The 70,204-nt window shown below is 51.4% G+C and overlaps 3 protein-coding genes and 1 long non-coding RNA gene across 4 annotated transcripts in view; all 4 read right to left on the bottom strand.

Moving 5' to 3' along the window:
• Nucleotides 1–9,513, bottom strand: part of TAMALIN (trafficking regulator and scaffold protein tamalin) — a 20,117-nt gene extending 10,604 nt beyond the window's left edge. The window contains exons 1-2 of the mRNA XM_077838410.1: nucleotides 9,337–9,513; nucleotides 26–75 (exon numbers count right to left, since the gene is read on the bottom strand). Coding sequence (XP_077694536.1) covers nucleotides 26–75; nucleotides 9,337–9,513 — 227 coding nt within the window. The remainder of the gene's footprint in view (nucleotides 1–25; nucleotides 76–9,336) is intronic.
• An 11,074-nt stretch (nucleotides 9,514–20,587) lies between these two features.
• ACVR1B (activin A receptor type 1B) lies at nucleotides 20,588–48,954 on the bottom strand. The gene is made up of 9 exons (XM_077838428.1): nucleotides 48,764–48,954; nucleotides 32,509–32,748; nucleotides 30,552–30,800; nucleotides 28,377–28,607; nucleotides 27,413–27,580; nucleotides 26,550–26,706; nucleotides 25,410–25,534; nucleotides 24,603–24,733; nucleotides 20,588–23,782 (listed from the first exon to the last, which is right to left on the bottom strand). Exons 1-9 carry the CDS (start codon nucleotides 48,870–48,872, stop codon nucleotides 23,657–23,659), a joined length of 1,536 nt encoding a protein of 511 aa, XP_077694554.1. The 5' UTR covers nucleotides 48,873–48,954; the 3' UTR covers nucleotides 20,588–23,656.
• Nucleotides 40,630–43,792, bottom strand: LOC144277554 (uncharacterized). The gene is made up of 2 exons (XR_013348461.1): nucleotides 43,414–43,792; nucleotides 40,630–40,896 (listed from the first exon to the last, which is right to left on the bottom strand). It is a non-coding gene; the product is annotated as an uncharacterized LOC144277554 (long non-coding RNA).
• Nucleotides 48,955–56,505: 7,551 nt separating the features above from the next.
• Nucleotides 56,506–70,204, bottom strand: part of ACVRL1 (activin A receptor like type 1) — a 15,201-nt gene continuing 1,502 nt past the window's right edge. Inside the window, exons 2-9 of the mRNA XM_077838384.1 lie at nucleotides 69,850–70,074; nucleotides 68,965–69,179; nucleotides 66,886–66,985; nucleotides 65,957–66,103; nucleotides 65,591–65,866; nucleotides 64,772–64,969; nucleotides 59,980–60,110; nucleotides 56,506–56,640 (exon numbers count right to left, since the gene is read on the bottom strand). Coding sequence (XP_077694510.1) covers nucleotides 56,506–56,640; nucleotides 59,980–60,110; nucleotides 64,772–64,969; nucleotides 65,591–65,866; nucleotides 65,957–66,103; nucleotides 66,886–66,985; nucleotides 68,965–69,179; nucleotides 69,850–70,074 — 1,427 coding nt within the window. The remainder of the gene's footprint in view (nucleotides 56,641–59,979; nucleotides 60,111–64,771; nucleotides 64,970–65,590; nucleotides 65,867–65,956; nucleotides 66,104–66,885; nucleotides 66,986–68,964; nucleotides 69,180–69,849; nucleotides 70,075–70,204) is intronic.

Below are 70,204 nucleotides of genomic sequence, written 5' to 3'. Positions count from 1 at the left end.
GGGCTAAGGAAGCAGTGTGGCTTACCGGTGCTGCTCCGGGGACTGGCTCAGCGGTTTCCATCGGAATCCAGAGCCCTAGGAGAGAGGGAGAAAACAGAGCAACGTTAGACAGGCCGATCCCCTCCCCCCTGCGCTCGGCGTGCAATCGCAGACACTTCTGCCACGGGACCCCAGAGCGTTGCTGCAGAACTGCCAGGCGACAGAGCACGTGGCCCTTCCCTAGCACCTGGCAGGTGAGCCCCTGAGCCCCCTAACCCTGCTTCCCTGCCCCCGGGGAAGGCAGCTAGGCAGAGAGGGAGTGACCTGGCCCTGCGATCACGGCTAACAGTGTGGCAGGGATATAAAGCCCAGCAAGCTGGGGGATGAGCTCAGACTTGTTGGCCCCTGCTGGAGCCAGGACACAGGACTGGAGGGACCCTCAGGTCTGACCCAGCCCGGCCAGTCACAAAGCAAGTCAATGGCTGGGCCAGGCCCCAGGGATCCCAACTGCCAGATGGAGAGCCAATGCCACCCCGGGCCCTAGCTGCAGGGCACGTGTGAACGTGGAGGGAGGGAGGGGCGGCAGGTTCTGCCTTCCCACAGGGCTGCCACCCAGCATACAGTCAGGTTCCACACTGTGACACGTCTCCGTGTACCCAGGGGACCTGGGCAGAGCTCACCTCTACCCAGGGCCACCAAAACGGCTCTCCTGCACCCCGCCTTTTCCCAAGCCACAGATTCGCCAGGCCACAATCGGTGCACCAGCGACCGGCGCAACCAAGTGTAAAATCTGCCTCCCCCCGCAGCTCCGGCGGGCCCTTAGAAAGGGCTCGAGGGGCATTGGGAAGAGGGGCCGGGCTCTGCCCCTTTGGAGCCATTCAGGGTCAGGCAGCCACCCCCTGCCAAGCTGCTACGTCCCAGACGGGCACCAGCAGGCACTGCCCAGCTCAAGCAGGTGATTTAAGACCCCTCCCAATGTGGAGCCCCCGGCCCTCCAGCATCCACCTCCCGCTCTGTGGCCAGGGGAGCCCTTGGCGGCTGCCCCGATGGGGAGCACCAGGCTGCAACAGCAGGACAAGACACAGCTATTTACTCCTGAAATCAGCCACCCAGCGCCACAAGAGAACCCTGCAGCACCGAGTCTCTGAGCCCGGGTCAGCTGACGCCGGCCCACGGGGCTCTGGCTGCGGCACCGGAGGGGGCAGTGCAGACCCAGGGGCTGGAGCCCAGGCTCTCTGCCCCAGGCCCTCTGCCCCAGGCCCTCTCAGGGTTTCAAAGCCAGGGCCTGACCCTGATCAGTTCCACTGCAATGTTCAGTCCTGCAGCTTGAGTCAGCTGACCCAGCCGGGGGCCTCTTCCGGCAGGGTACAGGGACCCCGAACACTGCAGGCACTGCCCAAGCCTGCGACCTGCCAGCGTCTCACAGCATCCAGCCCAGGCACTGCGAGACCTGCCAACAGCCCCAGGAGGCGTCAAGCCAGTCGCGTCCTGGCTCCATTCCCGCCCCAGCCCGATGCTAGGGAGCAGATCTCACGGCAGGGGGCGCTGCCCTTTGCGTGAGAGGAGACACCAAAGTCCCGCGGCGCTTTCAGATCCCATTGTCCCTCTTCGTGAGAGGGACAGCAACCTCGGGAAATTTTAGCTGGGCAATTACCCGCCCCCCACACCAGCTTTCCTAGTCCTGCCTGCAGGGAAATGGTGCACTGGGCTCCTGAATGTGCAGGGCGGATGGGTCATTTCAACAGTGGCTGCACGTCACCCCAGATGCAGCTGCATTTTGGCAGCGGAGCAAGTGACGCCTTGACAGAGTTTGTGAAGCACTTGGGAACGAAATGTGCTACAGAGGACAAACAGCAGGCCCTGCTCTGGCCGCAAGCAGATCCCACCAGGCCAGGGGACAGATTAAATCATGCTTTGATTTAAGCTGGAGCTTGCATCTGTTTGACACTTGTCCCCCGTTCTGACGTCAAACGGAATCGCTGGATCCTGTCACGTTCTGTACATGGCGTGCCATGGCAAGCGCTTTTTGGGGCTGGAAGACGAAAGCCCCGCGGACAGAAAGCCCTCTTTGTTTTACTCCAAAGTCAGATTTTTAATGCAAAATTCAACAATCCCCCTCATTGTTGGTCATTTAAAAAACGGGGAACCAACGCCTGACGGGAGGCACTGGCAAGGCAGAAGAATTAGTATAAATGGACCCCCCCAGAGGTGGGCGGCCCCAGAACCCACTTCATAGTCAACTGTGAGAATTTCAGACATCTCGGCCGAGGCACAAACAGCGGCCGACTATAAAGACGGGGCTTTGTCACCAAGTGTCTTTTTTTGCTGCTCTTTGGTTCAACCCGATCCCCACTCGCAGAGGCCACGAAGCAGACAGCAGGTTTTTATTAAACTGCCTTTGAAAAGCCCAGCCGCCCAGCACAAGTGGAATTTAGTTTGAAAATAAACACTGGGCTAGAACGTTGCCCCAAGCTCCCCGGATCGCCAGCCAAAGCCTCCGTTTTCCCCCGCAGTTCGACTGCACCATCAGCCCAGCGTACCTCTCCCACTTAGCACCCTGCCCTCGCAAGTCGGGCTCATCTTCCTTCCTAAGGCCGGGTCAGAGAGAAGGGCTGCCCACGGGCGGGCCGGGCTGCCACCTGCCGAATGCCACCCTGGCCAATTCCGTAGTGCTAGCGGGCAGAACGCGTACACACAGCCAGCCCGGTCGGGGACGCCGCTAAGATGCGAGCCGGCCAGCCAGCTGAAGCCCAAGGAGCCCCTGCAGCCGCCAGATTAGCCAAGCTCCTGCACCATGGGAGGAAAGAGCACAGAGAATAAATAAATACTCCAGAGGCCTGGCCACAGCCCTTCCTGAGTGGAGCAGAGCGAGGCAGCTTCAGACGGCAGCCAGCTGGGAGCTGCTGCTCTATCTCCAAGGATAAAATTTAGCCCCCCCCCGCCCCGGTCCCCCATTTGGTCCCTGATAGAATCAAACAATTAAGCAGCGACCATGGACCTGGTGTTGCCCCATGTAATTAAACAGGCTCTTGTGCCAACACTTGCTTCCAACACAAAGCCCGAGGCAGCTCGGACAGACACCACGGCCTGGGGGTGGGGCACTGTTACTTCTGCTGGGCAGGCATGCAGGTAACGATCATAGAATCACAGACTACCCAGGTTGGAAGGGACCTCAGGAGGTCATCTCATCCAAGCCCCTGCACGAAAGCAGGACCAATCCCCAACTAAATCATCCCAGCCAGGGCTTTGTCAAGCCTGACCTGAAAAAGCTCGAAGGAAGGAGATTCCACCACCTCCCTAGGTAATGATGGGCCACTGCCAGGTCTACCCTCCCCAGCTGGGACATGCTGGAGTCAGAGTGGAAATTTAATCCCTTCCCCCTTCCCCCCCCAAAACAAGGGAGGGAGCTCTGTGCTCGGAGGAGCCGGGTGCTGATAAAGTTACATCAAAACTGACCATGCAAATGGCTCTGCGCCTCCTATGGAAATCCAGGTTTTGAAAGTGAAATGCGCCGGTCCTGCTTCCCGACAGCTCCACAAACAAACCACGCGGTTCATCCACTCGCCAGCAGAGCTGGTTTCCTGCCTGGGGCTGGAGGCACCAGCGCCTGGGTGAGGCCTGGCTTGCCACTATCCGGCTTTCTTCACGTTTCTGCACAGCTGAGTCTCAGCCTGGAAGACCCCAGACCGTGCACACAAGAGCGCTCGCAAGCCACTGGAGTGCAGCTGGCTCAGGGGTGTCAGGAGGTACAGCAGTGGGGGGCGGGTGGGGGGAGGGGAGATTTGGGTAAAGGATCAGGGGAAGGCAGGCTGTTATCATTAGCATCCAAGCAGAGAAGTGCAGGGTCTTCCCACTGTGACCTGCCCAGAACACACATCTCTGTCCTCCAGAGGTGCTGAGGAGCTAAGTGGATGCAAAGGCATAGACCCAATGCACTGTGCAGCCAACCCCCTGGACGCATACCCTGTGCTCTGGGGATTAAGCCCCAGATGCACTGAAGCCCTGTTCTGGCTAATGCTTGCTAGGTCGTAGTTCCCTCTGGCACCAACACAAGGCCTGCTGTCCCCTTTGCGCTTTGGCAGCCTTTTGACCGTTCCTTCTGCCAGCTCCAGGACTCTGCATTGAGTCAGCCCTCCTGGGCTTGGAATCCACTGCTCCAGGAAGTCCAACCATTTCAAACATGATGATCCGACCATGAAGCCATCCCCTCCAGCAGTGACCCCCCTCAGGAAGTTTGATGTGGAAACTATTCCACCCCACCCCTCCCCACCAGGAAGCTAAGAGTGCAACTCCACAGAAGCTACATCCATGACTTCCTAGTTTAACTTCTAGTTTCTTGGCAGAGCATCAGCCTCTAGATTCACTTCTCTTCTGAAGATCTTTGCATCACCAGCCTCTCGGCTCCCCCTCCCTCCGCCCCATCTAGCCCCAAGCCACTTTCAGGAAGTTTCCTCGGAGACTGAAAGTCTCACTTGCTTTGAGGGATGGCTAGGAAAGTTTGTGCAATGCCTCTGAGTGACGTCTGTCTGTGCCCCGAGCGCCAGCCTATGGTTCAGCATGGAAGGGGCGTCCCCCACAGCTTGAGCTGCCAGGAGCCTGAGTTACACCCAAGAACAAGTGCGTAAAGCACGCAGAGTCCTAGAGAGAGAGTCAGAGTGTAGGGCCAAGAGCTCCCACGCTCTGGGGGGACCAGAGCATGGCCAGCTGAAGGCAAAAGGGCCAGTCTGCCCTGCCAAGTCAACACCTGCTGCCTTCAGAGCCCTCCCGGGTGCCTTCCCTCCTGGCCACAGGAGTCAAAACTCCAGTGACTCTCTCCTGCCGGCCTCCCAGCACATCCTGTCTGATCTGCCTCGCTCAGATTGCAAGTTCAGTGGCCCTGGCCTAGCACTCAGAGGCGGTACTAGCAGCCTGCGCCCAGTAACACCCCGCTCCTCTTGCGCTCTTCACCCAGGGGAAGCCAGAGGAACGTGCAGAGCGGTATTATCCCACTTTCCGGCTGGGGAAGCTGATGTGAAGGGGACATGCCCTACTCAGGGTCACAGCCAGTCAGTGGCAGTGTTGGGCGCAGACCCGAGAGCCCTGACGCCCAGCTCTGCATCAATGGGCAGCCTGCGCCCCGGGAGGCTAGAATCCGAGAAGATGCTGTTTGAGCGACAGGTTGGTGCGTCTGTATCGTTCACTTCCAACTGGTTCAGTTTGTGAGACAGGAGTTCTCAGCTAGGGGTGCAAACTCAGCTTTCTACGTGGGCACCGAGGGGGGGGGGGGGCGGGACGGGACAGCATAACTTCACAGATACATAAATCCCCCAACCGCACAAGATTGCGGCATCCGTATTTAGGCGACAGTTTTTCTGTCTTGGCAGGAGACAAGAGAATCTGCTTTGCTCTTCGGCAGCTCTTGACGTCTGACTAGACAGAGAGCGCCTAAGAACCACCCCCCCACCTCAGCAAGTTACGCTGATGTGGCTTAGTCACAGAGATCAAAAAGGCAACTAGACATGGCTTCCACAGCTCTATTCCTGACCGCACACGTTAGCCACCCTGAGAAAAGCTTATTGAAAAAGGGAACCTGAGAAGTCATTTGTTTCTTTGTCTCCCCCACCAATTGTTTCGTGATGTTCCTCACTTCCTGGACAATTGCGTCACCGTGTCCTGAAGCGGTCGTGACACCCGGACACGCAGAGCCAAGCCTGCCGTGCCATCACAGGCTCCCCTGAAAGATCTAATCACATGCTCCCAAAAGCTGATCGCTTAAGAACTTGTAGCCTCTGAGAGAGGCCTGGCCTCACCAAGAGCACTGCATTCAGAGCTCCTGGTGAACAGCCGCTGAGTGTTTCCAGGCTGCCACGGGGGTGGGAAAGCTGGACAGGAAGCGAGTCCTTATTTCTCCAGTAACACCCTCACACCCGCCCCCCCCCCCACCGCTCCAATGCCTGCATCTCACTCCGTAAAAAGCACATAACTGACCGGTGAACTCCCCGCTAGAGGGTATTACTAAGCGAAGCAAGTGGTTTCAACAGCTGTCAGAAGAGGACTGAACACTGGACTGTAGCCAACGAGGGGTGTTCACACTGAAAGCACAGCCTGTGTTCTGATCCTAACCCCCATCCCATCCCTTGCTGTGCTGGGTCTAACTTGGTCGGCATGTTCTTTGGACCTGTCTTTGCCTGCAAAGCACTGTGCTGTAGGAAGGGTATGAAAAACAGCATCCATTGTCCCAATACTTAAGTGAGCACTATAAGTGTTCTCGATCCTCATGCTTCTAGCCATGGCTGCCAGCAGGGGTCAGGAAGGAATTTCTCCTCCCTTGCTTGTCACTTGGAAATCTGCACAGCTAGGGGACGTTGTGGGGTTTTATGGCTTCCCCTGAAGCACTGGCCACAGGAAATTGCTCCAAAACAGGTACTAGCTTCCAGTTCCTTTCCAGGTGGAATTTAAGGGGTTTCATGTGACCTGACTAAAACCCTACAGGTTGAGGGATATCAAAGGCAACTGTTGATGGCAAGTTGATTATAAGGACAATTTATATTGTGAGAGACAGCGTCTGTTTTGGGGCGGATGGGAGAGTGTTACGGACGCTTGTCCCTATGCTCCTATGACTTCTAGCATGCGCACAAGCTCCCAGAGCCCTGAATAAGTGTTTTTGACACAAATACATGCTGACGAGACAGGAATGCTCACACGAGAGCAAACTGTGGGCTACGCTCCCGTAGTTCTGCCGACTCGGCCCTTTCTTTCCCACCGACAGCCAGTTCTCTCTGGGCAAAGTTTTGATAACTTGGTTCAAGACATAGAAAACTTTTTAAACCAAGACATTTCAAACACTTCACTTTCCAGCACCCTAATATTTACTCTCCCATCATGCCCAGCAGATTAAGCCAGTTACCAGCTTAAGCCCCAGTTTTGGAAGCAACTCTTTTACATGGAATGCCAGGATTTTTTTCCAGGGACCAGCCTAAGTCAGTTGACAGCCTTAGACAGAACGTCTCTCAGACCACGAGGGGCGAAATTTCTTGAAGTTATTTTCCTCCATGTTGTGTAAAAATTTTCAGTGACCCTGGCCACATAATGAGCCTAAGGTGTTCTCTTTCCACTAGAACATGTCATGTCAGATTTAAGCCCCACACTTAAGCGTCATGTATAATCAGCTTTTACAGAGGTCAGTGGAAAATTCATGAGGTTTTTTTTTTGTTTTTGTTTTTTTAAAAAGAGTTCCAGTGAGGAGTTAGGGGCCCAAACAATTCCCTGCATTGTTTACAACCCAAGCATTGTGGCACTGGGCTAGGGCATGAAAAGTTGGTAGTGAAATGACCTAGAGAGGACTATAACAAAAGCAAAACCAACTAGCTTCTTCATTGCCTTTGTTACTGGTCCTTTGTTACTGTGAGAGGCAGGCAGGAAGGAAACCAGCAGAGAGCCAGAACTGTATCAGATCTTTGTAAAGCTTTACATCTTGAGTTTAACCCATCAGCGTCTCTATGAGCATTAAGTGGAACATGCCACTGATTTATATGCAAAAAAAGTTACCCTCCCATATCCCCTCCTCTCCAAGTTACACAGAACTCCAGCCATGTAGAGTCTGATGATCAACAAGGGGGACAAGTTGTCTGCATTGACCATCTGCTCCCAGGAACTGCCCGCTCAGAGCAGTGGCCCTTCTAGCCCAATGTCCCATCTCCAGCAGGGCCTGGCAGCGGCTGTTTTCAGAAGATGCGAGAAAGCCTGTAGGGAGCAGGTACAGGAAAGCCTGCCCGGCGGAGGCTGCTCCTCCCTAATGCCCACCCCGCTGGGGTCAGTTCAGACCCTAAAGCAGGAGGATTTAAACGCACCCATCTCCGCGGCCCCAGCAGCACCACAGGCCCCGGGTTCCGGATGCTCTTGGAGGGCTGAGTCTCAGTTAGGGGAAGCTGGCCCTGAGGGTGCCATAGGGCCAGGGTGGCATCACACACAGGAGGGATATGCCCTAGAGCTGGCGGGTCCCTGGGGGCTGAGGGGAACCTGTGGCCTTTCCCTGCATCCCACGCACCGTGGGTGGGGAGGTAACGCATTGGGACAACACAAGGTGCCGGCTGCACCCCAGGGAGGAGACAAGTCAGAGAGGGTCAGGCAGGGCTTGGTCCAAAGCTCGTGGGCCCAGTGGGGTAGGAGGTTCAGGGGCAGCATCCATTTGTACCTAATGGGTCTGGTGGGGTGGGAGCTGGGAGGGTCTGGGCTCGATCCCAGTCCTGGAGGGAGCACTCAGGAGTGGGGGTGGGGTTTGGTCCCAGAGCAAGTGGGCTCCAGGGCAGGGAGGTACTGGGGGGCGTCAGCATGTCAGTCCCTACCTAGCGGGGTCAGTGAGGTGGGAGGCTTGGGGGCAGAGAGGGTTCGGTCCAGGGGGGTTTCGGCTTGGCCCTGCTCCCAGTTTGGTCTGTACCTAGCGGGTCTGGTGGGATGGGAAGCTCAGAGGCAGGAGGGTCCAGACCCTGGGGGGCTCAGGCCCGGTCGGGGGGTGGGGAGTCTAAGGGGCAGGGAGGATCCAAACCCTGGGGAGCTCGGTCACGGTCCGATCCATATCTAGTGGTCCCGGTCGGGGAGGAATCTCAGGGGCAGGGAGGGTCCAGACCCTGGAGGCTCGGTCCCTGTCCCACGGGGCAGGGGGGGTGGGCGCTCGGTCCCGGTCCGGTCCGTACCCAGCGGCCCCGGTCGGGGAGGGATCTAGGGGGCAGGGAGGGTCCGGACCCGGGGGGCTCGGTCCCTGTCCCGCGGGGGGGCGCTCAGTCCCGGTCCGGTCCGTACCCAGCGGCCCCGGTCGGGGAGGGATCTAGGGGGCAGGGAGGGCCCGGACCCAGCGGCCCCGGTCGGGGAGGGATCTAGGGGGCAGGGAGGGCCCGGACCCGGGGGGCTCGGTCCCTGTCCCGCGGGGGGGGCGCTCGGTCCCGGTCCGGTCCGTACCCAGCGGCCCCGGTCGGGGAGGGATCTAGGGGGCAGGGAGGGTCCGGACCCGGGGGGCTCGGTCCCTGTCCCGCGGGGGGGCGCTCAGTCCCGGTCCGGTCCGTACCCAGCGGCCCCGGTCGGGGAGGGATCTAGGGGGCAGGGAGGGCCCGGACCCGGGGGGCTCGGTCGGGGAGGGATCTAGGGGGCAGGGACGGTCCGGACCCGGGGGGCTCGGTCCCTGTCCCGCGGGGGGGGCGCTCGGTCCCGGTCCGGTCCGTACCCAGCGGCCCCGGTCGGGGAGGGATCTAGGGGGCAGGGACGGTCCGTACCCAGCGGCCCCGGTCGGGGAGGGATCTAGGGGGCAGGGAGGGCCCGGACCCGGGGGGCTCGGTCCCTGTCCCGCGGGGGGGGGGGCGCGCTCGGTCCCGGTCCGGTCCCTACCTTACGGGCCCGGGGCAAGGTGCCCCCGGAGGCCGCCAGCGCCCGGTACATCTCGGCCGCCCGGCAGCCGCCCAGCGCCGGGAAGGGGCCGCCCCCCGCGGGGCCCGGGTCCAGGGCAGCTGCCCCCGCCGCGTCCTCCTCCTTGGGCTGCAGCCGCTGCAGGCGCCGCAGGGTCATGGCCGGGCGTGGGGCGCGGGCGGCCGGCGCACGAGGCTATATCGGCCCGGGGGGGGCGGGGCGGGCGGAGGACACGCCCACGGGGAGGGGGACACGCCCCCTTCCACACAGGCCCCGCCCCGGCAGGGAGAGGCCGCCCCCCTTTCCACAGGGAACCCCGCTGCGCCACGCCCCCTGGGCGGGGAGACCACGCCCCTTCGATCACACCCGCGATCCTGATACAGGGGGAGGCCACGCCTCCTTCTACGGACGCCCCGCCTCTAAAGATGGGAGGCCACGCCCCCATCCAGCAAAACTCCACCCTGTGGCTCACAAACCACGCCCCTTCCGCGAGTAAAGCTGGCCCCTGGTTCAGAAACCACCCCAGGAGCCCACCTCCATCCAGGGACTCTCCTCCCCATGGCACATAAACCCCGCCCCATTGGATATAAACTCCACCCCCTTCAGGAAACTCCTCCCCTGGACACATAAACCCCACCCTCATAACGGTTGCAATTGCAAAGGATAGACGCTGGGGAGCAGTCATGTTTATTCCCTGAGCCTGGGGCATCCAGGTTTCCTCCTGTTTAGGGGAGGAATCCAACTCCGGTGGCCAGGGTGTGATTCCACGGCTGCTCTCTCGACACCCCGTACGTGGCAGCTCATGCACTCTTGGACAAGAGCGCTTCCGGTCTTCAGCCCTGCAGGGACGAATCTCAGCGCTGCCAGGGAGCCAAAAATCATGTCCTTACAGAGTGGAAGCCTCAGTGGTCAAGAGCCTGACGCGCTAACCTCAGGAGCCCATCGCTGCACCTGCTTCCTTGTCCACTTGATCGTAGATCCTGGACCAGGCTCAGCAGCCCACTTGACCGGGCTTTGCCTGGGTTCCTCCCCACCCCGTGACAGCATCACAGACAATAACCCAGCCTGAGGACTGCAGCGCCAGCCTCCAGGGGCCAGCCTGTGGTTACAGGGGCCAGCCTGTGGTTACAGAACCTGGGTGTCACACGCTGACGCCTGCATATGAGAGAGAGAGAAGAGAGGTTTCTATTAAATTTATTATTATTAATTATTATTATTAAAAGGGGGCCCATGAGCAGCGCCTTCGGGTGTCCAACTTGATACGTCTCGAAGGGAGCTGATTTTCAGAGGAGTCCATTTCAGGTGACTCGAGTCAGACACCCAAAACTAGACACTGGGGAAAGTCTTGGCTGGTGTATTTCTCGGCATCCCCCGTGACATGGAGTTATAGCGAAAGAGGCACTGTCTTCTTAAAACAGTCGGATTAGCAATGCTAAACTCATTTGAAACTCCTATATTTACTGTATTGTTCACCAATGATGTGGCCCCTCCCTTCTCTTTGTGCATTTCTTTCATCTTGGAAAATGGATTACGGGCTTGTCCATGTCCTGATTTGGTCGCCATGCATTCACCAAGGGCCAGATCCTGGAGTGGGGTCCACAGGTACAGAGCTTATTGCAAGATCAGGGTTTCACACCCTTCCTGCGGCACCATTTGGTAGCGAACACAAGGGAATGTTTAAATCCAAATAGAACTGCTTTCACTTGAACGTCTATCAAACAAATAGGTTAACTCATTTCTATTCATACCAGCCTCTGTAAAGAGGGGTTTTGTTTTGGGGCCACTTGAATGTGCCCCTTAGTCAATTAACGCTTTTCCTTTTATTATTTACAGGACATAAAGGTCCCAGCCAAGCTCAGGGCCCTGTTGTGCCGGGTGCTGCACAAATACAAAATGAGTGACAGCACCTGCCCCGGAGAGCTTCACATCCAAACAGCCAACCATGCTGAGGGAAGGGTTATCATTCGTTTTACAGATGGGGAAATGAGGCCCAGAAAGATGAAGTGAATGGTCTAAGGGCGCGCAGGAGGCCGGGGGCAGAGCTGGGAGTGGAACCAGGTGCCCTGTGTCACAGTGCACTGCCTTGCCCACAAGATCCATTTTCCTTTAACACTAAAACCGAGCTCAGCCAGTGACTGTTTTACGCAGGTCAGGCGTAGGCCTAACCACAGTGACCCTTGCACTAACAGGTCTTTATAGGAAGCCTCAAAAAGGAGAAGTGAAATACAGAAGTGCAGAGCCACGTTCTCCCCCGGGACACGCACACATGGGTGTGAGCTGCGTGCGCCCATTGAACTGGACACTTGCTGGCACACTCGTAGAACCTCATTAAGGGTTATAGTGTGTGAAGGGGACACGCACATGTGCCCCCTTTTGGACAGGTGGGGAAACTGAGGCATAGAGCACTTGGCAGCCTGGTGTTCAGAGATGCCGAGCATCCGCAGCACCTCTGAAAGTCCGGGGTCTGAATGACTTGCACGGGGCACACAGCAAAGCAATGCCAGCCAAGAAGAGAAGCTGGGTCTCCCATCACCTAGGCTGGTGAGCTAACCACAGGAGCTGCCACCTCTGTAGCTTTAGTCGCGGTCCTGGACTCCTGTGAGGGAACCCAACCCAGATTTTTCTAAGGGACACCAGGGCTATGATAGCTGAGCACCCCGCTGCTCTTCCTGCTTCCCCAGCACTAGTCTCAGTGGTCACTGTTTCCTCTCCCACCTGTGCACGGGCTGTGCAGTGCGGAGAGTGGGTAGAACCAGCCGTGTTATCAAAGCCAATCTGGGATCAGACGTGGGAACACCCTTTGCATTTCTGTGGTGCCTTTCATTCCCAGGGCTCAGCAGACATTCACTACGTAGGCCTTACCACATAGAGTCATAGAATCAGAGAATATCAGGGTTGGAAGGGACCTCAGGAGGTCATCTAGTCCAACCCCCTGCTCAAAAGCAGGACCAATCCCCAATTAAATCATCCCAGCCAGGGCTTTGTCAAGCCTGACCTTAAAAACTTCTAAGGAAGGAGATTCCACCACCTCCCTAGGCAACACATTCCAGTGTTTCACCACCCTCCTAGTGAAAAAGTTTTTCCTAATATCCAACCTAAACCTCCCCCACTGCAACTTGACACCATTGCTCCTTGTCCTGTCCTCTTCCACCACTGAGAATAGTCTAGAACCATCCTCTCTGGAACCACCTCTCAGGTAGTTGAAAGCAGCTATCAAATCCCCCCTCACTCTTCTCTTCTGCAGACTAAACAATCCCAGTTCCCTCAGCCTCTCCTCATAAGTCATGTGTTCCAGGCCCCTAATCATTTTTGTTGCCCTTCGCTGGACTCTTTCCAGTTTATCCACATCCTTCTTGTAGTGTGGGGCCCAAAACTGGACACAGTACTCCAGATGAGGCCTCACCAATGTCGAATAGAGGGGGACGATCACGTCCCTTGATCTGCTGGCAATGCCCCTACTTATACATCCCAAAATGCCATTGGCCTTCTTGGCAACAAGGGCACACTGCTGACTCATATCCAGCTTCTCGTCCACTGTCACCCCTAGGCCCTTTTCCGCAGAACTGCTGCCTAGCCATTCAGTCCCTAGTCTGTAGCTGTGCATTGGGTTCTTCCGTCTTAAGTGCAGGACCCTGCACTTATCCTTATTGAACCTCATCAGATTTCTTTTGGCCCAATCCTCCGATTTGTCTAGGTCCCTCTGTATCCTATCCCTGCCCTCCAGCGTATCTACCACTCCTCCCAGTTTAGTATCATCCGTAAATTTGCTGAGAGTGCAATCCACACCATCCTCCAGATCGTTTATGAAGATATTGAACAAAACCGGCCCCAGGACCGACCCCTGGGGCACTCCACTTGACACCGGCTGCCAACTAGACATGGAGCCATTGATCACTACCCATTGAGCCCGACAATCTAGCCAACTTTCTACCCACCTTATAGTGCATTCATCCAACCCATACTTCTTTAACTTGCTGACAAGAATACTATGGGAGACCGTGTCAAAAGCTTTGCCCGTTCACCACGAGTTTTCAAAGATAATGGCCAATGGCTCTGCAATCACAGCCGCCAGTTCCTTTAGCACTCTCGGATGCAACTCGTCCAGCCCCATGGACTTGTGCACGTCCAGCTTTTCTAAATAGTCCCTAACCACCTCTTTCTCCACAGAGGGCTGGCCATCTATTCCCCATGTTGTGATGCCCAGCGCAGCAGTCTGGGAGCTGACCTTGTTAGTGAAGACAGAGGCAAAAAAAGCATTGAGTACATTAGCTTTTTCCACATCTTCTGTCACTAGGTTGCCTCCCTCATTCATTAAGGGGCCCACACTTTCCTTGGCTTTCTTCTTGTTGCCAACATACCTGAAGAAACCCTTCTTGATACTCTTAACATCTCTCGCTAGCTGTAGCTCCAGGTGTGATTTGGCCCTCCTAATTTCATTCCTACATGCCCGAGCAATATTTTTATACTCTTTCCTGGTCATATGTCCACCTTCCACTTCTTGTAAGCTTTTTTTTTATGTTTAAGATCCACTAGGATTTCACCGTTAAGCCAAGCTGGTCGCCTGCCATATTTACTATTCTTTCGACACATCGGGATGGTTTGTCCCTGTAACCTCAACAGGGATTCCTTGAAATACAGCCAGCTCTCCTGGACTCCTTTCCCCTTCATGTTAGTCCCCCAGGGGATCCTACCCATCCGTTCCCTGGGGGAGTCGAAGTCTGCTTTCCTGAAGTCCAGGGTCCGTATCCTGCTGCTTACCTTTCTTCCCTTTGTCAGGATCCTGAACTCAACCAACTCATGGTCACTGCCTCCCAGATTCCCATCCACTTTAGCTTCCCCTACTAATTCTTCCCGGTTTGTGAGCAGCAGGTCAAGAAGAGCTCTGCCCCTAGTTGGTTCCTCCAGCACTTGCACCAGCAAATTGTCCCCTACCCTTTCCAAAAACTTCCTGGATTGTGTGTGCACTGCTGTATTGCTCTCCCAGCAGATATCAGGGTGACTGAAGTCTCCCATGAGAAGCAGGGCTTGCGATCTAGTAACTTCCGTGAGTTGCCGGAAGAAAGCCTCGTCCACCTCATCCCCCTGGTCCGGTGGTCTATAGCAGACTCCCACCACGACATCACTCTTGTTGCTCACACTTCTAAACTTAATCCAGAGACTCTCAGGTTTTTCTGCAGTTTTGTACCGGAGCTCTGAGCAGTCATACTGCTCCCTTACATACAGTGCAACTCTCCCACCTTTTCTGCCCTGCCTGTCCTTCCTGAACCGTTTATACCCATCCATGACAGTGCTCCAGTCATATGAGTTATCCCACCAAGTCTCTGTTATTCCAATCACGTCATAATTCCTTGACATCACCAGGACCTCCAGTTCTCCCTGCTTGTTTCCAAGGCTTTGTGCATTCGTATATAAGCACTTGAGATAACCTGCTGATCGCCCCTCTTTCTCAGTATGAGGAAGGAGCCCTCCCCTCACAGACATTCCTGCCTGTGCTTCCTCCCGGTATCCCGCTTTCCCACTTACCTCAGGGCTTTGGTCTCCTTCCCCCGGTGAACCTAGGAGCAGGCCAGGGCTAGATTCATAAAGCCTCCTGCCAGACTTACGCTGTGCTTTTCAGCCAAGCAGCCCAAGGACCTTCCCAACATGGGTATCCCCTCTCCACAGAGAGAAGGGGACTTGCTGAAGGTCAAACAGCAAGTCAGGGCAGCGGAACCAAGATCTAACTCCCAGTCTTTAGCACCATGCACTGGCCATGCTGCCTGGTATCTCCCCTACCCCACTTCCTGCAGCGCTGGCTGCTGCTCAGAGGTTCCCCAGCTTCGTACTGACCCAGGCCTAGCCTGCCTGGCTGCCTATCCTGTCACTGAGAGTCACTTCCCCTCACTGTGTCCCCATTTCCCCATCTGTAGAACGATACCTTTGCCATACAGCCCTTCTGAGACATCACCGATCGATCGTGGTAAAGTGCTTTGAGATCCTTGGGTGAAATAGGCGGCAGAAGGGAAAATACATATTTACTGCCGGCCCACTGGTGAGCTCCCTCCAGGACAGAAGAGCCTCCATCGGAACGCAGGGTCCACACACAACAGGAGCTGAAGCTGCAGCTCTGGCTTCCTTTGGCTGGAGTCAATTTCTCTGCAGGCGTGTGTTGCCCTCTGTTGTCCATCTTGCTCAATTGCAAAAGTGGTTTCCTGCCCAGTAAGTCGTGTCTATGTATTTACACCTCCCCGCCTTGAGTTTGTGAGCACCCCAAAACGCGTCCAAGAGCAGCCTTGTTACGTGATGTGAAGAAGGAATTGGGAAGAAGCTACAGACCCTAAATTACCAAACTTTCTGGATTCCTCCTTCCCCTGTAGATGAGCCTAAAACACTGAGGTTTTACATGCGTTGCATGGCTGATTATGGCTTTGTATAGCACCTTGCAGGCCCTACTGAACCAGGGAATAATGGGGAGCAGAGTGGCTTGTGCAGCCACTTGCAGTCTGGACACCTGGATTCTGGTTCTGGATCTCTATGGTTGTTGTTTCTAGCACTGTCCCCAGTGCACTAGAAGCTGTACAAACAGAACTCATGGTCCCTGCCCCAGCAGCCTTACAAACGCCTTGATCCTGAAGCTGACCCCAGGGAGAATTCTGAGGACTTCAGTGGGGCTACACATGAGTACAGGAGCTCACCCCTATGAGGCAGCTATGGGATTGCAAGATGTATCTCTGACACCCTCTGTGCAAATCATGTAAACATTCTAGTCCTCCCCCATCTGCAGGAGTGGGGAGAATCCAGGAGTAGGGAGGCTGGCAGGTAAGGGATTCCCCCTGGAGGATTTAGCCAAATCTAGGCAAACCTGCTAGCAATCCCCATGCTTACAAGCTCACCCCAGGATGAAATTCAATAAAGACAAGTGCAAAGTACTTCACTGTGGAAGGAAAAATCAAATGCACACCTACAGAATGGGGAATAACGGGCCAGGTGGAAGTGCTGCTGGAAAGGATCTGGGGTAACAGTGGATCACAAGTTGAATGTGTGTCAATGTGACGCAGCTGTGAAAAAGGCTAATAGTCTGGGGTGTATTAACAGGAGTGTCATATCTAAGCCACGGGAGGTAATCACCCCACTCTACTTAGAACTGGTTAGGCCTCGGCTGGAGGACTGTGTCCAGTTCTGGATGCCTCACTTTAGGAAAGATGTGGACAAATTGTAGAGCATTGGAGGAGAGCAACGGAAATATAACAGGTTTAGAAAACCTGACCTATGAGGAAAGCTTAGAAAAAAGACACTAAAGGGGGATATGATCAATGTCCATAAAATCACAAATGGTGTGGAGAAAGTTAATAAGGAAGTGTTATTTACCCCCTCACATAACACATGAACCAGGGGTTACACAGTAATATAAATAGGCAGCTAGTTTAAGACAAACATAGGAAGTTCATCTTCACACAACACACAGTCAACCTGTGGAACTCATTGCCAGGGGATGTTGTGAAGGATAAGTTCTTGGAGGCTAGGTCCATCACTAGCTGTTGGCTGAGATGGTCAGGGACACAGCCCCATGTTCTGGGTGTTCCTAAACCAGAAGGTGGAACTGGACAACAGGAGATGGATCACTCGCCAAATTGCCCTGTTTTGTTCAGTCCCTCTGAAGTACTTGACATTAGCCACTGTCAGAAGACAAGACACTGGGCTAGATGGACCATTGATCTGACCCAGTCTGGCTGCTCTTATGAAAGATTAACAAAACTAGGCATGTTTAGTCTTCAGAGAAGAAGACTTGGGGGGAGACCAGATAACAGTCTTCAAAAACGTTAAGGGCTTTTACAAAGACGATTGGGACCAATTGCTCTCCATGTCCATTGGAGGTAGGATGAGAAGTAATGGGCTTAATCTGCAGCAAGGGAGATTTAGGTTAGATATTAGGGGAAACTCTAACTCTAAGAGTAGTTAAGCTCTGGAATAGGCCTACAAGGGAGGTTGGAGGTTTTTAAGGACAGGCTGGACAAGCGCCTATCAGGGCTGGTCTAGGTTTACTTGGTCCTGCCCCAGTGCAAGGGGCTGGACTTGATGACTTCTCAAGGTTCTGACGTTTCCATGACTCTCTGATTCTATGCTTACAGTCCAGCTAGTGCTGCCCCGGTTTTGACAGTAGCATAGACAGGACCTAAAACCAACTGCTTTTCTGCAACAGGGCCTGGCCCGAAACACCTTCAAGAAAATATTTCCACTGTGTGTGTGGATTGGATCCAGCAGCTGGCTTTAATTTTTAGCAAGGAATGAACTGATGCACTGTTAGCTGCAGAACATTTCTCAGTGAGAATGAACTCAAAAGCCAAGTGTCTGGGGGCAGATGGCTGGCAGCTGAGGGAGATTTCACAACAGCTTGACTTCCAGGAACTTCTTCTGGAATGATGCAAGTTATGGAGAGTTCCCTCCTTTTGCTGGGTTTGTTCTTGGAATTGCCATTTTAGGAGGGGTTGGCAGGGATCCGCTCCTCACCCTCCCAGTACTGAACAGAAACAGCTGTTCCCAGAGGGGGTCAAACCTCTCACAAGTTCATGGGGAAATATCAAAAAGCATCATCCCTGGAGACTGGGGAGAGACCAGCCGGGTTAGAGTCAACAAGCAGTGGCACTCAAGCCCCAGTTCCAAACACACCTGGACTTGGGGGCAGTTTGGAGCCAGATCCGAACACAGGGCATGAACCCCTCCCGCAGGAGAAGTGGTCATCGCACAAATACCAGGGCAGGTTGCCAACACCTTGAGCTTCCAGAGCATCTTCAAGCGTGGGATCTCGAAGCACTTTTAACAGGGCCGAACGAAGGCCTCGTTTACACAAAGTTGTGTCATTGTAATTAGGCTGGCACAACCACCTTAGCGTGGATGCAGCTGGGTCAATATACAGGCATCCTACATACTGGGATAGCTTATTCCCCTTCCCATGCGGGAAGAGCCATACGGGTATAAATGTGCCCATGCAAGGGGGATTGTGCTGCTTTAACTAAACAGGCACCATCCGTGTGCACCGACAATGCCCTAAGCTTAGCCAACAGAAGGCAGAGACTAGGAGAAGTGTCTGTCCAAGGGGGTTGCACAGATTAATTACATCAGTGGGTGGACAAAGCCTCACATGTCCCTTTGGAGGGGAGTTGGTTTAAGACATTTATCTGCTACCCAAAGGCATCTTTTTAGTGTTTCCGGCTGTTACCCCGCAGCCACGCTGCAGCATCCTTTGTACCTCTCTAGAGGAGGCTGCAGTCAGAGTGACAAAACCAACCCCAGGTCATCTCTGCTCTCGTCGATAATACGCCGCGCAGAAGCTTGTAAGAGGCTTGTAAAAAGCTCAGGAGTTGATCTTATGGTTAGAAAATGAGGCTTAAGAGGACGTGAGATCAGCACAGGACAAGGCCAAGATCTCACCTTGATCAAAAAACCTCAAGGTAATAAAAAGATCCTGCATCACTTTGGGTTTAGGAATTGTTAAAATCGTTGTAGATTAAGTTGATAAAAGCACCCAAGACCCTGTGTCTGCTAGTGAAACACGAAGGAAGGCATGGGAGAGGAGGAAGGGTGGTATGGATTAAAAGCCGAGAATGGGTCAGTACCCCTGCTTGCCATGTACTCGCTTCCGTGAGAGACACTCTGTACGGCCTTGAATAAGTCACTTCAGCCCGAGCCTCCGTTTCAGCCCCTGCATGACGGGAACAGGCCAAGCCCCTCCAACACCTCAGGGGTAGGGTTAATTCAATTTGCAGATCCACCAACAGGCGGCAGCAGAAGCCCTTAGCCTCAACAGGCCATTTAATCCACGGCGGACGCTTGCAGCTTAGACGCTTCAGCCCCCAGTGCGGAAAAGCTAGGGTAAGTTTTCAGTACGGAGGCACTCAGAGGTCAAAGCATTTACAGAGAGAGTCCCAGCTGTGCCATCCACTACGCTTGCCTAGGCTAGGCCAAGAGGTATTTTTAAAAAGTGTGGTAGCCAGCGAAGGTCAATAAAGCTGTGGTTTCACTACGAAAAACAGGGTTTAACTACTGTGAAGCTAACCTGGTAACTGGTGTTAAAATCCTAGTGTAGTTTTAAGACATTCTTAATTGGCCACACAGCTCTCCAGCTCAGGCTTCACTGGGAAAGACGGTGAAGCCTCTGCTACCCCGGTCCCTTGCTGTAAAAAGCATAGGAGCCAAGGCATTGCATTTTTAATAGTCTAGGCCAGTGGTCCCCAAACTTCTCAGAAAGGTGACTCACCCACCGCTGTGTCTTTTCTGCAACCCTCCCGGGGTTCAAATTTGTGGGTGTGGGCCCAAAACCATAGGCCAGCATCCTTCCCCTCCATCATCCTGTATCTTCCATTCCAGCACCGCAACCCTAATCCCAGCCTGGTGCAGAGGGGAAGCATGCCCTGGATGGGAAGGAGGACAGGGGACTGGAGAGCAAGCCTGCCCTGCACTCACCCCACAGCTCCCATCCCACAGGGCTGCACCTGACGCCCCCCCTCCAGGAAATGTGACCTGGTGCACATGATCACAGCCCCACCCCTTGGTGGCAGAGGTGGCCAGTCCAAACCGGAGTGGCACTGTCTCACGGTGCCTAGTCCCACTGTTTCAGTGTGAGTGGGGTGGACCCCTCTGGCCATGGGCCTGCTGTGGAGGGGAGATACCAGGTCACAACCCCATTGTGACCCAATGTTTGGGAAAGGCCAAGCAAGGTAAAGTCAAGGTGCATTGCCCGAGGGGGAAATACGGCTGATGTAGACTCTAGCAGGTGCATGACTCGTGTGTGTCACTGGCTTCAGGCTAGCAGACCTGGGTTCAATCCCCAAAGCTGACAAGCCATGCAGACGGATCATGTGACGCACACAGGAAAAAAAAACAAAACACTAGATCACACTTAGCTATTTGAGTTGACAGTAGGAAGAGCCCAGGGTCATTCCAGGTGAGCTCCTGGGGATCAAGGCAGGGCCACCGTGTACCATACAGGTTCTAGGATCCTGCCTGTTTTAAGTGTCCCCCAGCATTGGCGCTTTCCCATTTGACCTTCGAGGCTGCTTCGCAGTCTGAGATCTCCCCTCCCCTGCTATTTACTCTAGTTTATTTTTCCAACTACCATCCCATTACCGCTGGTTACTCCTCCTCCACTCCCTTTCTGCTCCTTGTTTATAGACAGCTACACCCACGGGCCAGGGCTAACCCTTTGCAGGTTACACACAGCAAACTGGGTTTGAGAGAAAGAGTCCAACCGTCTGTGTGAATAAAACAACTTTAATAATGTACAGCAGAAATTGGACAGCTTGTTCTTATATTAAACACAAGATTTCCTATATTACAATGTATTTACATTTGCATACTGAAGAGGTAAAGTGTCTAAGTGACTATTTTACAGTCCTTTTCTAATAAAATATACATGGAAAGGGGGCAGAGAAGTACCCAGAAAGATCTGTTCTGAAGCCAGAGTACCATCCATTCATCTTGTGTCAGAGACTAGAGGCACAAGCTTTGACCTGAAACCCCTCCCTAGTTTGATGCCATTGATCAACCTGAAATACCTCCCCTGGTTGAACCAAATGCCTGATCCCAACCGTTTAGTTACTGTATGCTGTTAAGACAGCTGGTCTGTTTCTCTTCAGACAAGACTGCATTTCAGTGCTGGGCAAAGTGATTCCTAGATTTGCTACAAGTCAGCTAAGTAAGGTTTGCACACCACTCTGGCACATTTGCATGAAAAGTGCTGTGTAAATGCTACATTGTTATTCCCATTTCAGAGGGTCCAGTGAGGGTTTGACCGCTCTTATCCGTACCTATGAACTGAGTGTTTCAAAATCCTTATCACAAGGTGATGCCATCCCCTTCCACCCCACCCCTTCTAGACAGTCAGTCCAGTAAAACTCTGGCATGTGCTGTTTGGTATGGTATTGAGGCAGGTACGTGTGTCTACTGTTGGGGGGTGGTGGAGCGGATCAACCAAGGAATTAAATTGCTGAATTAGTGTCATAAAGAAAGTCTTTGGACTGCTAATGGAACAGGAGACCTTGTGCTCTGAAGGAGAATTTTCTTAATGCTCATGGGAAGACCAGATGGCAACCCCTACTTATCAGTGTGATGGGCCTCTCTGTGGCAGTTTATTTCAGTAGCGCAGACCCTCCCCAGCCCCTGCACAAGTCTCATTCGAAAGGTCCTGCTACAGTAGCTGAAGAGTCTTGTAGGTATTTTTAAGGCACACACCACCTTGGTTTCTCAATGCAGAAGAAGGGTTCAGTAAGTAACGAGTCACATTGGAGATGCAGTAATTTCTGGCTGAGAAATAATCAGAACAAATCAGAAGGGGAAGCTGTACATTGACCAACCCTGTATGCTGCCCCAGGAACCCAGGGTCTAAGATGCAGACCGCTGCAGATAGGGAGGCAGCTCTGTCCTGCCTGTCATTTAAAAGCAATGGGAGAATGCAAAATGGCTCCAAACACAATGCAAAAGACTCCTCATTTGACAGATATAAATCACAGATGGGATGGGGGCCTGAGGGAAGAGAGACAGACAGTGAGAACAGAAGGTCCATTAAACCTGCGAGCCAGAGAAGAGATGAAAGCTCACCTTACAGAGCAGGCTCAAGGTTCGAGTAGAAAGTTCCAGTGTAAATTCAGCTGTGTGCATTTGGATTTTTTTTTTTTCCTTTTTTGCAGTGATTTCTTTACAAACAAAGAGGTTGAGAGGTAATTATAGATTGTTTCTCTTCTCTTATAAAAATTAACAATATTAAAAAAAGTTAAAATCCAGACCCTCCCAATCAAATAAAAAATAATCAAATGCACTCCAGTTAAAAGTTATGGCTTCAGAGTTACATAGCACAGATAACACCCTAACCATCACTCAACTCAGCCTTCCAATGTTGCCTTTAATGCTGCATTCGGTTCAGATACAGGACTCAGCCCTGGGCTATTTCTAACATTCACTAGGCAACAGTCAAATCAATTCTACTTCACCCTGATTGGTTATTCAATTAAAATAAGTTTCATGCAGTTACCCCCTCCCTACCCCACCCAAAAAGTTATACACAGCTGCTTCCAGAATAGTAGATATTTATACATGTATATTTAAAAGATGGACACGTATTTCCAATCCCAGTCACCAATGGTCAGATCCTGCAGTGTGCCGAGTGCTCCTTGAGAGGTGCTGTGCACAATTGTTTCCATGGACACTGAGCTCTTCACAGATCAGACCTTAAACGCTTGGCTCCAAGTTCTAGAGTGTTCCTGCCAAAGCCCTTTGAGAGATCCAAGGGTTATGTTCCTAAGAGGCTGATGTCCCTGTGGCCTGGGGTCCCCTCCACCCAGGGGTAGTGTCAGCTCCAATCTCAGACACGCTTCTTGTCTCCTTTGCATCCCTCCTGCAGACGGCTCCTCCGGCAAGGCAACCTTTCCATTCCGCCACACATTACAAACCAGGGTTTTCAAAACAAAAGCTTAAATTTCAGGGACAAAAAATCAGTACCCTGCTTTAAAAAGGAGAGGGATGGCAGTGAGGCAACTTGACAAAGTTCCTGCTCTGGGAGAAAGGATCTGGCTGTAAGTAGCCTAGTCACGCTAGATAATGCTCACTACTGGACAGGCAAGGCACCAGCACGCGTAGCTCAGAAGAGGACACTTTAGATTTGCACATGCACAGAGAAACACGAACAGGAATGTGCCAACCTACAAGCAGATACTCTGCACGTCTAAGGGGGACTGAACAGGCACAGGGCACACATGGCTTTGCACATGCACACACTGTTGCACACACTGTTGCACACACTAGCAGCCAGTCTGGCTTTTTGTATTTTTCAAGCTCAAAAGAAGGAGAACTGGTTTTATGAAGCCGAAGCCTCTTCTGTGTGTCTCTGCCAGTCCCTGGAAAACCTGCAGGTCTGGCAACATAACCATCCCTTTCCCTCCCCACTCCCAGGCCCTGAACGCTTCCCAACGAACGCTCCCTTTCCCTCCCCACTCCCAGGCCCTGAACGCTTCCCAGCGAACGCGCCATATTCACTGGACTACACAGGGATTTCCATCAAAGAAAAGTTATGGTCACAGCAAGGTCCATCCGCACAAATCCCTCTCAAGTCTCCACGCTGTCAAGAGGTGGTTATAAAAGGTTTCTGTTTGTTTCATACCCAAACCAGGAAGAGAACATTTCTTTTAATAGGCTCTGTCCTCCCTGGCTAGCAGCCCATAGGTCACATGGTCTGGTCGGTAGCAGTAGGTTGGGTAGAAACACGAGGTAGGCCTCAATCCCCTCGACTATCATGGCAGCTTTTGGGCAGCTTCCTCATGCTGCGACTTGTGGGCTAGATCTTCACATCTTCCTGGATGCTGAGCTGCGAGAGCGTTTTCTTAATGCGGAGGGCCGTTAGGCGAGCTGCACCATTTGCATACCAGCACTCACGCATCATCTTGCCCATCACTCGTAACGCCTAGCAAGGAAACGGAGAGAAAAGTCAGCCCTGTCCCTTTCAGGGAGTTCAGTTCCTTCTGTTAACACACCAAATCAAAGCTTTAAAGTGAATCCAAAGCTCGTGGAAGGTGCTGGCGTATCTGTGCCATGACTGAAGCCCTCTGCTTCTCCCCAGAATAGGAAGAGGAGGCGAGAGAGTGTCTTCATGGGCCATCTGATTCTCAGCCATTCCACCAACATGGGAATGCATTACTGTCGGTTTTTGTAAGGACATGGACCATTAGGAACTGCACGGAGACCCAGTTGTTTCACCCCATCTGCATAATGTGACAGCAAGGTTGTTCTGAGCATTCGTGAACATTTGTATAGCGCTCTGAAAAAGTCAAGCATTAAGAGGTAGATGTTTCACAGCCCCAGAGCAGTTACAAGGTAACAAAGTTCACTCACTATTATGAACGTGGAATTATTAACCACTCAGATTTCCATCATATGCAACGTGGATGGCGCACAATGGACTTGAAACAGACTTGCTATCCAAGCTCTGGGAGCACACATCTGGCCTTCTCCACCGAGCGGAGTGCAAGAGTGATCACCTACTCTCTAGCCTCAGATTGCATCCTCTCCACGTTCACTTTCCCACTGGACTTCCCCATACTGATTCTGTCCATGGACCCCAAACCTGCCTTGGAGGGACCAGTCACTCCTGGCTGGAGTAGGGAAATCCAGCCTCCATGCTTACTAAATCTGGAACTCAGTGTCCAGGACTGAATCTAATCTTTACCTATTCAGTGGATAGTGCATTTCCTTTAGGCTCAAAGGAAGATTATGACATATCTTACCTCATAACTCTGCCACCAGTTAGGGATGTTGGGGCGCAACTTCTGATCACACACCACCTTCCGCATCTCCTCAATGGAGGGGTCGGAGGGCACAAGGTCATAGTATGGGAGTTGATATTCTTCATGGATACCTAAGCATGGGAAGGGAAAAGGTCATTCACAGAGAACTGAAATCACTACCACTCTCACCAGAGCTACAATACCCCCGGCCTGGATGACATGACTTATAAAAGTGAAGAGTCAGCAATTCAGGGAAGCAGAATGCAGTTAACTGGGATTAGGCCAGGGCCCTGGGGTGAGCACCTCCCCTCTCCTGGGAAAAGGGCCAAGATATGTTTACTGACCACAAGTGCTCAGGACTTAGTGGATACAAAAGATGGCACTTTCAACAACAGGATGCCCATCCCTGCCCCCATCCACTACTATATGCTAGGACACTGGCTCAGTACTGATTCATAGGAAAGTAACCTATGTCCTGAATCAGCAACATCACTTCCTGCTCTAAGGTTCGGCTAAAGAAATAGGTGTGCCACCAACAGCACACCCACCCATCACCTCTCACGTGCCTGGTTTACGAGCAGGCTTGAGTCTCTTCCCCACACTACCACCATCCTGTGGCCATACTCTTGGGTGACGCTGCATTTACCCCGTATCCTGGGTCACAGCCATCTCCACGACTGCCTGAAGGACAGGTTATTCTCTCCTAGCTCCAGGCCTCAGTTAAGTCAAAGACAAGGGTTGTGGGGTTTTTTTGGTTGGTTGGGGGTGTGGGGGGGCAGTGGGGAGAAGAAGCTGAAAACCTATTACCTCCTGAACTGCACCTACGAGCAATCTCCCAATAGACAAGGCCAAGGGCATAGATATCAGCACATTTAAATGAATCAAAATGCTTCATGTTAATAGTTTCATCCAAGACCTCAGGGGCCATGTATCTGCAACAAAGAAAAAACAATGTCATTTTCTTGTCAGAGGGACTCCCTGGAAGACCATCAATGATGAATTCTCCATGTTTATTGTATACAACATGGGTTACCAGATACAGTGCTTGGATGCTGCACAGAAGTTAAACAATGAAAATAAAAACAGAACCCAATGATGCGGACAGAAGCAGACACTGTTTTAAGAGAGCAAACAGGATAATCCAAAACAAAATACCAGAAAGAAAGAGGGGTGAAAGGAGGAGGCGGGAAGGGTCAGAGGTGCACTGAGCCAAAGATAGCAATGACCCCTGAGGCTTGGGTGGAGGCGAGGGAGCCTCACAGGCGAGTTGTTGGAAGCAGAGGCCATCTAGCCAACCTTAGCCTTGGAAGGACGTAAGTGGAGGGAATAGGAAGTAGGCTGTGACTGTTCAAGTACCTCAAACCTAGATTCATTCATAAATAAAAAAAGCCACTAAATATTCTCCTTCAGTACTCTGGAAACCCTGCCAATGCCTAAGATAGAAACTCTACCAATCCCCAGTAAGGCTCACACGTTTTCTATACCAGTGGTTCTCAACCTATTTATCATTGTGGGCTGCAGATTGAGAACCACAGCGCCTACCCCCCCGCTCCCCCACACAGTCCCCTACGTCCAGCTCCCCCCACCCAGAGACCCCTCCAGACAGCAGGGACCAGAGTCCCAACCGGTGGCCTAAAACCTGGGGGTGCTGCAGCATCCCCACAAACCCCTAGTTCCCAGTGCCTCCCCTCCCCACAAACCTGTCCAGAGACCCACTCTCCCACACCCTGATGCATTCACCAGCCCCCTGTTGGCAGGAGCGCTCCAGCAGGCTGCCAGATGCTGTCTCCCACTCAGCTATCCCTACCCCCTTTCAGACCAGAGCAGCAAATTTTGAATATATATTTTTAAAAAGCACACCACATGTGGCCTGAGAACTGCTGTTTTATACCCTATTTCTCATAGCACTGAACCTTGATCAGGAGTACAGCTGAGCCCGCTCCCTACCGTTTGGTTCCAACTCTTTGATTTGGCGCAATATCAATGGTATCGGTAACAGAATCATGCCGGACAGCCAGACCCAGGTCAGCAATGGCACACATGCCGTTCTTCTTCACCAGGATGTTCTTGGATTTCAAGTCCCTATGTGCAATCCCTGGTTTTCCTGATGGAGTAAAATAAGTCTCAATAGCAGATTTTCCTCTCTCACCTTAGTGGATCTGATCAGTGCAGATGAGCTGAACACAGAAAATGGAGGGACTGAGGCGGTCATCAAGTCCAGAGTGAATCTGAATCTTAACATCTCTATGCATAGTAGGATCTGCAGCCCTGTTCTTCCTCCAGTCTTATTTAAACTCTGTACCAGTGAAAGGTGCTAAAAACACTAAAGAGCTTCCATTTAACCTCCAAGTACTATTATTTAAACTGCAGCAGACCCACTGCACCAGCTGTCTCATCCACGCAGACATGATCCCTGCTCTGAAGAGTTTACAATCTGTTTTGCTCTGTCATTGCCTATGCTAATCTCTTCTGTACTCCCCATCCCAACCAGAGCCAGCTGAGAGAGAGAGAGAGAGAGAGAGAGAGACAGACAGACAGACACCCTCCCTCCCCCCACAGTCTAACAGGAGCTAGACTAAGACTAACTCATTTCAATGACTTTTGCTCAATACCAAACTGGCCTAGATTCAGTCCCCAGGTCCTTAAGGCACTTTTCCTCTTTCATTTTATGATTAAATTCCATCTCTCTCTCAGTACAAGGCACCCTGTGCATCATACAAGCCCCATATTTCTGTCTTCACCTTTCCTGCTTTAGTCTCTCCAAAGAATGTCTAGTTCATGTTTAGGATACTTTGCTAGCACTCTCTTACCCTGGGTCCCCACAATCTCCATGTGTAGGTGTGCCAATCCGCTGGCAGCAGACAGGGCCAGTTTAATCATTCCCTCAATGGTCACTGTGTATCTGTTGAGGTAATCAAACAGAGAGCCATGCTCATGGTAATCAGAGACAAGCCACAGCTGAGTCCAGGTCCCGTTATCTGTAGCAAGAGAAAAAGTGGAGAGAGCAGCATAACATCAGCACTTACGGGGCATTTTGTTTTTGAACAAACATAGGAAGAGCTGCCAGATTAGACTGCAGGTCAGCAACAAGTCCGAGCAGACAAGGGAAGAACTACAAGGCAAAAGTGTAACGATTGCTTATAGCACCTTAGCGCACTATATATAGTTAGTACATTTCCCAAGCAGCTTTTCACAGTATTGAAGCAGTGACAGGTAGCTTTGTACTACGAATGCTGCAATGTCTCTGCTAGTGACAGCGGCGATTTTATGGATTCTTCTCAGCAAGGCGAGTTCTGTGGATTAAGCCCATACTCAGGGACAAAGGAAATACTGCTAAGCATTTCAGTGCACAGGTCAGGCTGTACTCCATCCCTGTTTTAACTAAGTTAAATTATTAGAATTATTTTGATCTAGCAAATACTTCTATTAACTGAAAAATGTGAAGAACAGAACTGACCATGTTAAGAATGTTTTAATAAATAATTTAACTTACATTAAAACGGGAAGTCTCCTGACTGCTCATGCATTCGACTACTATGCAAGCTTCCTTCGTAAAAAGTTATGTCACACAGACAGCTTTAATAGTTTTTAATGATAGCTAGCTATGTTTATAATTTGGGGAAATGATCATAACACTTTACAAATATACGGATGGCTTTCTTTATTTCATTAAAAAAAAGACAGAAAAAAGTAGATCCTATAGTAGAACGTGGAACTCTGAGGAACCTACGGCCATTCGGACTTTGACGCTGAAGGTTGAGACAGCATTTTTACCTTTATTATCTGCAGCAATAAACCCCAAGATGTTCTCATGTCGCAACATGACAGTCTGGTATATTTCTGCTTCCCTAAACCAGGAGCGCTCTTCCCGTGAAGAGAAGATTTTCACGGCCACATCACCTCCACGCCACCTGCCACGCCACACCTCCCCAAAGCGGCCTTTTCCAATGATCTCCTGCAGGACAATGGTTCGAGCCACGGTTCGCTGGACAAAGAGTGGCAAACCTGTGGGCAAGAGATTGCAAGAAGAATTCAGACGAGGGACACTTGAGAGATGCTACAAGGTTTAGAACAGAACATCGAAAGGGTTGTCTTGGTTGGATTTGATTGTATTTAGCAGTCCAAATAAAAACCCAAGAGCCATCTCTCATTCCGCCAGGGATGGAAGCGCTTTGGCCCACAAATACAAGTTTTCACAACTAGAAAATTTCGCCTCCCTCTCTCAAGAACTGATTTGGGAACAGTGATCGGAAAAGAAGATCGTTCTCATCCTTGGCCCTTCTTCCAACATATGAATCTGATTGTTATTGTTCTCTCCCCATTGCCAGTCATTCACTGACCACTTCCAAACGCTTCTCTGTGGGCTCAGTTTTTATTCAGAACAAAATTCTGTGGACAATATTCTGGAGAACAATCCTGCCCCGTGTTCTGAAACCAGTTATTCTGACTGGACTCGAAGTACTATTCTATACAGGTTCTTCTGCTGCACTCATCAGTACATTATCTGAGCAATCACATGCATGTTGCACCATCTTTGTGAAAAGATGAGAAAATAACATTTCTAACCAAAGGTACCCTGAACCTGCTACAACAGGACCAACATGTAAGGTCTTTCAACAGTAGTGGCAGATCACCAAAACCACAAAAACAGCAACAAAATCAAATGGCTAGCTTTCTCTCGCCAAGGAAATCAGTAAGTCAACACACACTGATACAGACCTAAAAAAGTCTCAGTGGATTTAGACCACAAGAGTCCTGCAATTTCTTAACTGTTCCAAATCACTTTGGGCCAAGACCTGGCACACCATCTTGTGCTGTGATCCCCATCAGATCTTGTAAGCTGAGCAGAGTCAGTGCTCACAGAGAGAAAGTTCTCTAAGGAACATCGAGAGGCTATATGTAAGAAGTGGAGTTGGTTTGAAGACAGAGACAGCACTAAAATAAGCAATACCCCAGCATTTGTTAAGGGGCTATTACATTGATGTAGGTGCAGTCTTTTAGGTAAGACACAACGTTGGAGTCCTGACTAGCTCTGGTCATTAAAGATTCCACAGCACTTTGCATATGAGACACACAATTTAATGCTTATGTCCTGACCAAATGCCTACTTGGGTAAGTTACATTGCAGGGGCAATCTGTAGAGGCAGAATGTCGACTGGATATACAATTCATTTCTTGTCCCAACCTGTTGTACAGTGTTGTGTGCTATTAAACCACACAATTCCACCCCAGAGAGCATTCACGTTAAGTGCCCAGGAAGTTAACCTTGTGGGTAGTTCATTTACACATTTCTTCGGGATTCTTTGGGTTGAAGGGTGCTATATAAATGTAAAATCTATATACTAGTTTCCTAACTCTGATGCAATTTCTGTAGAGATACTGCCATTTCTCCATCAGCTTTGATGGAGCTAGTGTCATTTGAAAGCTGGTAACTTGTAGATGTGCAGTGAAGTTTGTTAAAAATTAAAAAATGGTACAGAACCAAACACCAATCACATGAACCAGATGCACTATATTCTGAGTCAAGGGAAGGTATCATAAATTCACAACAGAGAGCAGGGACAGCTATATCTGATGTTGCATTTACAGGTAGATGGAATTGTTTCCTGGGTATGATCTAGATTTTATATACTGAAATCCACAAACACTACTTTATGTAAATGCCAAATGACTCAGTGATGATAGAGTACAGTATCTCTTATGTATTCTACAGTTCCCATCCCCAAAGTATCCAAGTGCTGATATTGGGCCACTGGCTTCACTGTCTAATGTACAATTAGATTTAGAACAAACACCAGTGACCTATTACAACTCAGACTGTACGTAAGGAAGGATAGCCAATGGCCTTATATTAGAACATTGATACCACGGCGATGAGCACTTCAGAATACAGGATTCCATTACAATTACATGCCATTTATTATTTCCAAAGCAACAGCAGCTTAGTACCTGAGCCAGAGCCAGAAGTGGAGAGATCATAAACTAGATCTTGCAGAGTCTTATCCTTGGACAGACACATTTCACAAGAGGGATCTTCCATGTCCAACCGCTGACGATTGTGATAAACTCGTTGGTGGTGATGAAAGACGAAAACCACTACGATCATGACGACAAACAAAAGGAAGACAGGCCCTGCAATCACTGCTACTAACTCAACAGGGCCCCAGCTAGACTGAGGTTCGTTCTCTTTCACGTGACCTTTAGTGAGAGGAGGGAAAAACAACATTTTAAGCACAACCTGATTCCTTTATATATATATTCTCGAAACCGTGTAGGCAAGAGTCCCTAACCCCTTCTCTTACAGCCTGAACTACTTTAACTCGGTCTCAGAGCTTGTAAAGGACACTCCAAGCAGCAAAATTCACTAGCTATTCCAAAGTAGGAGAGGTAAACAGGCTGGGTAGGAACAACAGATAAGGAAGGTCATCACTTTTACTGCAGCTGCAAGAAACAGTTGATGACCCCAGTTGAGCGCTCAGTTTAGGGTTTATAATAGTGTATTTTAGGTCCTGAAGTGAGACTATCTTGGAACCAAAAACTATAACCAAACAATTTCAGAAGACCAATCTGTAATGCATCTTCCATCTAAGCCCAGAATACACCTTACATGAGGAACGGTAGCTTTGTTTATGGGGGGTCCCCTGCACCTCAACTTCCCTTTTATTCTTGCCCAGGAGGCTCCATCTTGGATTAACCTAGCTTTCTGCCCTAGGCCTGGATGTGTTGCTCCCTTTCAACACAGTCACTACTGCCTAATCAGCTAGATGATCACTTAAGCTCAATGCAAAGCATTCCTTCCCACCTTCCCCCAAAATAAATTGGTCACTGCCTTCACATAGCAATGTGGCTAAAGCAGTAAGTTGGCTACCATCAAAGCCAACTTTCTTAATAAAAATTATAGTGAAGGAGGAAGGAATTATCCCCCACATGTAACAGCCAATGAGTCTTTAGCTCAAATCCTTCACCAGTTGTTGATTCTAACCAGACAAAATAGAATTCCCCTCCTACCTTGATGGATGATGGTACCATTCTGCAACTCATGAGAACTCAGAGAAACTGCCCAGAATGAGGGAGATAAGCTGCATGTGCCTTCTCTGCCACAAGGGCTCTGGCTGAACAGGTGGTTGGGTTTAAGTGTGGGGTTGCCGAGCATTACAGGAGGTCAGATTAGACAATGTGGTGGTCCCTTCTGGCCTTGAACTCTGACAAGACAATTTTCTTCCAGCACCCTCATTCCAGGAGGGATCTGTTTCTGTTGCACTCACTCAGAGTTCAAACATCTCCCTCATTTTACTCTAAAGTGTAAAACCACACTCGGAGCTCATGACTGAAAGAGGAGTTTCAGTCCCTCAGGAAGCAATTCTATCGGATAAAGAGCAGACTGCAGTACCACTCAATGCCACAAGGGGGATCTCAGACTAGTCCCAGGGACTGCTCCTTATCCTCAGGCCATCCTGGGCCTAGAGCACTGGGCAGAGGCAGGACATCCGTGACTGAGTGGCAGCATGGAGAAAGAACCTAATTTTCAAAGGACTCTGTGGGGGACACTAGGGGCAATGCTGATGAGGTGGGAGACTTATGCTGTCTTGATCACGTCAAACATTTGAAGGTGGGTGAACCAAAGGGGAGATCAGAGAAAATCCAATTTAGAGGCTTCTTCTCACCCTACAAACTGAATGGTACAATTTGATATTTTGCCTATCAGAGGATCTTAAACTGCTTCACAACCCTCTGTGAAGTAGATCATCACTATTCCCTTTTTGCAGATGTGAAGGAATTGCCAATGTTCACAAAGCAAGTTAGTGGCAGAACTAGGAACAGGGTTCAGGAGTCCTGGTTCCCAACCCTGCTCTAACTATTAGACAATACCACATCTTCAATGAGATGACAGGATTTCTTTACTCACCACTGGGCACCGTTAGGTCAATTTCGTTGCAATAATCAGAATAGCAGCAATGTGTGTTACGCAGATCTTCTGAACTCAGGCAATAGAAGGGTTTTCCAGCAGGAATCAGCTCTGCTTTAGGGATGCAGGTCCGGATGTGGTGCTCAACTCCATCCAGGTTGGAGATGGAGACCATACAAGCCCCATCTGTTTTGCATGTGGAGTTTGCTTGATTGCAGTTGGAGCATGAACAGATCAAAGCTGCAGAAATCAGGACAGAGAAACCTCCTTGAAACCGACCAGAGCTGTGAGCAGGGAAACTCATCTACCATTGGGTAGGACACTGATTATTCTAAGTCTTTGCTGAGACAGAACTGGCTCTAAAAGGGACCAATAATATTTGCTGAATGTTTCAGACAAAGAGTAAGGAGCTAGGGAAGAGAAGGTTTGGGGTTTTTTTGGAAGGCAGTGGGGAATGTAGATTCCCCATCCCCCTCTAGGTCCATAACACAAAGAGCCACCCATGATAATCTAATCAACTTTCAGGCCATGCAATAGATAACATGCACTCAGCTACAGAAGACAGTTGCCACTGAACAACGCTGGAGTCTGCCAACGTGAACTAGGCCAGTCCAGCCCTCACCCCCTAATGAGGCACTTAAAAAAAAGGTAATAAATTATAAATGGTGCACAAAATCTGAAAGATGAGGGTCTTAGAGAGGAACTATCCTGCCAATTCCATTTCCTGACAAATATATTCAGAACGGCTGGGTCTCTGTCTTAATTGCTAACAAGGGGGGACTGAAAAATTGGGTCTGTTTTTCTGGTAGCATCTAATTATTAAGCCATTCCCCTCTTCATGAGTCGAGGTTCAGAAATAGCTTTTCTAATTGAATTTATTATTCATTAAAGACACTGCTGGCATATCAAGACCTGTCACTCCTTAGAATAGGTTCTGCATCAAGGCATACTACTCCACCAATTTGTTCTAAACTTGACCCAGGAGCGGGGCGAACTTGACCCAGGAGCAAGGGGGTGGGGGTGGGGTGCCACACTAGGGCTGAGAAGAGTTCTGTGCCCTTAGTTCTTCAGCCTCCATTGAGATTACAAACTAGCGTCCCAACTGTAACATGGACATCCATCCACTACCGACTAGACTGACACTCACCAGCTCATTTCACATAACAGACAACTGTTCAGTGACTTAACATGTGATTTTCCTAACCAAGATTGCATTCAGATTGGTGATAAGAGGCAAAAAGCTCTGCATCCCATTAATGTTCTCCTGAGTCAGTCAATTCTTCAGTAGCAGCTTTCTGATTTGACAGACTCTCAGGTTAAATACGTTTCTGGCTTCTTGCTGTTGATAAAGACCCCTTCACTCTTTACCCAAGCACACTCCAAAGACAGACTCTCACATCTCACCCTCCCAGCTGTCACCATTTCTCTCAAGCTGCCTGAAAAGCTGCAGCCAAATCCCCAGCCAGTGCCATGCTAGGAAACAAAAGGGAATTTAACCATGTTATGGAGAAGGGTGGGAACTGTTTCATATCATGTACTACTTTCGTCTTTCAGATCCCGTCTACCTGGAGGGATTCAGAAACATGTACATACTCGCTGCAGAGATGGTTTAAGGCAGAAAATTTAAAGTAACATTTAAAGTATCTAAATGAGAGTAGCAGTTAACTCTCCCCCACTCCAACAGCAAACTCCCCCACATCTGCTTATTTTCTCCCCCACTTTACAAATATTGTGGATGAAAAAGATCACTACACTGGACTACACTTCACTTTCTACACTCCAATGTCACCTTCCTCAAGTGTCACTGGAGCTCTCAGCCTTCGGTTATACAATCTTGGGGGGATGAACAGATTTAACAAGCCAGCCAGGTCAAGATTAGTCTCAGGGGTGGAGGAGCCTGTGGCTTGGCCCTGGGAGAGAAGGACTTTTGCAGTAACAGGGTTCCCCTGGGGATTGCAGCGAGCAGTCCAAAGGGCAGAGGAGTCTGCAGCTCGACCCTGGCAAAGAGGTGGTGACCTCGAGAAGGGCTGGCATACTAGGGGTTCTCCCTGGAAACCGTGGGGCGCTGAGAGCACACAGGCCTATGAGTCCACAACAACTTGGGAACAGCGGAGTGATGGTCTGTCACCATCTCCTTAAGAAGGACATTGTAACCCTGTGCAGAAAGAGAGGGTTGAGCGTTGGAAAGTTCACCAAAGCACAGTTCATCTTGCAGCTGGAGGAGGATGACCGCTCTAAGGAACAGATTCCTGACCCCAAATAGGGCTATAGCAGGATCTGGGAGCCGCTGGAGTGGGAGCCAGGCATCCCTAAGACTCCTGTCCCCAACCAGACGAGGGTCTTCACGATCGGGTTCCCCATCCAGGGATCGGAGACGGACGGGATTGGAGCTGAGTCCGCAGGGAACCTCGAGACTAAATTGCTGCCCCTGGTTAAGGATGGGGGGGATTTGGATGTGGATGCCACCTCACTGCCTTTGAGCAGGCTGGCTATTTGAACCAGGGGGACCCTGTGGAAAAGCCCCGGTGTCTAGCTCCCTTGCTGGGTCCCAAGGCCATAGACTCCATCAGCCAGATGGGTGGGGAGGTGGACAGGCTCCCACTCCTGGTCCCAACCTATATGTCTGTGTGGAGTCTCCTGGGGTCAGGCCCCTCGGACCTCCAGTGGGAGTGGAAGGTGATGGTCAATGGGGAGACATTCCTGGGGTGGCAAGATCCTGGGACAGAGAGAACTGTTGTCAGGCCCTGGGTGGTGCAGCCTCAGATGCTGAGGGGCTGTGTGAGGGTCCCAGGGATGAAGCCCCTCGCCCTGCCTATGGCCCGGATCCCTGTGCAGACCCAGGAGGGGTGGGGCTGGCTGGTCTTTGGGGTTCTCCAGGATATCAGCTGGGAGACCCTGTTGGGGAGTGACTGTCTCTTTGGGACAGGATTCAGGCCCCGCTCCTGTAACGGCCAAGGGTTTGAATTTGAATCCCGGGAACCAATCGGTGGAGAGGGAAATGGTCAGTGAAAATGCAGATGACCTGGCTGGCAGTGGGGAGGAGCTGCTAGGCTTGGGCTACCTGCCTGCCTGTAACCAGACCCCTGGGGCTGGGTGGAACAGAGAGATGCTCCCCGCCTCCTTGCACACCGGAGAGGGGGCTCATGCTGGCTCTGATGCAGTGAGGAAAGCAGCAAGCTCACTGCCTACCCCCACTGTGACAGCAAGGACAGCGCTGAGCAATGGGAGCTGAGACCCCAGCTGAGTGGGGGGAGACACAGGCAGGGCAGGGGATCTGTGGGGAGTGGCAAGGTGCTTGGTAAGGAAAGTTTGGATGAGCCTAGGCAGCCTGTGAGCTGATGGCTTTGTCTAGTCACCAGTGTGGGAAGGCAGGAGAGTGGAAGTTGAGTGTCCCTGTACTTACCTGTTACCTGGCTGGAGAATTGGGACAGGGAAGGAAACGTGCCTGTGTCTGTCAGGGGTATTGACTTCTCTATGGAGGGAGCTACCCTGGCCTCCAAGCAGTTGTCTGTGAACAGCCTTGTGTGCTGGGACAAGGGGAAAGAGATGCCAAGCTGGGTGTCTGGTAAAGGAGAAAGTGTGTCCAGCTCTTCTTTGTCTGTGGAGTAGACAGAAGGGGCCTTTCAGCCTGTGATGGCTGAGGGTAGTGCAGTTGTCTCAGAGCTGCTTCTGGATTCAACTGAAGCCCAGGAAGGGAAGGGTCCTAAGTGTGTGTGTGCTCGGGAGAATGGCCCTGTAACTAGGTCGCATCCAGTTAGTGTCTATGTAAAATCCCAGAGACCAGACAATTCTGGTGCTTGTATTTTGCCTGTTGCTAGTGTGTGGCTGGGAAAGGGTGCAGCAACTCTGTTTAATCAGGGTGAGATCCTAGCCAGGGCACAAGGAGAGCATAAAGGTGATTTGATTGTGTTACCTACTGAGGGTGTGGAAACCAGCAGCAAGAAGGAAGAGATTCCTGAACTTGTGTGTGGCAAAGGGAAGGAGAATGCTTCTAACCTTTTATCTCAGAAGTCTGTAAATTTGCCTGAAAGGGGATTGTGTAGGAATCTGATGGGCCAGATGTGATTCTGGATGTAAGTGAGACCCAGAAAGAGTCTGTTGTTGCTCAGGAAAGTGTTTCTTTAGAGCAAGCCCTAGGCAAAGAGGGTAAGGGCAGAATTTCCATGAGGGGTGAATTGTTGCATAGAAAAGCCCTAGGGAAAGGAATCCTCATGGAGTCTTTGCAAGCAGTTTACTGCAACTGAAGGGTGTGAAAGTGATTTAATCAAGACAGTTTCAGTTCTTAACAGCCAGAAATTTTCTGTTGTGAATGGATCCACTGACTCTCCTGAAAGATCCAGTGTGGATAGCTTTGAGAAGGTCTCAGATGGAGTGAAAGCTGTTAAGAAAGTTAAACAGTCCTATAACCAAGTGGCTGTGTTTGGCCAGCTTGCTGGGGAGACAAGGTTGTTGAGAAAGGAATGTGCTCATGCTAGTTCTGTAAGTGAACAGTATGTGGCTCAGGTCAAGAGGGGGGCTCTTAACCAAGAGAACCCGAATTGCAGGCCTCCAGACTGGAGTGCTGGGAGAAGACCCAATCCCAGTTTGACCCCCGGGAGTTTTGGGGTGGCAAAAGGGCACGGGCCGCATAAACCTTCCCACATGTGGCATGCGAGTGTTATCAACCACCCTTGACCTAAGGGAGGGCGTGAAACTGGAAGGGCCTGATGTAACTCCCACCAAGGAACGCGAGAGATGCTGGGGCATCTATGGGAACGTTGGTGGGTTCAAACTTCCCCAGGTCACCGGCTAAAGTGACCCCGCTCAGTTCGGTCTCGAAGGCGGGAGAGATGTGACAAAGCGGGACTGTTCTTAATGTTTCCCCTGAATATTGTGGGGGTGCCTCAGTTTCCCCTAGGCAGTTCTTAAGTATCTAGGGGGTGGGGTAAGGGTGTATGATCATTGCAGAGCCCTAGAGGGCAGGTGTGTGCAGGGGTCGGGACACAGAGAATGGCTGACACCCTGTTTCCTGGCACCTGATGGCCTGGCCCTTCCCCCCTGCAAGGTGAGAGCTAAAGGGTTGGAGAACAAAGGAATCTGGGTGACCTCCTGGCCCGGGACAGGGATAAAGCCCAGAGGAGGAGGGGCTGGAGGGGGAGTCAGTTTGAGGCTGGTTGGGGACATAGAGTGAAGTGCAGACATGGTTGTCTGGCTCACTGGCCCCCAAAATGGACCCAGCTGAGGGGTCCTGTTCTCTGCACCTACAAGCTCTGTTTTAGACCATGTTCCTGTCATCTAAGAAACCTTCTGTTTTACTGGCTGGCTGAGAGTCACGTCTGACTGCGAAGTTGGGGTGCAGGACCCTCTGGCTTCCCCAGGAGCCTGCCTGGACAGACTCGCTGTGGGAAGCGCACAGAGGGGCAGAGGATGCTGAATGCTCTGAGGTCAGACCCAGGAAGGTGTGTCAGCTGTGTGTCCTGCAGACAGGCTGCTCCCAAAGAGGAGACTTCCCCAGAGTCCTGACTGGCTTTGTAGGGAGCAGTTCCAGAGCATCACCTGGGGACTCCGTGACAGAAGACATCTAAGAAAATCCAGGGAGCCGCAAGAAGGATCTCTTCCTTCTGAATCAGCACTGAACCCAAAGCTCCAATGTACTGGACAAGAATGCGGAACAGGTCCTGATCACTTGTGATCATGATAATTTCATCACACATTGAGCCAATGTCGTGGCTAAACCCTAATTTGGATAATTACAGTAGAAGTCCCTCTATTTTCCCTGAAGTGCCAAAAGGCCACTGTTAATTTTCTTTTTCAAACTGTTGCTGTGAGTTATTAAACAGCTGTCATATTCCACCTCAGAGGCAGCTACAGCAATTTAGATAGAGTAAACTGGATACTGATTTTACGTGAACCAAGAGCTACACAATGTAAAATAGTACAAGAGATTGAAGACCAGTTAAATACTAAAAACAGATGATGGGAAGAAATGTCACTTCTAAGAGCACTTCATAAGTGGTAAACATAACTTAGTATTTCTGTTCTGGGTCTAGCACAGGGATATCCACAAGCCTCTTCTATATTAGGGGTGGGAAAGAGAAACTGAAGACTTAAAGACTGGACTATTCTCAGATGGGCAAGAAGCATCGTTTCTATAATCTGCTTCTGAAAGGGGACCGGCTTTTATTATAAAAAAGGCAAAATAGCAGCTAAGGTTTGGCTTGACAAAACAGACCTGAGTTCCCGATCATTTTCCACCGCTCATTAGAATACTGTCTCATTCTAAGTGAATCACTTTTGAGGACCATACTCATGCAGACCAAGGTTTGTTATTACTGGGTTGTTACAAAAACATAGTAGAGAAGAGAAAGCAGAAGGGGCACATTCCATCCTTTAGGTATCATTAAAAGGACAATTAAATATAAAATTGTTAGGAAATGCTTTCTTCACTATGTTACCAATAAGTGACTGATTAATAATGAACAGAGAATTTAAATACACTTTTCGCCATTCATGCTGTTTCTCTTTTACATTTAACTCAGCTTGGACACAGAACTAAGCCATCAAGTTTACTCTATTTCTAGTTAGTTTTGTTCCCTGGTGCTACAAGGCTGTGATGTTTGTGTTTCCAACAGCGGAGGGAAATATTTAAATAGGTCCGCTCCATTCTGACTGGAAATTAGAGCTCCTGTGGCATTTCACTTTTTAGAAGTAAAAAGGTACGCCCTAATGATGCTGGTCAAGATTTGTCCACATGCTGATTGTCCAGCTTGGCCACAAACCTCCTCACCAGAGATGGCTGTGCATTTTAGTGGCACATGACGTGAAGGGATTCTTGTGTTTACATCCTGGGAACCTTTAGAATAGAAGGAGCAGTACAAGAGTAAGGAAGTTATTTCTCAGTGAACAAAGGTACATACTTCTATTGCACCTTTCATTAGAGGACCTCAAACTTTGCAAACATTCAGCTTCACAATCCCTATGCAGCAGATGACCTTTAACTCCATTTTATAGAAAAGTAAATGGAAGCAGAATGCCCCAGACCACACAGCAAATCAGTGCCAGAACTGGGAATAGAATCTGAATTCCTACCCCCCGTTCCAAACATTATACTACTTTCCCTTCCTAAATGTCTGAATGGCTCTCCTTCTCTTTTATGAAGAAGTCCAGTACTCGCATAGACAGACACATGCAGCTACCCTAGAGCAAAATGGCCAGCTAAAACATTGTTCTTCTGCAAGTGCCCCACACTGGCCAACTATAGGAGCTGCAGCAATAACGACTCAAATGCAGTTTTCCAGGGTCTGGGCGATTGGCTGTTTTCCAGGGCCTCTGTATCGATGCCTGGAGGGAAATAGGAGAATTAAGGGATGCCAGGACAAACAGAATTACAAGGCAACTCGTGCAGTTCTAGCATTTCAAGTTCTGATTAACCAGAAGTGAAAGTTCTTCTTACATCAATAAAACCAGAAGCCAAACCCAGTATTTCTAAAAGAAAAACTACAATTCTTTCACCTTGGACAGTGTTCAAAACCCAACAGGTATTTGAAAGCTGAACACAAGCTCCTTTCATAGCAAGATTCTGAGAGCAGCTGGGGATGTTTGGGCAAGAAGAAATGACTGAATAAAAAATTTTCACACTAACAGCTATCTTTTTCTGAAGAAAAAGCTCTTATTGAGCAAAATATATAATCTACTTACAGAGAAGAATTGACTGAGCTAAAGAAAATTGACTGGACAAAAGAAAAAGTGACAGTTCACACAATTGGTGTCTTCAGTTCCACTAAAGTGCCTAAGGATGAGTTTGCATGAAAGGTGCTATAGAAGTTGGCAGTGGATTCTGTTCTACCTGTTCAGTATACTGACTTTTTGACATTCTGCTCAAAGACAAACACAACCCTAAAGAAGCTGTTTAAACAAGTGTAACATTAAGCTGCAGATCCTCAGAATGAAAGCTTTGTTCTCACTCTGAAAGATGGATCAGATCTGTATTTATGCTGAAGTGAACTGTCACAGTGATTTAATCCAAGTCTGAATGCTGGTGGTCATGACATGAATTGGAGGGGTGGGGGAGCTCCTCCAGTTCCATTCCTCATTACTTTTTTTTTTAATTGCACACGGGCAGTCAATCAACACTGCAACAGGAAGATTTAATAGAGAGTTAAGGAATCCTCCCTTTTTATTACTTGGTTTATGAAAGGAATTTTAATCAAGAGCTTTAGCAGCACTGCTGGAACTGGTGGGCTCTGTGCAACAACTCTCGTGTTCTCAGGAGGACTGAACGATCTAGGCAGAAACACCACCACTCTTGAGACAGAAAGATGGCAGATGATACCAGGCTGGGAGAGGCTGCAAGCACTTCAGAGGACAGGATTAGAATTCAAAATGATCTTGACAAACTGGAGAAATGGTCTGAAATAAACAAGATGAAATTCAATAAGGACAAATGCAAAATACCACACTTAGAAAGGAATAATCAATTCCACAAACACAAAATGGGAAATGACTGCCTAGGAAGGAATACTACAGAAAAGGATCTGAGGGTTAGAAAGATCAGAAACTAAATGGGAGTTGTCAATGTAATACTGTAGCAAAAAAATCAAACATCGTTTTGGGATGTATCAGCAGGAAGTTGTAAGCAAGACAAGAATTCTTCCTCTCTACCCAGTGCTGATAAGGCCTCAACTGGAGTACTGTGTGCAGCACTGGGCACCACATTTCAGGAAAGATGTGGACACTTTTTTGGAGAAAGTCCAAAAGGAGAGCAAGAACAATGATTAAAGGTCTAGAAAACATGACCTACAAGGAAAGAGTGAAAAAATTGGGCTTGTTTAGCCTGGAGAAGAGGAAGAGGGGGGACACAACAGTCTTCAAGTACATCAGGGATCTCAAACTCAAATCACCATGTGGGCCACATGAGGACTAGTACATTGGCCCGAGGGCTGCATCGCTGACACTGTTTCATACAAAGATACAAAAGACCCCTGCCCCTTCCCTGAGGCCCCACTCCTTCCCAACCCCTCCCTGTCCCTATTCCCACCCCTTCCCCAAATCCCCACCCCGCCTCTTCTCCACCTCTTTCCTTGAGCACACCATGTCCCCGCTCCTCCCCGCGGAAAGTCCTAAACACCATCAAACAGCTGTTTGGCAGCAGGAAGCACTGGGAGGTAGGCAGGCAGAGGAGTGGGGACGCAGTGCGCTTGGGGGGGGTGAAGGCGGGGGAGCTATGGAGGGCCACAGGAAATAACTCCGTGGGCCACGTGTTTGAAACCCATGAAGTACAAAAAAGGTTATAAAAGAAAAAAGAGGGTGATAAGTTGTTCTTGTCCTGTCTTCAGTGGATAAGTAGTAATGGGCTTAAACCGCAGCAAGGCAGATTTAGGTTAGACATTAGGAAAAACTTGATGACTGTAAGGGTAGTTTAGCACTGGAACAAAATACCTAGGGAATCTCAATCACTGGAGGTTTTCAAGAACAGGTCAGACAAACACCTGGCAGGGATGGTCTAGATAATGCTTAGTCCTATCTCAGCAAAAGGACTGAACTAGATGACCTAAGATCCCTTTGAGTCCTACACTTCTTTGATTTTATGGGCAGCAGCAGTGCCATCCCTGGTATTGGCAGGATTGTTTTGTCAATCCTGCCAACAGGTCTACTCTACTCTTTTTTGCTAATGTAGTTCCACCAAGGAGAGGGCTAGTGTAGACAAGGCTCTTGCAGCATTTTAATAAGGATAGGTTTCAGAGTAGCAACCGTGTTAGTCTGTATTCGCAAACACCCATTTTTTCATGTTCTGTGTGTGTATAAATCTCCTCACTGTATTTTCCACTGAATGCATCCGATGAAGTGAGCTGTAGCTCACGAAAGCTTATGCTCAAATTGGTTAGTCTCTAAGGTGCCACTAGTACTCCTTTTGTTTTAATAAGGATGTCAATTCTCAGACCGTATCTACATAACACGAGGGCTAACACACCAGCAATCACTGAAACCTTATCTACTCTAGAATGCCTACTAAAAGAATTAAGCCTCACAGTATCTGTATGAGGTAAGCAGGCCTTTACTATCACGGGTTCCCACCCACTCCAGCAAACTGAAGCACACAGGCTAAAGTCGACCTGCAAAGAAAACAAAGGTTTGTGCCCTCTGCTGCTTCTTTATATTTTATGATGGAGAGGCATGTATGCACGCATGCACATCAGAGAAAGAAATAAGTGCCTTTCAGGCCTTCACTATACACTACAATGAAACAAAAATTGGACACAGAATCAATGTGTCACTTGTAACTGACTTGCCCAAGGTCAGTGAGTCCACTGCAGAACTAGGAACAGAATCCATCTTTCCTGTCTGTCAGTCCCATGCACAAATTGCAAGACACCCATCTGTGTCATGCATGGGGCAGGATGACAGTGGCCTCAAGTCTAGTGGCTGTTCAAGGACACAATGAGGGTTTCATTCTCAAAACATAAGGACAAGGGATACTCAAGACTAATCTAATAGATTGCAAAATTTGACTACACTTTGCTAAAACCCAGTGTTCAAATCAATGAGACAATTATGCCAGATAAAATTTTGGTCACTTTGTCATCGAGTTGGCCAGACCTTGTTAAAGTTATCCAACAACTAGGCAGAAGACACTTTGTTGTTTTAAATTTAAGAGTACAGAAAATCAGTCTAAAAATCAAGCTCATGTTCATGCTAGCTCCTGATACATCCCACTACTTTCATCCTGACACTGAAACTCTTTGCCCAGAGCAGGCGGCATTACCAAGTCCAAGTTCTAGAGTCTGGTAGGTACAGAATGCTGCTGCTCACCCCCTCTCACATACTATGAAACAGCAGCACATCACGCCACCTCACTTGTTCCACATTAGAACTCAATTCTGAAACAAATTTTTTTTAAACCCATCCATTCCAGCCTACTTCACAGACCTTGTTTCTTTACTCTTCCAGCAAGTGTGTGGTAGAACAGAGGACGCAATCATGACAGGATTGGTGCAAGAGCCTTCTCTTCTGTTGATGCCACCATTTGGAACAGCCTTCCTACATCCTGGTGCCTCATCAACTTTCCATCTACTTCCAGATCTCACCTGCAAATGTCTCTTGTCCCTTTCCATTGTTTCTTAAATCTGCTTTCCAATTGCTATTAATTTTACATTTTACTTTGTAACTACTAGTTAATGCTGAAATAATTTTCTGGATAATATGAAAAATTCTGTAGAAACTAGACCTTACACCAAGTTAGAAATAAAAGTGGCCAACAAAAAAACTGGGTGCATACACCCACCAGAAGCTGGCTACAGTACTCTGACAGAGGCTGAATTGGATATTAAAGCAATACTACTGAACAGAAAACATACAGGGGAAAAATGCAGTTGGCATGCACTTTCTATTACAGCGACCAGTTGTCACTGTGCAGTACCAAACTCTATTACACAAAGTGACCGCCTCTGAGTGGACTGACTTATTTCAATTCACTTCAATTCATTGCTATTTGAATACATTTAATGTTAATTAAAATAAGTCCTGATGTCTCTGATTGCTGCTCTTCAAGTCAGAAAACAAATGCTGGAGCTGTGTTCCCACCCCCACTCAAGCCTTGACACCTGTTTAAACTTACTGTTCTCATAACAAATTTTAAAGTAAAATTTAATGTAAAATTAGTCAATGAAGCCCAAATCCATGCTTCAGTATTAGGAAAAAGAAAAGGAGTACTTGTGGCACCTTAGAGACTAACCAATTTATTTGAGCATAAGCTTTCGTGAGCTACAGCTCACTTCATCGGATGCATACTGTGGAAAGCGTAGAAGATCTTTTTATACACACAAAGCATGAAAAAATGCTTTGTGTGTATAAAAAGATCTTCATCGGATGCATACTGTGGAAAATGCAGAAGTGAGCTGCAGCTCACAAAAGCTTATGCTCAAATAAATTGGTTAGTCTCTAATGTGCCACAAGTACTCCTTTTCTTTTTGCGAATACAAACACAGCTGTTACTCTGAAACCAGTATTAGGAAAGCTTCTTCTAAAAGTCAGTTCTATAGCAAAAAGCAAAGATGTTCATCAGTCACTGACAGTTCTTAGGGCCCAAGCTCTGACAGTTATTGATGTGATATACTAAAAAATATTGTTTATCATTGTTGCCTAAGCCTCTGGGTCTACTTACAAGCATATGTCTTTTGTGAGTCTAAATAACAAGGTTATTCCTGAAATAAATAGGACCAAAGAGCCATCCTACCACTGCACATCTACCCACACTCCATGACCTGACTTACAATATTCACTATTAGTGGGGGTTTCATCACAGAAATTCCCCCATCACAGCTTACTCCATTGGAATCCACAAACAAAAGAGAACTTAATTGAATTGTTTCACTCTGATAACTACTCCCTGGACACATGGAGAGAAACCATTCCCACTAGTTGACACCCTGTGAACTTTGTTTGCTATTACACAACTGACGTTTCACTTTACTCCTTTCGCAATAATGGTTTCCGGTGCATCCACTGCTGGCAACAGATTTCGTACCTACAGAAAAAAAAAAGGTCTGAGTCGTCTGGCCAAGTGGTTTAAGAGAGTTCATGAATGCCAGTTGGCCAGTTTTTAATTTCCAGTTATAAAAAAAAAATCTTTCTTGGAAAGTTCTAAAATATGAATTATGTACTATTCAGAGCTAATCTGATTTAATTGGGTAAATATATATTTTAAGCAGGTGTTAGTCACAGGATCTACCTGTGGAAGACAGTTCACTGCAAAACATTTTAGTGCTTTAAAGGAAACAAACAAAAAATCCCACATAACGCTACACTACAGCGATAACCAGGAGGGAGAAGGAGGGCGTTTTTTGTAAGTCTTATTTACTAATGCAAATAGCACTTTACATCTTCAAAATGCTGTGTGAACTAGGATCTTTTTACAATGCACAATGAAACAGGAAGCTGTTCGACTGTCAAGTAAAACACATATAGGGTGCAACGGAAAGCTTCTGAGACCTTGTTTGTTAAGGCACATGGAGTTTACATAATGGCTTCTTAAGCAGCAAACAGATTCTACACTCCCCACCATTTCTTATTCCACCCAGAAAGACTGTCTCCTATAACCTATTTGCACTGTTCTACAGAATTAGTTGCTTGTTCACATAACTATCCTTCCACAAACACCAGGACCTACTCTCACCTTCTTCCCTGTCCACAAGACCATACTGCACTGACACCTTTCACACACAGTGTGAATGAAAACACAAAAGATGCTTAATGGAAACATTAGCCAGCTATAGAAAGTACAATATCAAAGCTACAGATAATCAGCTTAATTTCCACAAAACACAGGAAGTCAATTATCAATTTCCTGTTTATTTTTATATACACAAACTTTATGCAAGATGAAGATTTCAGAACAGAACTGAGAGGGGAACCTCACCTAGATCTTTGATGGCTTTCAAAAGGGGTGGCTGATGCAAATTTCTAAGGCTATGTCATTCAGAGTTTTAAAAAAAAAATCATATACCTATTCTCTACCCAAATGCATCTATATTAACAGCAATTTCATTAGAAATGTCAAATATATTATCTGCTGCTTCCCAGGTTAGCAACACATATCTGAGCCAGTAAAGACACAAAGTTTTACAATCTGACATAGGCAAAATGAGCTGTGGGTCTCAATTCTCATTGGACACCTGTTCAAATTACACAAGCAGCTATCCCTATTAACAAAAAGAAAAGGAGTACTTGTGGCACCTTAGAGACTAACCAATTTATTTGAGCATAAGCTTTCGGAGCTACAGCTCACTTCATCGGATGCATACTCTATCCCTATTAACATTCTCGTGGGCAATTTTCCAGAGGCCAAGGACTGAATGGGCCATGAAGAAGCAGCTACCCTCTGCCCCAAGCTTAGAGGCATCCAGGGCTGAGGCAGATTGGTAGGAAAGCTAGACCGACACTTAACTCAGTGAATAAACAGAAGGAAGACATCAGTCTTCAGCCTAGTCAAGCTGATGCCTTTCACCAGCACAAGTTTCAGTTTGTTTATTTTTTAAAATCAAAGCAGCAGCACTTGGCCTTAAGTACAAGGATCCCCAACAGTTAAAAGAAGCAGTAACAACTGATAAGACCTCCAGCCCCATAGTGGACATTTACAAATGTTGTAGTACTGAAAGCGGTTTGGAAGCTTCTGGCCCCCTCTTCAAAGGTACTACTTCTCCTACAATTACTGGGAGCTGGTACCCAGGAGTGTGAGGCTTTGGAGAGGAGCCATTTTAAAATATAATTCAAGGGAAATAATATTAAAACCTCTCATTTTAATTCCTAACAAAATAAAGATGCTGTGCACCTTCATTTGCATAACAATCAGACCACCCCACACACTCTGCACAGATGCTAGAGGAACATGGTGGTACTCCCAGATACCAGCACCCCTCTCTCTCTTCATGCATCAATCCTGATGGGTCACCACACGGACTCTATAACCCAAGGCAACACAATCCCTAGAAATTCCATAGATCAAAGACAGAGACAATTCTGAGACACCACTAGCCAACAATATGAGGTAGAAGGAGTCTCCTACCCACAAACATCTGTCCACTGAGGACAAGAGAACCCATCCCCTGCACAGCTCCCCCAATTCCCCAACTCTCTAAGAGAGGGTAATCCCGCTGGTGAAGCATTTTTCCACACCCTGAATGAAGATTACCATGGGAGATTAGGGGGGCTGAGTCCTATAAATCTTCATTTCCCTTCTATTCTTCCTGAGACACAAAAGGAGCACTCCAAACCTCCCCACCACAAAGAGGGGAACCTATACCTTCACGGAAGGTCCCCCAATACACACACAAACCCCGTGTCACATCCAATTCCCCTATCACCTACCCAGGCCACGCAGCTCCCCAAATTGCCCCTTGCAAAGTACCCTCAGTCCCCACCGCCCATCAGTCTCCTGCCAGCCTCCCGAAGAGCGGGCTCCAGAGTCTGCGCCTAGAGCTGCACCTCCCTAACCGCCATGAGAATTGGGCTCCCTCCACTCAATACTGGATCTACCCAGCCGCTCTGTCCTATCCCCACCTCTCCCCTGCGAAAGCTGAGCCAGGGTCCGCAATCCCTTCCTCACACAGACATGCCCCCCCCCCCCGAGGCGACACCAACCCCCCTCCCCCCCATCCCATCCCCCCCCTGCCGGAGGCGACACCAACCCCCCTCCCCCCCATCCCATCCCATCCCCCCCCTGCCGGAGGCGACACCAACCCCCTTCCCCCCTTTCCATCCCCCCCCCCGCCGGAGGCGACACCAACCCCCCTCCCCCCATCCCATCCCCCCCCCCCCGCCGGAGGCGACACCAACCCCCCTCCCCCCATCCCATCCCCCCCCCGCCGGAGGCGACACCAACCCCCTTCCCCCCATCCCATCCCCCCCCCCGCCGGAGGCGACACCAACCCCCCTCCCCCCATCCCATCCCCCCCCCGCCGGAGGCGACACCAACCCCCTTCCCCCCATCCCATCCCCCCCCCCGCCGGAGGCGACACCAACCCCCTTCCCCCCATCCCATCCCCCCCCCCCCGCCGGAGGCGACACCAACCCCCTTCCCCCCATCCCATCCCATCCCCCCCCCCCCCGCAAGAGGCGACACCAACCCCCTTCCCCCCATCCCATCCCATCCCCCCCCCGCGGGAGGCAACACCAACCCCCTTCCCCCCATCCCATCCCATCCCCCCCCCCGCGGGAGGCAACACCAACCCCCCTTCCCCCCATCCCATCCCATCCCCCCCCCCGCGGGAGGCAACACCAACCCCCCTTCCCCCCATCCCATCCCATCCCCCCCCCCGCGGGAGGCAACACCAACCCCCCTTCCCCCCATCCCATCCCATCCCCCCCCCGCGGGAGGCAACACCAACCCCCCTTCCCCCCATCCCATCCCATCCCCCCCCCCCCCGCGGGAGGCAACACCAACCCCCTCCCCCCATCCCATCCCATCCCCCCCCCCCCCGCGGGAGGCAACACCAACCCCCTCCCCCCATCCCATCCCCCCCGAGGCGGCACAGACCCCCTTCCTTCCCCACCGCCCCCCTCCGTCCCACCCCCCCAGGCAACACCTTCCTCAGTTCCCAGCCCCGCAACCCAGCAGCCCCGCCAGCAAAACGCGCGCCGCGCCGCTCCCTCAAGCGCCCGGCGGAAGGGGCCCCCCCAGGGACGAGCCCGGCCCCCCCGCCAGAGGGGCCCCCCGCCCTCCAGCCCCCGGCGCGCGCCGCGGGGGGGCGCCCCCCCGGCCCGAGCCCGGCCCCGCACTCACCCCGGGCTCCCCCGGGCCCGCCCAGCAGCAGCAGCAGGAGCAGCGCGAGCGCGGCCGCCGGCAGCGGGGCGCGCGGGAAGGGGCAGGCAGCGCGAGCCGACTCCGCCATAGCAACCGCCGCAGCCTCGCTCCCGTCCGGGCCCGGCCAGCGCGAGACACCGAGCGCGAGCGAGCAGCGCCGCCGGGGCCGCCGGGCCTTAAAGGGGAGGGGCGGAGGGCGGGGCCGCGTCCTTAAAGGGGGGGGCGGGGAAAGCCGCTGTCCGCCGACACGAAAGAGAGCACGGCTAGGGCAAGGGCCTGAGGGCGGAATGAGCGTACCGGGCGTGTGCGCGTGCGCCATGGGCGTGCAAAGGCACATGGGGTGCCCAAGGGCGCGCAATGTGTAGGAAACGTACGAGGGGCAACAGTGGGGGGTGTGTGTGTAAATGGATAGAGCACTTGGGGCTGCGGGTGTGAAGATGGACATTGAGGCCCTGGGTGTGCAAATGTGCACGAGAGCGTGTGTTCAGATGCACATGGGTGTGCAAATGAATATGGGGGCATGGTTTAGGCAGATGACATGGAACGAATGTGCAGTGGGTGTGCAAATGGACATGGGGGGCCGTGTGTGCAAATGGTGTACAATGGTTGTGCAAATGCATGCTGGGGCAATGTGTGTGCCACGTGTATGCAGTGCTCCCCGTGGAGAGCCAGTGTCCTGCCACATGATGTGCCGTGTGTAGGGTGGACGTGCAGGAGAAGCCAGCACCGTTCTGCGTGCATGGAGTAGTGTGCAGTCTTTGAGCAATGCACGGTGGGTGTTACGTACTAACGGAGAAGTATACCTGGAAGGAACTAGTGTCATGTGTACAAAGAGGGAGAGGAGCGATAGGTGCGCACACAGACATGCAATGCACATAGGGAAGGCTGTGGGCGACCTGTGGGCAATACACAGGGGGATGCAGCAATCGTCTCTGCAATGCATATGGGGCAAATCTGCATATCCCGAGTCCTTGGGAGGGAGTTAATGTCACCGTATGCAATACAGGGGGAGAGGATGCATTACAATGCATTACAGACACAGTAATATTCCCCCCCCCCCATACTGCATTGCAGACACAGTGATACTGGATCCCCCCGCCCTTGACCAAGAAGGGCTATTTTCAGACCTTAGCATGCAGCAAACCTGGCAGGGGCACATGCTAAATGCAGGCAGACTCAGCAATGTGAGCTTGAGACTGGCTGGCTGGACATCCCAGACCGTTCCATTGCTACCCCAGAGAGGCACCAGTGGAATCTCTGGCATTCCAATTAAAACGCATTTCATTGCAAACTGCTGGGCTATTTTTCCTTCCCTCCTTCTATATAGCGCACATGACTGGATCTATGGGTCCCTGGGGACTTGGTGTGCTGGGTTTACTCTACCAATTGTTGCATTCCAGAAAAAAAAAAATTCCACCCTAAATTCTTGCTGGAGGCTGAGCCAATGATTAATTTGCTGAGTTCCTAAAGCATGTGTGTACGTGTGTGCAGACACATAAAGATCCCAAAGCAACAGTAATACAAAACTCTGATCCCATAAGGTGCTGAGATCCCCACATACTGCAGGCTCAGGCCTATAAGCAGAACATGATCGTAAAACCATAGGGAAAAATGAATAGGTGAGGATACTGGGCAAACCCATCTGCTGGTTGGGGACATTATGATGAGTGTTTACAGGCCGGGAATAGATCATTTGAGGAGTTTGGGGTGAGTTTCCCTTAAGTCATTCCCTGTGGCTGACTTTGGTGTGGAGTCAGCTAGCTGATCTGCTCATGCTGATGCCAGTGCTTCATGCAGCTCTTTCAGAATGCGCGGGGCTGCTGGGCCCGAACGCTTGAAAACCTGACCCTTCTGCTCAGGGGCCAGATAAGAGCTGAACCCTTTGAAAGTCTGGCCTCCCAAATCTTCTTGAGATGAGATAAAAGAGGAGCCGAGGCTAGGAAATTACAGAGGAATATGGCGGCTGCATTTAGCTAGGCCCAGACCTGTACAGCTCTTGGACCTTTTTAACTCAAGGGTCCTTAGGCTTCTACCTCCCACAGGAGTTAGGCACCTAAATATCTTTGAAGATCTGGGCCCTAGCTTCTTTTCTGGTGAGTGAATTGCTTGTGGGTTGCTATGAATAGTGGTTGGTCCGAAATCTATGCTGAAGAATTGCAATGGCACATTTTCAGCCTGTCAGTCATTCTTCAAACGGTCAATCGTGGGGGAGTCTGGGTTAGCGCGTCAGTTGCATGGTGTTGTTGCTGCACCTTGATGGAGACCTCGATTCACAAAACTTCGGTCACTGAGGAAAGCATCCAGGTAGATACTTGCTGACCAGAGTGGGGATGGATTTAAGCAGGCACTTAAGTGCTTTCCTGGGTGATGGAAAGCTTATAAACAGGTGAATGATGAATGCTGAGCAACCGAACATTCACGACAGATTGTCAGACCAATCATCGTTCAGCCTAAAATATGTGACATTTGGGGGATTAGGGAATGTTTGCACGAGTACTTGGCTGTTGGCTGACTGTGAGCAGCGGGGAGGGGGCAGTTTGCAGAAGTTCCGTTGTTATTTATTTCTTTGCAGTAACTCCCACTACGTGCTAGGGGCTGTCCGAACATTTAAGGCCAGTCCCCTCCCCAAGGAGCTCGCAGTCTAGATGGGGAAGTCGGGGAAAGAGGAATAAATTGGCAATTTATTGGCTGAGCTTGCTCAGTTTGCCTCTTTAGCTGTAACGTTATAACTTTTGAACACGGCATCCGATTAAGTCCAAAATTGAAGGGAACATTTTAAGCATCAGGGGATGGAACCTTAATGATTCTCCCCTAAGAGGGGAGACAGGGAGCCCCTGCCGTCTGTTTAGCAGCACCAGAACTTCAAGCACCTTGCACTTGCCTACAGATCACAGTGAAGTGGGGAGTTGCACTATGCTATGGCGAGGAGAATGGGGGACCCAGGCACAGCGGGAGGGGAAAGGGGCACACAGTGCCCCTGTCATGGAGAGGAGAGCATGCGAGAACATGGGACCCTGGTATGCGGGGGAGAAGGGAATGACAGGACATACAGAAACCCTGACACTGGGGGCACTAAGGAGAGAAAGGGAGGACAGCAGTGAGGACAAATTCAATGTCGGCCTCGTTCACGATTTCTGTGAACGCAACAAAACAGGGGGATGACCCTATCATGCAGATCAGCACAAACTGGTCTGATGTTGGGCCATGAGTGGGCGGGGCTCGACTTGTGGGTGGATCTTCGGAGCACATCACAAGCCTGATAGACCAGCCAATTGCTTGGTGCATGTTTCGCAAGGCTACCCGTAAAAACCAAAAAGAAATTCCAGGAAAGGTCAACCCACCCTGTGGGTTTTTAATCAGGGAGCAGGAAAAATATATGATTGCAACAAAATCTCCTGAGCAAGTTCCTCTTTCATCTGTCTCCGGGTTTTTGACTTATGTGGTGTTGCTATCAGCAGGAAACTCCTGCGTGCTAGATGATGTGGATCTGCTGATAAGGAGCTGGGTGATGCAGGCTAAATGAGCCTTTAATATCCTGTTTAAATAATGTTATTATAGCCATTTCCAGTTGTCACAAACAAGACCTGGATTTTATCGGTGCATTTTTTGTCCTTTTTTGGTGTAAATTCCTAGGAACATTAATGCACACAGCAGATCTGATTCCAGTGGCCAGATTCTGCTCTTTGTATAGGGGATTTTCACCCAGGCATAAAAAGAGAGAGGCTAGATCTTCTCCCTCTCACTCAAGCTGGTGTAAACCAGAGGTAACTCCGTTGGCCTTGGGTAGCCATTTACAGCCACTTCATACTGATCTAAATGGGGGAGAATCAGGCTCAGTGCAGTTACACCGGTATAAAATGGGCGTAGGTGAAGGCAGAATCAGGCACAGCCTGTTTATATAAAACACCACACACCCATGGTATGATTTGCTGTGATCCTGCTCTAAGTTAAGGAGCCGTTAACCAGTCTAGTACATGGATGGATGTGTATGGGAAAAGGGAGATGCCACAGGAAGTTGCATGGGAGTCAGCCCTGGGAGTTGGGAAATCCAGGTTCTGTTTCCAGCTCCACCACGAACTCATTGTGTGACCTTCAGCACATCACTTTGCCTCTCTCTGCCTCTGTTTGTAAAATGGAGGTAACAATGGGCTCTTCTCCTGAACATAGCGTGTGGGGATCTTGGGATGAAAAGCGCTAGGAAGTAGTATTCCTGGGTAGGTGATGCACTGAAAGAGAATTGACCCAGTCCATTGCACAGCCCTCATGGTGTAAAGCCAATGTCTTGACCACTCATGGATCATTAAAGATCTTGTGACAGATTTTTTTGTAAGAGTCAGGGCATTAGCCCTGGCCAAATCCTCCCTTGCTAATTACACTCTGACACCTTCAAATCTTTCCAAACTGGTCAGGCAAATCCCCTGGGGGTTCATTTTGTAGCCATGTGCTGCAGCATCAGCCCCTCCTCCCACTAATCTTTAATAAGAAGAGATTATCAATGGGTTGGAAGCAAGGTTTATTGTAGGGTTTGGATGCGAATGAGATATATGACGTTATTCACAGGAGTTGAACACTTTGAGCATAAATAAAGACCATGCATGAGCTCTGGACAGCAGGGCTTTCCCTGTCTCCTGACATCTCACCTTGAGCTAAAGGCAGAGATTTTGCAGCGCTTAGAAGATAAAATCGCTTTACATTTTATACAATATATTACATTTTAACATATAAATAACTATAGAATAGGGCCCAAAGCTGTTTTTCCGGGCACCATTTAAACTGATGTTACAGGTGAGACCAAACTGATCCCCAAGCTTTGGAGAATTTTTTGGATCCGGGTCAGAACCTTAGGGACTTGGCTCCTTCAGCTGAAAGATCTCTATGCTGCTGCATCTGCGGGAGGGAAGGAAGGAGGGAGAAGAATGTGGCAGGGTATAATGGGGACTATTTTTCAGCCTTAATTATAGTGATGGCTACCAGGTGAGCATCACAAGAGAGGTGACAAGAGGAAGGTATTTCAGGCCCCAGTTCAACAAGGCACTTAAAGCACGTGCTTGTCTTTAAGCATGTGAGTCCTCCCATTCCCCTGGGGTTTAGGAGAGTCAGCAAATGTGCCTTTCTCTTATCCTTATACTCCTGAGATGGAGAGAAAAGCTCCTCAGGGGCTCATTAACACATGAAATCCATTATATTGTTGTACTTCAATCGGAGCTACTTTGGGCATACAAAGACAGACATGTATTTAATTAATATATGCCTACGAGCCACTGATTTCAATAAGGGTTGGTCACAGTACTGTGCTGATAGGGCAGTTTATGTCCCAGCTGCAGGACAGACTGAGCTGTGTGAGATGCCCAAAGAGGGGGAGAAAGGTTTTTGGCTGCACTGACAACCTGCCAGGGGGCTGAGGGCTACAGCTGGGGCTCAGTCCCGCTGCGCCCCATTGAAAGCGGTTCTAAAACTGCCCAGGGACTGCAGTCGGAGCACGCTCAGGCCCTTAATTTGCCAATATCTGTTCAACAAGGGACCTGCCCCCGCGAGTCACTGAGCGCCCTCAGCTCCAGGCGAAGTCCAGGGGAGCTGAGGGTGCTTAGAATAGCTCCGGGCTGAGCTCTGTTAATCAAAAACAAACACAGAGAGCCACAATATTTTCCTCATGCTTGTATCTTCCTTGATAACAAGGCAGCTGAAACCACCAGCAATAAAACCCCGCAGCTGTTCAGCGCTGTCCTTGCACTCGTGTGACAGCAGCAGGGCAGCTGTGGGCAGCATTAGGGGGTTGAGTGTCCCCCCTCGAGACAGTTCAGGATGTGGATAAACCAGAGAGGGACCCCGGTCAAAATGTTGCTTCCAAACAGCCCCCCAAAGTCTGGGCGAGTTCAGATGCGGCTCTACAAGGTGGCTTACATTGTGTCCCTTACAGACCTGGAGTCTCCCTCTGTCTATAACAGACAAGGGAGTGTCAGGTGGGCCCCTCCAGTGGCTGGGAAGTCTTGGCTGCCTTTAGGGAGACCTGGGGTCTTATTCTGCCCCGCCTTGCACCTTGTGTTTTCATTTCCGCTTGTGCCAAATGTGTGGAAAAGACGCCCCGTCAGAACGGCCACTTTGCACGGCCAGTGTGCACAGGTGGACAGGCCTCCACAGGAGACAAGGCCGGGGCTGGACACAGCGGCTCAGACCCATCTTTAGCAGGTCTGCTTGGAATATGATGACATGACTCCCCTTCCCACTGAAGCAAATGCATCCAAGTACCTACGGGAGGAAGATGTGGCAGGGAGAATCTATGAGCTTGCCCAACGTCTGGGATCTGCAGCAGCGAGGTGGCGGGGACGCTAACCTGGACTTAACCCAGTACTGTCCTTTGCAGGATACAAGAACCACGCTGCACGTTGCACCCGTCGGGGAATTCCTGGCTGCTGTCATGGGGGAGCTGTGGGCGGGGAGCCCTGCTGGCGCCAAATTCACTGTGGAAGCTCAGGTCGGAGCAGATCCCAGATTCCTTCATGCTGGGCTGTGTCAGCGATGAAGGAGGGGGCAGGAACTCACCTCTCCAGTCACGGGTAGCAGTGAGATTAAGCTGGTCAGGGCAGCTTGCCAGCTGGGGGGGATGGAGTAGCTGGACGCGCTAGGGAAATGAGGGGGACCCACTGAAAGAGGGGGTGTTTCTTGCCCTTCTGCGCCTGCCCCTGGGGGTGGGAGAGGGCAGATCAGGACAACCCAGGAAATGTCAAGTTGGCCCTAGACCCCGAATGGCTGCTTGCACCAAATTCCTGCCTGGTGTAAACAAATGGAAGTAAATCCGAAAACCCCCGGGGCCCACCTCCCACACGGAGCTTCACCTGGCTCCGAATGAGGACACGTAAAGGGCCGGTGCGCATGAAGGCCAGAACTCCGCCGCAGAAGGGAGGAATGACACCTGCAGCCCCAAGGGGGTTTCAGCACCAGGGTAGGGTGGCAGGCTGTTCCCTGAGGACTCTCCACTGGGGTAGAGAGCAGCTTTGGTTCTCAATAGGATGCTAAATTGGTGCATCCCAGAGTGGCTTTGGCTGCACCCCCGATTGAGGCCAGAGCGTTCATCACAGCCCAGTTCCAGTCACTGAGCTGCTGCCTGGCTCCTGGTGATTCCAGGGTGCGTATTGTGTTATTTTACACGTGCCCGGAGACAGACACGCACGCATGCACACTCACCCATGTGCAAAAGGATCCCCAAGGCTAAACCGAGACTCCTGCTTTTCACATGGTCCTGATGTGGCGTTCAGAGCCAACGCCCCACTCTTGTGAGCAGGGCGGGGCGTGGGCTGCTGCTCTTGTTCCTGTCTGGCATGCGAGACAGGCTGGCGTCAGCTCACGGACCCAGCGGGTATTTTTATAAATGGGCTGGGAGAATTTTTTTTTAATTAAAAAAAAACCCTCCAAAAAAACAACTCCGAGGACACTGCAGAGCGACTGCGAAAGACATGCCGGGGCAACTGGCAGCTGCTGAGTGGGGCTTTTCTGCAGCAGTCGGAATGGTCCCTGGGGAGTAGTGGCCAGTTAAAATCCTCCTTCCACAACGGGGCTGGACTTCGAGAGAAAAACCGGTTTGTTACACAGTCGCGCAAAGGCCTCCTCCCTGCACGCAGCATAAACTCAGTGTCCTTGAACCTCTTCGGCTTCTCTGCTGCTTCGGAGTCTGAGCAAGTGAATCAGAAACCCAATCCCAGCGCTCTCGGGCCTGCTCCCCGCAGTTAATAATCTTGTTTGGGTTTTTCTAGGGAGCTGCTCAGTTTCTTTAGTGTCTTTTTAATCCTCAGGGCTGTGAGCCGAGCAGAGGGGCTCTGGTACCAGCATTCCTTCATGACCTTAGCCAAGGCGGACAAAATCTGGGTGGGGCCGAGAGAGAGAGAGAAAATTACCATCAAATGAAAATAACTGAGATCCAGGGCCAGATCCTCCCTTGGTGTAAATCAGCAGTGTTTCATTGACTTCTGTGGAGCTACACCCAGTTACACCAGCAACAGATCTGGCTCCCAGATATTAACCAATGATCCCCCCAGCAGAATGCTGCTTTGTCTCTCCCTTTTGGCAGGCCCCATAGAGAAAAGTCACGAGCAAGAACGCTGAGCAGGAGAAGCCTGACCAGGTGGGTGAAGTAAGAGCTTTTCCTGGAAGCCTGTCATTCAAAAGCTGTAATATTTGGGCAACTTCTCTGACCCTCCATTTTCCCATCTGTGAAATGGGGATGATAAAATGTAGATGCCTTGTAGGAAGAGCTTTAAGTCTCCAGGCAAAAGGCCCCTCTATTGGCAAACACTTATGCACATGCTGGACACTAATACCATGAGTTAGACCCATGACTGCTTGCAGTAATAAAGTTAAAACCGTGTGTAAGTGTTTGCAGGATCCCCTCCTCATGGATCAGGTGAAGGCCATTTATTTAAAAATTGGAAGTCAAATCCTACAGAGGAAAATAGAGAGGCACACAAACTCTGGCAAGTCAAGTGTAAAAGTACAGTTAGACAGGTCAAAAAAGAATTTGAAGTGCAACCAGCAAACGACACAAAAGCTAAGAGCAATTTTTTTAAATACATCAGAAGCAGAAAGCCTGCCAAACAATCAGTGGGGCCACTGATCAAGGTGCTAAAGGAGTCCTCAAGGAAGGTATGGTCATTGTAGAGAAACTAAATGAATTGTTTGCATTGGTCTTCACTGCAGAGGACATGCAGGAGATTCCCACACCTGAGCCATTCTTATTAGGTGAGAAATGTGAGGAACTGTCCCAGATTGAGATGTCAATAGAGGAGGTTTTGGAACAAATTTATACATTCAACAGTAATAAGTCACCAGGACTAGATGGGATTCACCCAAGAGTTCTGAAGGAAGTCAGATATGAAACTGTGGGATGTAACCTAAAGCTCAAATCATCCTCTGTACCAGTTGATTGGAGGATACCTAATGTAATGCCGATTTTAAAAAAGGCTCCCGAGGTGTTCCTGGCAATTACAGACCAGTAAGCCTATCTTCAGTACTGGCAAATTGGTAGAAACTATAGTAAAGAACAGAATGATCAAACACATAGATGAACACAATATGCTGAGGAAGAGTCAACACGGCTTTTCTAAAGGGAAATCATGTCTCACCAATCTATTAGAATTCTTTGAGAAGGCCAATAAACACATGGACTAGGAGGATCCAGTGGATATAGTGTACTTGGACTTTCAGAAAACTTTTGACAAAGTCCCTCACCAAAGGCTCTTAAGCAAAGTAAGCTGTCATGGGATAAGAGGGAAGGTCCTCTCATGGTTCAGTAACTGGTTAAAAGATAGGAAACAAAGGGTAGGACTAAATGGCCAGTTTTCACAGTGCAGAGAGGCAAACAGTGGGGTTCCCAAGGATCTGTACTGATACCAATAATGTTCAACATATTCATAAATGATCTGGAAAAAGGAGTAAACAGTTAGGTGGCAAAGTCTGCAGACAATACAAAATTACTCAAGATAGTTAAGTCCAAAGCTGACTGGGAAAAGTTACAAAGGGATCTCACAAAACTGGGTGACTGGGCAACAAAATGGCAAATGAAATTCAGTGTTGATAAATGCAAAGTAATGCACATTGGAAAACACAATACTAACTACACATACAAAATGATGGGGTCTAATTTAGCTGTTACCACTCCAGTGGACAGTCTCTACGTAAAAGAATAAATGGACACAAATCAGACGTCAAGAATTATAACATTCAAAAACCAGTCGGAGAACACTTCAGTCTCTTTGGTCACTCGATTACAGACCTAAAAGTGGCAATTCTTCAACAAAGAAACTTCAAAAACAGACTCCAACTAGAGACTGCTGAATTGGAATTAATTTGCAAACTGGATACAATTAACTTAGGCTTGAATAAAGACTGGGAGTGGATGGGTCATTACACAAAGTAAAACTATTTCCCCATGTTTATTCCCCCCCTCGACCCCCCCCCCCACTGTTCCTCAGACATTCTTGTCAACTGCTGGAAATGGCCCACCTTGATTATCACTACAAAAGGTTCCCCCTCCCCTTCTCCTGCTGGTAATAGCTCACCTTATCTGATCACTCTCCTTACAGTGTGTATGGTAACGCCCACTGTTTCATGTTCTCTGTGTATATAAATCTCCCCACTGTATTTTCCACTGAATGCATCCGATGAAGTGAGCTGTAGCTCACAAAAGCTTATGCTCAAAGCAATTTGTTTAGTGCCACACTAAGGACTAAGGTGCCACAAGTCCTCCTTTTCTTTTTGCGGATACAGACTAACGCGGCTGCTGTTCTGAAACCACTCCAGAAAGAGATCTTGGAGTCATTGTGGATAGTTCTCTGAAAACATCCACTCAATGTGAAGCGACAGTCCAAAAAGCTAATAGAATATTAGGAACCATTAGGAAAGGGAGAGATAATAAGACAGAAAATATCACAAATCCACTATACAAATCCATGAGATGCCCACACCTTGAATACTGAGATCTGGTCACCCCATCTCAGAAAAGATATATTAAAATTGGAAAAAATATGGAGAAGGGCAACAAAAATGATGAGGGGGATGGAGCAGCTTCCGTATTAGGAGAGGTTAAAAACACTGCGGCTGTTCAGCTTGGAAAAGAGACAACCGGGGGGGGGGGGTATGATAAAGGTCTAAAAAACCATGACTGGTTCTGAGAAAGTGACTAGGGAAGTGTTATTTACTCCTTGACATAACATTAGACCCAGGAGTTATCCAATTAAATTAATAGGCAGCAGGTTTAAAGCAAACAGAAGGAAATACTTCTTCACACAGCACACAGTCAACCTGTGGAACTCATTGCCAGAGGATGTTGTGAAGGCCAAAAGTATTACTGGGTTCAGAAAAGAACTAGATCAGTTCATGGAGGACAGGTCCATCAATGGCTATTAGCCAAGATGGGCAGGGACACAGCCCCATGCTGCGGGTGTCCCTAAACCTCTGACTGCCAGAAGCTGGGACTGAACATCAGAGGATGGATCACTTGATAATTGCCGTGTTCTGTTCATTCCCTCTGAAGCACCTGGCACCGGCCACTGTCAGAAGACAGGATACTGGGCTGGATGGACCTTTGGTCTGACCGAGTCTGGCCATTCTCATGTTCTTATTTATGGATTTATGGGTTTAAATGGGGGCTGAGTTAGAGAAGAGTCACTCCACTGCAGTGGATCTGCGCCCGCTGCTGCACTTACCGCGTCAGAGTACAGCCGATTAGGGACACTGGGTGTCTGCTGGTCAGTGCAAACCACCTTCTTCATCTCCTCGAAGCTGGGGTCGCTTGGGACCATGTCAAAGAAAGGAGGCCTGTAGTCCTCCACTATCCCTGCCGGAAGAAGAGAGGGCAGCAGGTGAGGAAAGCTGGCGTGGTCACAGGGGCAGGCAGCAGGAACGGCCAGCGCCACGCACCAGTGACCGTAACTCACCAGCAGCCACAGGACACACAGCAGGAGCGTGCGCCACTCAGGCACGTGTGTGTGCGCACGTTTGCACCACTGCCCTCTGCTGGATGGACCTGGACCTGCCGAGTGCTTGTTGATAGGGAGATGAGCCCTGCTCCTAGCACCGGACTAGGGACGGGAAGGACGGACTCTCATTAATCCCATGTATTGTGGTGCCCGAGGCCCAGCCAAGACTGGGGCCCCTCGTGCTCGGTGGTGTGCGGCGTACAGACCGTCGTGTCTCTGGAGGAGCTGAAGCACGGGGTGAACTGCTCACACTGATGCCCACGGAAGTTTTGCCACTGATATCAGTGGGGCCAGGATTTCGCCCCAGGGGCCCTGTCCCCGTGCTCTCTGTACCGACAGTGGTATGTGTGGATGTGGCTGCAGAGCGCCACAGACCCTCCTCGTGGTACGGACATGTCCGGACCTGCACGGGCCGAGCCAGTCAACGGGGCACTAACACCAAGCTCTGCATCCTGGAGGGCACGAATCCTGACGGGGGCACGTAACGAGAGCAGGCATGGCACCGATGCGCAGCGCAACGGGATGTGCGACACGAACGTGCTCGCACCCCGGGCCCAGTGCTCGCACCCCGGTCCCAGAGCTCGCACCCCGGGCCCGGAGCTCGCACCTGGGGCCCGGAGCTCGCACCCCGGTCCCAGAGCTCGCACCTCGGGCCCGGAGCTCGCACCCCAGGCCCGGAGCTCGCACCCCGGGCCCGGAGCTCGCACCCCAGTCCCAGAGCTCGCACCCCGGGCCCGGAGCTCGCACCCCGGTCCCGGAGCTCGCACCCCGGGCCCGGAGCTCGCACCCCGGTCCCAGAGCTCGCACCTCGGGCCCGGAGCTCGCACCCCAGGCCCGGGGCTCGCACCCCGGGCCCGGAGCTCGCACCCCAGGCCCAGAGCTCGCACCCCGGGCCCAGAGCTCGCACCCCAGTCCCAGAGCTTGCACCCCAGGCCCAGTGCTCGCACCCCAGTCCCGGAGCTCGCACCCCAGGCTCAGTGCTCGCACCCCGGGCCCAGAGCTCGCACCCCAGGCCCAGAGCTCGCACCCTGGGCCCAGTTCTCACACCCCAGGCCCGGAGCTCGCACCCTGGTCCCAGAGCTCACACCCCGGGCCCGGAGCTCGCACCCTGGGCCCAGTTCTCACACCCCAGGCCCGGAGCTCGCACCCCGGGCCCAGAGCTCGCACCCCAGGCCCAGTGCTCACACCCCAGGCCCGGAGCTCGCACCCCAGGCCCAGAGCTCGCACCCCGGGCCCAGAGCTCGCACCCCAGTCCCAGAGCTCGCACCCCAGTCCCAGAGCTTGCACCCCAGGCCCAGTGCTCGCACCCCAGTCCCGGAGCTCGCACCCCAGGCTCAGTGCTCGCACCCCGGGCCCAGAGCTCGCACCCCAGGCCCAGAGCTCGCACCCTGGGCCCAGTTCTCACACCCCAGGCCCGGAGCTCGCACCCTGGTCCCAGAGCTCACACCCCGGGCCCGGAGCTCGCACCCTGGGCCCAGTTCTCACACCCCAGGCCCGGAGCTCGCACCCCGGGCCCAGAGCTCGCACCCCAGGCCCAGTGCTCACACCCCAGGCCCGGAGCTCGCACCCCAGGCCCGGAGCTCGCACCCCGGGCCCGGAGCTCGCACCCCAGGCCCGGAGCTCGCACCCTGGTCCCAAAGCTCACACCCCGGGCCCGGAGCTCGCACCCTGGGCCCAGTTCTCACATCCCAGGCCCGGAGCTCGCACCCCGGGCCCAGAGCTCGCACCCCAGTCCCAGAGCTTGCACCCCAGGCCCAGTGCTCGCACCCCAGTCCCGGAGCTCGCACCCCAGGCTCAGTGCTCGCACCCCGGGCCCAGAGCTCGCACCCCAGGCCCAGAGCTCGCACCCTGGGCCCAGTTCTCACACCCCAGGCCCGGAGCTCGCACCCTGGTCCCAGAGCTCACACCCCGGGCCCGGAGCTCGCACCCTGGGCCCAGTTCTCACACCCCAGGCCCGGAGCTCGCACCCCGGGCCCAGAGCTCGCACCCCAGGCCCAGTGCTCACACCCCAGGCCCGGAGCTCGCACCCCAGGCCCGGAGCTCGCACCCCGGGCCCGGAGCTCGCACCCCAGGCCCGGAGCTCGCACCCTGGTCCCAGAGCTCACACCCCGGGCCCGGAGCTCGCACCCTGGGCCCAGTTCTCACATCCCAGGCCCGGAGCTCGCACCCCGGGCCCAGAGCTCGCACCCCAGGCCCAGTGCTCACACCCCAGGCCCGGAGCTCGCACCCCAGGCCCGGAGCTCGCACCCCGGGCCCGGAGCTCGCACCCCAGGCCCGGAGCTCGCACGCTGTGGGAGCTGACCCACAAACGACACCGCCCTGACTCCAGATTCACGCTGGCGTAGCGCAGATCAGGTGCAGCCTGCGCTGGTTGCGTGGCCAAATCAGACCCTGGGTGGAGTCCTGCCTTGGCTCCCCAGTGCTGCAGAGGAGGATGCACCAAGCCTGTCGTCAACACCTCAGTGCTGCTCATAGGGAGGGGAACCCCCCACCCCGGGTCTCCCTCTGGAACTGGCTGCAGTTGCAGGAAACCAGGGGCCGTTCAGATCATCTGGGAACCTTGTCTTAGACGCAGCCCCCACCTAGTGGTGAATGGGAGGCCGGGCAGCCGCTCACCGCAGACCAGCCAGCAGCTGGCCCGGGCTAATCCATATTTAGTGCCTCCATATGTCTTTCTGCCAGAGATTTAACCCTTTTTGGCTGCCAAAGCCCTTCCAGTGTCCCATCAGCCCACTGCAGTGGGAAGTTCCTATCTGGCGCCTCCTGAGCCTCCGTCAAAAAGGGATCGGAAGCCTCGGGGCAGAGGGTGTATCCCCCACGTCACCCTGTGCCCCCCCCACCCCCCCCAGATTCAGTGCACAGTGGGGAGTTTCCCCTGCACTGAGCGTCTTCTGGGAGAGAGGCCTTCGGCCCCGCAAGGGTTAATGGGCGACCAAGGCAAGGGCACTGCTGGGTTAGTTAAGTGAAGTGTTTAATCTGAGAGTGCCTGGGAGCCGTAAATGAGATTAGCCCCGCCAGACTGCGCCTTGTGGGAGATGCCACCTTGCCCCCAACTTCCACCATTTAATGAACTTTCCTGCTGGTGAAAGGTGCCAGCTGGACACCTGAGAGACCGCAGGCCTCTGTGTGTCCACCTGGGTCAACCGTCCCCCTTGCCTGTGTCCCTTAGCCCTGCCCTGGAGGGAGAGATGGGCTCTGTGGCGCTCATCCAGGCCTGGGCCCGTCTGCTGAGGCCGCCACAATGAGTGTGTGTGTGTGTGTGTGTGTGTGGCGGGGGGCATTCCATTGCCAGGGATATGGACTGAAGACACCACTTCTGGGGCCAGGCTCACTCTCTGCGGAGCCCCAAGCTGCCAGAGGGCGAGAGGACCGTGCCTGGGGGATGTCCTAGCTGCAAAAGCTAAGCCCGCCCCCCCATTCTGACACGGCTACTACAGGGGGCGAATGGGGCAGGGGAGGTGAATTCCCAAAGCCCTGGAGAAGGAGTCTGCATCTGGCCCATCAGCTCTTTGGTGATTGCACAACTTCAGCCCCATTGCCCTCCCCCAAGAAGCATGCCCTCCCTGCCATTCCCATCCCACAACAGCTGCTTCTGCCCAAGGCCAGCACTGACCAACCCCTGGCTGTGACAGGCCATGGGGGAAATACCCTGGGTTAACCAGCCCATGATCCAGAGGAGCTGGAAGTCCCCTGGATGTGGCCAGGTTCCAAGCAGTCCTCTGATGCTGCTTGTTTTCTAATCAGTGTTGAGCAAACAAAGCGCTGATTGAGTCTAATGGGCCCTTTAATCAGGGAGCCGGGTGCTGACACTAGATTACAGTGTTTATAATTTACAGCTAATCTTCGGGCAAAAACCACCCAGAGCAGCCGAAAACCTTCATGGGAACAGCCCTGAGCAGCATTTATTTCTGCACTGGGAGCCTCGCTAACTCACGGGAGGATGCAGCTCTCACTCCAGCCTGCCACTCGCTCAGCCTCTCCGCTGCGGCTGCAGCCACAGGCTGTGCCAGGCTCCTAAACAGACTGATTTACCCCACTGCAAAACTCAGGACATGCAATATTGCCGACTTCCTGTGAAAACAGGCAGTCCCAGCCTCAGCCCGTCCAGTCAGAGCCCAGGTCTTTCTCTGCAGGTTAGGATGTATTATCTTTTGAGGTCGTACAAGGAGCCCCAGTCATGGCCCAGGAGACCAATGTGCTGGGTGCTGTACAAACAGAACGAGGAGGCTGTCTGTGCCCCAAAGAGCTCACAGTCTGGGTATAAGACAGTGAATATAGAAGGTTAGCAGAATAGATAGGACCCTCTCAGGTGTCTGTGGGCATCAAGATATTCTGTGCATATATACAGACGAGGGACCCCAAGGCAGTCTCTGGGTACTCTAAAAGGACAGACAGGTGTGTGCATATCTAAAGAGAAGGGTCCTTGTATCACATCCACATTTGTGGGTCTGTGCATGTGGTGAGAGAATTAGGAGCACTGCGTCTCACTGCCCAAAGCCCCCCCCCAATTGCCCCTTACCGTTAACAACTGTCCTCCGGGTGATCTCCCAGAGCACCAGACCATATGCCCAGATATCTGTCTGCTTATAGGATTCGAAGCAGTCGGTGCGGATTTGTTCGTCCAGGACCTCGGGGGCCATGTAGCGTTTGGTGCCAACCCGCGGGTTGTTCCCAATGTCCAGGTAGTCGCTGCCCTGGGAATGCATGACCGCCAGCCCTGAAAGGAAGCAGCATCCCGCAGGCTGAGATGGAGGACATGAGGGGGCCTGGGTTTTCACTCCTCTCTCTATGAGGGAATCTGGGCCTGGCAGAGTTTTCTGCTTACAGACCAGGGAAATCCATCTGGGATCAGTACAGCCTGTGTGTACCTCTGTCTCCCGTGGCGATTTGTTCTTTCTTTCCTTCCCTGGCTTATCCCATTTGCCTCCTTTCTGCTGATCACCGGGGCTCCGAAGGAGGGAGGGGGGGATATTTATTGTCACATGGGAACTGACACCTCCCGAAACACTACCATTTTGTTCTGGGGAAGAAAAAATACCCCGGAGTTGACCTCACTTGCATTTGGACCTGTGACTCCAGGGGATTAAATATTTAAGCCCCGATGAGCAGACCATCCCCTCCACTGGCAGAGGAAACAGCCTTTGCTTTCATCACCCCTTAGAGATGCACCGGCCCTTTCACCACAAGGAGCGCAGGTGAAAGGGAATCCAGACAGCGGTTAGGGGCAGATGGGACAAAGGTCCGAGATGGTCAGTTCCTCTGTTCCCCAAGCAAGATGACATGCAGAGCTGGGTTACAGCCCTGGCTCTGGCCCCGTAGATCGATCCCCCTTCCTCACCCAGGTCTGCGATGCAGCACTGCATGTTGTTCTTCACCAGGATGTTCCTGCTCTTCAGGTCCCGGTGCGCAATGGCTGGTTTCCCCTGGGTCCCGAAGATCTCCACGTGCAGGTGGACCAGGCCGCAGATGATGGAGCAGGCCAGCCTCAGGCAGGTCTGGGCGTCCAGCACTGTCCTCTGCAGGTAGTCATAGAGTGAGCCATTCTCGTGGTAGTGAGTGATGAGCCAGAGCTGGGTGCTAGAGTTCCTGGACGTCATGTCAGAGGCGATGAAGCCTAGAGGGGGACAAAGCAGAAGGGGCCATGGAACAGGGGGGCACCAGCAGGCCGGGCGCCACATAAACACCCTCGTGGGCTGCTACTCACCCAGGATATTGTCATGCCTGAGCAGCACCGTGTTGTAGATCTCCGTCTCACGGAACCACGACTGCTCATCCCGGGAGGAGAAGATCTTCACGGCCACGTTTTCCCCATGCCAGACGCCACGCCACACCTCCCCGTAGCGCCCTTTCCCTGCCATGACACGGACACGGCGTCACGCTCCCCTGCTAGTGCTGAGCGAACCCTGGCGACAGGCTCAGGTGGGGCACCCCTGCCCCACCTCAGCCACTCCTAGGCTAAGGTTTTATGTTCTTTGTGGATCAGTGACTAGAGGCAAGCTGGTTCCATGGCTGAGCCAGTGCACTGCACCCTCTGACAGCCACTGGGCAACCCAGCAGCCTCAGGCCGTCAGAGAATGAACCTCGTCACCAGCAAATTGCCAGAACCTTTCTTTGGCTTCATAGGGTCTAGCCTGGCCCACTAGGGGCTAGGACAGCTGACTTCATGCCCAGGCCTGGCATATACAGTCATGGGGATAAGCTGGGTACCTCAGTGCCCAGGCCTGTCTGCTAATGGAAAGGCCAGGTCCCGCAGGGCCAGGTCTGGTCTGTAGGGCTGGGGGTCAGGCCAGGTCCCTCAGGGCCAGAGCCCAACCCATCGGATATCAGGGATTAGGGGTTAGGAAGAGCCCAGCTCCAGCCCAATACCTGCTTGTCCTTCCCCCTCCCTCCCCCCATACTAAGCATCTCCAGAGGGCCCTGGGCTAGCAGGTGGGTAACAGAGACGGCCTTAACCAGAGTCCAAAGTTTGCCCCGGGGGTCAGGATTCATGGTCTCATCTCCAGCTGCTCCCGGGAGGGCAGCTTGGGGCACGCCGGGCTCCCTGGCTGAAGGAACCAGGTGGCAGCCGAGCCAGGGGGACCCTCCTTCACTGCGTGCAGGTGCCAGAGGCGGGCGCGGTGGCGGGTTTCCTACCTACGCATTCCACCAGCGTGATCTGCCGGGCTACAGTTCTTTGAACAAGAAAGGGCAGCCCGGAGCCGCTGCCCGTCGTGCAGTCCTCGCTCAGCAGGCCCTGAGGGAGAGGTCACTGGCGGTCAGTCACCGAGGGCGCAGCACGGCTCGTGGCACAGTAGCCCCTCAAGCCACGTTAGATCCCTCCACTTGCTCACTCCACCCCTTCGGCGACCATGGCATGCGGGCACGGGCAACGTTGAGGTAGCGGGGTGCACAAGGGTGGTGAGGCTGCCTAGTGGCGATCTGGGTCTAGAGATGGGGCATATGGGCACAGTGATGGGGGCAGATGGAGTGAATTTATGGATTTTGGGTGTGGATTGGTGCATCGCTGTCCAAAAATGTAGTATTCAGTCTGTTTATATGGAATATGGGAATTGGGTGAGGAGCCATTTTAGCATATGTATGACTGATTAAAGGACAAATTTTAAGTAGAACTGTATCCTAAACTGCTTTATGGTGTTGTACCTAAACATTGTATTTCAATGGGGGATTCAACTTCCTTTATAGAACAGAACAGACTCCTGAAACTCTTACCAGCCCACAAAAGTGGTCCATAGTCATGCAACTAGTCCTATTGCCTTCAATGCGATTGATCAAATGATTAAGGGTTTACAGGATTAGGTTCCAAGTTTGTAAATTGTTCTGGATGAAGCGGACAATGCCTGGGCTGTCAGATCAGAAGGGGTGTCATTCGAATAGAGGTGGGCAGATATGTGATACGTCTTAGCTCCGTTGCTAAGATGAGGCACATATGATCAGCAAAGTTCTTGGCAGATTCCTGAGGCAGCTGGTTTAAGGCTGTCAATGTCCGGCATTATCATCTTCACTTATAGTTCTCTCACCCACAAAGCTGGAAAAGGAGGCATTTGTTTTCTTTGTTTTGCTGCTCCAGTTCCAGGTAACAAAATGCATGTTAGACTAGTTTGGCTGCAAAGAAGAATTCTGTGTACACTGGGGACAACACCTGATTCTGGTCAGGCTGCAGAACTGGGCTGACATCAGAATCCAAACATCCGCTGGTCAGGGCATGCAGAGGCATTGCTCTAATGATTTGGACTTGATGTGATGCAGTATGGATGTGTAGTGGGATGGCTGCCCCACTCCAGGAGAGCAGGGGTTAAAAGCAGCCCTTGTTAAGGCCTAAGTAGGTACTGGGGCTGCAGAGGTGCAGCCCGGTGATGGGCAGAGGCAGCTGATCCATCCCTCTTGCCAGTGATGAGTGTCCATGACAGACTGCCGTCTGCCCCAGAGAAAGGAGGCAGTAGCCATTGAGGCAAGATGGGCATAGGGAGAGGGGGTTCCCCTGGGAGGGGAGACCCAGAGTATGGGGGCAGTGCTGTGGGCAGAACCCCAAGGTAAAGGGCACCGTGGCCCGGGAGGGACATGGGGGACTGAGGTAGGAGAGACACCGGCCAGCAGGGGGCACTCCGAGTGCTGGAATTGAGCTAATTCCCAGACAACCAGCAGGAGGCGCCGTGCCGGTGAGTCAGTGGCCTGCTAGAGGATGTCACGGATAATTCAGACCAATGGGGAGCAACAGAATAAAAACCACTGTTTAAACACCTTCTGTCTGCCCCACCCCTCCCCTCTTGAGGACTCCTGACCAAGGTAACAGCACAATACATACGCTAACAAACTTAAACAAAGCCGTTTGTTAACATCTATATTGTGCTGTTAAAGCCATTTAAAGAACGACTGTCCTCTCTAGCCCGTTCTGCTCCTTTAAGGAGCGGTGCGCAGTCCCACCTCCCCTCCGGAGGAGCGGGCAAGCCCCAAGGTTTCCAGTACCCCAGACAGCTGAAAATCTCCTGCTGGCACTGCCTACTGGAGGGTACGGCCCTACTTGCACTTCTGAATGTTGTATCCTCTTAGTTAGGGAGAGAGCCCTTGACCGTGACACAGAGATGGGCTCTGGCCGCAAAGTTCGGGTTTGGATCCAACCTCTCCAGAATTCTGGGGCATTTGGATCTGGGGGGTTTGTGGGGTGGGAGCCTGTCTGTGGTCATCTCCATTTCAGGCTGTTCAAGGCTCACTCACCTCTAAGGTGCTGTCTCCAACCATGGAGGCTTTCAGCATGATGTCTGTGTCCCCCAAGTCATCATGTCTGATGAGAAGCCGGTTCCTGCGGTGCTGAGCCAGCTTCCAGAAGGAGAGCGTGACGAGCGTGGCGAGCACGAGGAGGGCCAGCACGGGGACGAGGACCATCAGGAGAAGGTTCCTCAGAGAGGCAGGTTCTTCGGGCTGCTCCTGGCCTGAGGGGAAGAAAAGGACCAGCTGTGGGGGAGTCCCGGGGCAAATGCAGTATGCCTGGAGTCAGAGCAGGGGTCAAGTCTGGACGGAACAGACACTGGGGTCTGCAGCTTGGTTTCTGTGCTCCTGTGCTGGGACAGGGAGGGGGCTTCAAGCCACCTTTCTCTTTCTCATATTCTAGAGCCATGCAGGGCCATGGTATAAGTTAGAGCAGCCGCGGGGCTGCTAGGAGCCTTCCTCTCCGCGGGTGTGAAAGGGCCAGCCCTACTCCCCAGCAGCCCTGAGCAATTCAGGGGCAGCAGGCAGAGAGTCCCAGAGTCCCAGTTGTCTGGAGAGCGGACAGCAAATATCACCCCAGTTCCTGCTGACAGCTCTCCTCCCACTGAAGGAGGGGGGCAGAGTCTGCTGGGCTCCAGTGAGCACATGCTGATGTTGGGGCAGGGATGCAGCAGCCCAGGGCTTGAGCTCGGGGCTGGGAGGCACCTGAGCTGAAGGGCAAGGCCAGAGGGGCACCAGGGCTGCCTCAGGGTGATTTCCGGGGAAATTCCTGACTCCCCAAAGGCTGTCGGGGGGTACCCCAAGGCAGGGGGTGGGAGCCTGGGACAAACTGCCAGAGAGGGGAGCCCCCTGCACCCAGACACACCAGGGACCCAGGACACGGCTGGGCTGTACCTTTCAGGAAGACACTGATGTTCTCATTGCACATGCTGGAGCTGCAGCAGCTCATGGTGTATTCTGCCATGGCTGCAATCTGGCAGCGCTCCAGGATATGAGAACTCAGGCAGCCCTTGCCCTGGGTGGCCTTCCCGTTCTCCAGGTGTTTGCTCACAAAACACATCTTCCCCAAGCAGGTGGCATTTTCACACTCCTGCGAGTCACAGGCGCACATCAGCTCCTCTGTGGGACACAAACGAGACAGCACGTTCACAGACGGAGCCAAGCCGGGCTGGGCCCACAGGACTCTCCCCACATTACATCCGCCGCTCCCCGAATGTCATGGGAGGACTCTGAGTGGGCTGGGAGACAG

Source organism: Eretmochelys imbricata, chromosome 20, assembly GCF_965152235.1.
Source record: "Eretmochelys imbricata isolate rEreImb1 chromosome 20, rEreImb1.hap1, whole genome shotgun sequence".
Lineage (NCBI taxonomy): Eukaryota > Metazoa > Chordata > Testudines > Cheloniidae > Eretmochelys > Eretmochelys imbricata.
The sequence above is the reverse complement of the archived record's forward strand: the minus strand, read 5'-3'. Positions and strand labels throughout refer to the sequence as shown.

Bases quoted from the DNA above. Each gene is read 5' to 3' on its own strand.
- ACVR1B (XM_077838428.1), bottom strand. From the start codon at position 48,872: ATGGCGGAGTCGGCTCGCGCTGCCTGCCCCTTCCCGCGCGCCCCGCTG. The intron at 30,801-32,508 runs GTGAGTAAAGAA...CTCTCACTAAAG, and splicing joins TGACCTAACGGTGCCCAGTG to GTCACGTGAAAGAGAACGAA. The intron at 24,734-25,409 runs GTAATAGGTTTT...TCCCATGCTTAG, and splicing joins TCGTAGGTGCAGTTCAGGAG to GTATCCATGAAGAATATCAA.